The sequence below is a fragment of the Mauremys reevesii genome, linkage group 2, assembly GCF_016161935.1.
Source record: "Mauremys reevesii isolate NIE-2019 linkage group 2, ASM1616193v1, whole genome shotgun sequence".
In the NCBI taxonomy this organism is placed as follows: Eukaryota; Metazoa; Chordata; order Testudines; family Geoemydidae; genus Mauremys; species Mauremys reevesii.
Genome location: NC_052624.1, coordinates 1,726,462 through 1,797,116, shown reverse-complemented (window position 1 = coordinate 1,797,116; position 70,655 = coordinate 1,726,462). Strand labels below are relative to the sequence as shown.

General features: G+C 50.8%; 2 protein-coding genes and 1 long non-coding RNA gene across 3 annotated transcripts; 1 reads left to right on the top strand and 2 right to left on the bottom strand.

Annotated features, from left to right (window-relative positions):
* Positions 1-451: 451 nt before the first annotated feature.
* Positions 452-1,798, bottom strand: LOC120397139. Its single transcript, XR_005593680.1, has 2 exons — positions 1,382-1,798; positions 452-665 (listed from the first exon to the last, which is right to left on the bottom strand). It is a non-coding gene; the product is annotated as an uncharacterized LOC120397139 (long non-coding RNA).
* Positions 1,799-15,016: 13,218 nt separating this feature from the next.
* Positions 15,017-18,826, top strand: LOC120397109. Its single transcript, XM_039522620.1, has 2 exons — positions 15,017-15,208; positions 16,821-18,826. Exon 2 carries the CDS (start codon positions 16,843-16,845, stop codon positions 18,763-18,765), a length of 1,923 nt encoding a protein of 640 aa, XP_039378554.1. The 5' UTR covers positions 15,017-15,208; positions 16,821-16,842; the 3' UTR covers positions 18,766-18,826.
* A 23,252-nt stretch (positions 18,827-42,078) lies between these two features.
* LOC120397111 (stonustoxin subunit alpha-like) lies at positions 42,079-66,143 on the bottom strand. The gene is made up of 3 exons (XM_039522624.1): positions 66,054-66,143; positions 51,647-51,778; positions 42,079-44,791 (listed from the first exon to the last, which is right to left on the bottom strand). Exons 2-3 carry the CDS (start codon positions 51,741-51,743, stop codon positions 43,044-43,046), a joined length of 1,845 nt encoding a protein of 614 aa, XP_039378558.1. The 5' UTR covers positions 51,744-51,778; positions 66,054-66,143; the 3' UTR covers positions 42,079-43,043.
* Between the last annotated feature and the right edge of the window lie 4,512 nt (positions 66,144-70,655).

Genomic DNA, 70,655 nt, shown 5'->3' with positions numbered 1-70,655 from the left:
TAAGCACTGAAATAAGACTGAATGAATTCTCCTGACAAGGGCAAGAGGGACACCATGTTCACTTTGCAGGGGAGGGATAGCTCAGTGGTTTGAGCATTGGCCTGCTAAACCCAGGGTTGTGAGTTCCTTCCTTGAAGGGACCATGTGGGGCAAAATCAGTACTTGGTCCTGCTAGTGAAGGCAGGGGGCTGGACTCAATGACCTTTCAAGGTCCCTTCCAGTTCTAGGAGATTGGTTTATTACCTGCATTCAAGTTACTAACGCTCTGTACCTGCCAAGCCTGGTTTGACCTTCGTCTGTGGCAAAGGGAGGGGGAGGCCCTGATTTGGCTGGATTAGTGTGTTGATTACTTTTGATCGTTATTTGTGTTGTGGAAGAATCCAGAGGCCCCGCTCCAGTTCAGGGCCCCTTGTGCTGGGCCCTTCACAAACACTGAAGGAGAAACAGACCCTGCACAAAGGGGCTTATAAGTCACATTAAGACAAGACACAGCTACTGTGTGCAGCAAACCAGAATGTGGGTAGGTGGGAGATGGGGGAGGAGCAGCACTAAGAACGGGTGGTTCCATAGGCTGCTGGGTTGGTGTGAGACAGCGGAAATGCACAGCCCGGCCCTGGCTCCATAGCGATGCTGGCTGTGGTGGGACCCAACTGAGAGTGCCAATTCTGTAGAGGGCAAGCACAGGAGTTTATTACACACAGCGCTGGCGGAGTGTCACCTTGCTTATTAGGCTCAGAGACACTGCCAATCAATTGATTACAATAGAATATATGGATTTTCCATGGGCGGGGGGAAATGACAGGGTAGGCAGTTCCACACCCCGGGATAGGTTTTGCAGCAAGACAAGATAGCACATTAGCCAGTGGTTAAAAGGTTACATAATGTCTCCGCCCATGGTCTCAAGTTAGCAAGTTATCATTTAATTAATACTTTGATAAAATGTTATTAATATAAAATTACCCAGGGGTTCTCAAACTGGGGATCAGGACCCCTCAGGGGGTTACGAGGTTATTACTGGGGGTTGCGAGCTGTCAGCCTCCACCTGAAACCCCGCTTTGCCTCCAGCATTTATAATAGTGTTAAATATATAAAAAAGTGTTTTTAATTTATAAGGGAGGACCACACGCAGAGGTTTGCTGTGTGAAAGGAGTCACCAGTACAAAAGTGTGAGAACCACTGAATTAACCCCTCTGGAGCCTTGGGGAATGCAGGGGAGGGGAGTCTCCCTTGGTAGGGTTGGGGAGGAGGTAGGTGGTGTAGGATATTGCTCTTGTCATGTGATCCCTCCCCCATGGAAAAGATAACAGCTTGGCTCTTTGTGTGAAATAGCTGTCTGCAAGCCTCAAACTGCTCAATGAGCTTTAGGGTAGGGAAGGCTTACCATGCGGCTCTGAGCAGGGAGGAGCTCAGGTCTGCTCCCTGATAAAATCCTGCAGGCTCCATTGTTGTTCCACCTGCCAGGTCAGGAAGGCCTGCTTCTCGGTCTGCTGGGCCAACTGGAGATTGACCAAGGTCTGCTTCATCTCCTCCTGCTGCTTCACCAGCCATTTAGCCCTTCCATCTCCAGGGTCACCAACCACAGTCGCTGGCGTCAAATCCTGGATGAGTCCCCACATGTAACACCAGTCTAGGCACCAAAAACACCCAGAGACCAGCTGAGGCACCACACCCATGTCCTTTTATTGTTTGTGTCCGTTCCCACCACCTATTATTTACAAGTATTTATAGAGACCAACACTCTTGGAGACTACTAGCCTCCCAGCCAGCAGGGATCTCGACCCCACACCCCTCCCTTTCCTGGCTGTTAGCCAGCTTTATAGGGCAGGCTGGCTACCCAGACCAGCAGGTGGAGCCACTCTGGTAATTAGGGCGTGGCCCCTCAGCCAGCCCAACTAACCCTTTTTCCTCTTGAACAGGGCTAACGGGCCTGGCTTGCCTTTCCTAGCCAGCACCCTGTTGTAGGTGCCACAAGTTCTCCTGTTCTAAGCAACTGAAGCTCTTCGAGTTCCACTGAAGTCAAGGCACTTTGCTGAAGTGGGGACCTCAGTAAACAACCAGCTGGCTGTAACCTTGGTCCTTCTTTATCCATCTCCTACGCACCGCTGTTTGCCCCTGCCCCCTGCCATGTGCCAGGCTGGAAATTACATTGCCAGCCCATTGGCACAAGGACCAGGGTCTAAATCTTATCAGTGAGTGTTAGTTGCCTAGACACCCTTTGAAGATATGTCATTATATCTGAGCCTGGCACACTTCTCCCTGAGGCCCTGCCCCCACCCCACCCCTTCTCCCTGAGGCCCTGCCCCCACCACTTCTCCCCAAAGCCCTGCTCCCACCCTGCCCCTTCTCCCTGAACCCCTGCCCCATCCCGCTCCTCCTCCTCAATCCCCTGCCCCCACGCAGCCCCTTCTCCCTGAGGCTGTGCCTCCATCCTGCCCCTTCTCCCCGAGTCCCCCACCCCACACTGCCCCTTCTCCCCAAGGCCCTGCTGCCACCCCACCCCCATGGGGGCCTGGATGTACCTTAAAAAATAGCCTTGGTTTAATGATGCCCCAACATGCAGGTCTAGTACCCAGAAAAAGTGGATGATTGTGACCTAAACCTGACGATAAATGTTATGCTGAGTTTTATATTGCCTGCTCCGACCAGAGTACAGCGTACTGCCAAAGACAACGGCAACGCCTGGCAGGTTGTGTCAGGCAGAGTTGTGCCCATGAAGGGGTACCTGCATGCACTGTCTGCCTGTCGCTCTCTCACAGACACACACATACACGCTACACAAGGTAGGCTGTGCATCAGCAGACATGTCTCGTCAAGCGACCTGGCTCTAGGCTCTGTGTTGTCTTGGCCCAGTCAGCAAATTCAGCAAAAATATTTCTTTTGAAAATTTGGACCAGCTCTAATAATAACACAGGAATGGCTGTCGCTCTAATTCCCAGATTGATCAAAAATAAAACTCCACAACTCAGTTTACTTTTATTTATTTAAACTCTATATGAAAAATAAAAGGGTTATCAAGAGGTCACAAATGTGTTGCAAACAGAACAGTTTGTACCATATAATTTCAGTATTATGACCCTCCAGAGTGCAAAAATCTTGAGTCAGGTCCCATAAAAATCAAGACATTGGTTCCAAAACCATGATTAAAAAATAAATAAATTTGGATTCTGTTTATTCACCTTCTGGGTTTTCAATCTTTAGGCTGCACTTGGGTCACATTTTTTCTTTTCTGAACAACCATGAATGCCAGAAACTTACTTATTGTTGTCATGGAAGCTGAAAGTCTCATATAATCACGTGACTCCAGCAGTTGAGGCTTTGCATCAAATATCGCCAATCTCCTGATAAAATGCAAGCATGGGCAATGTTGTGTGAATGTGTACAGTAAATGGAGATATCCTTAGTCATACTGAGCAGAGAATTGCTTAATCAGATTTTCTTCTGAAAATTCTCCTCTCCCTGTCTCTAAATTGAACAGTACCAGGGTGGAAGATGGTGGCACATAAGAACGGCCATATTGGGTCAGACCAAAGGTCCATCTAGCTCAGTATCTCGTCTTCTGACATTGGCCGGTGGATGTTGACAGACAGACACCCGGTCTGGGACCAGTCCCATCCAGAGCCTCACAGCGCCTGCCTGATTCACTGTGGTGTTACTCCAATTTAATGCCATTCTCCAAGGGCTTATGCTGGTGAATGCCCTTCCAGAAGGATGTTATCAATGAAAGAGAAGTCAGAGAAAAGCCTCAAGACTGATTCAAAGGTTAGAAACCCTGCCGCCTAGTGAGAGACTCAGGAGCTCAATCTCTTCTGCTTAATGAAGAGAAGGTTATGGGGTGACTCCGTCACAGTCTCTAAGTACCTACATGGGGTGCTGGGGAGGGGCTGCAGGGAGCCAGGGTCTTGCCCACCTCTGATGCCTGCAGTCCCTTTGTGATGTCAGGACCCGCCTGGTCCTGGCCCTTTATGATGCGTCACTGGAACAAACAGCCCCTCAGGCGAGATCCAGCCACAGCAGCAGCAGGGAGTGTAGCGTCTCCACCCCCAGTGCGCGTCCAGACCGTCCTCCCCAGCATGTTTGACGCGGGAGTGGGGATCATGCAGAGCTGGTTCTGTGCCTGCTGGGACAGCTCCTGGGTGTTGTACACCTGCGTCCTTCTGGTCCCGGTCGTCTGGGTGGCCATGGCGACGCAGCACAGCTTCTCCTGGAGAAGCAGGATGGTAGGAGGACCCTCCCCAACCCCCCCCCCAGCCCCAAGCCGTCCTGCGCTTGCCTGGACACAGCCCCATGGAAGGGTGGGAGGGCCCGAGGGCCCCTGTTCTGACCAGGCCCTGTTGGGCTGACGGGGCACATCCACAGAGAGAGACAGGGCCACAGACAGAGCTCGTGGCTCCATTCATTGGTTGTTCCTTGCTGCTCCGAGTGCTCGAAATGCCAGGGCTCTCCCTCGTGGCCCCAGGGTTCCTGGCACCCCTGGCACTAAGCCGGCTCTGGCCAGTTATTTCCCTCCGCTGGGGGAAGCTGAACAAACCCTCCCAGCTCCCGCCCAAAGCCACAAGCTTTCCGGGTCCCTGGCCTCCCAGCCGGCCAGGGAGAGGGCAGGCAAGAGGTGGGGGGAGAAAGGGGGAATCCAGGACAGATCTTTGGGTTTGGTCAGTTGGGGATCCTGCCCAGGGCCGACTCCAACATTTCTGCCGCCCCAAGCAAAAAAAAAAGAGCGCCGCCCGACCCCTCCCCGAGCGTCGCGCCGCCCGACCCCTCCCCGAGCATCGCGTCGCGCCGCCCAAGTCCCTGCCCCCCGGAGCATCGCGTCGCGCCGCCCAAGTCCCCGCCCCTCCGAGCGTCACGTTGCGCCGCCAAGTCCCCGCCCGCGAGCGCCACGTCGCGCCGCCCAAGTCCCCGCCTCCCGAGTGTCGCGTCGCGCGCCCCAGTCCCCGCCCCAGCGCCGCCTGGCCAAACCAAAAACAACCCCCCATCGCCGCCCCCTCCTGAGGTGCCGCCCCAAGCACGTGCTTGGTAGGCTGGTGCCTGGAGCCGGCCCTGCTCAAACCCCAATGGTATTGAGCCAAGGGTGTGGCATAGCAAAAATGATTGTAAATGGACACTTGCAATGAATTTGTTGTTATTGCTAATGGTAATTTTTGTATCTAATGTGCTGCTATTACCAAGAACTGTAAAAATGAACAATGTGCCTAATCTTTTGGCAAGAGATTATAAAAGGCTGATGCCTCAACTCCATCTAAACATAGCACTGACGACCGATCCCTGCTGTGGATGTACTCCAGAGACTTGATTTGAACCTCCAGTTCCGCCAGTTCAGCCAGCCCCAGAGAGAGACGGCCATATTGGAAGGGTGCTGAAGATCTCTGCCCCGAGGGCTGATGTTCGCAGGCCTGCTTTGGCTGCCTGCAGCAAGCAGATAACTGCCAGGAGAAGGATCCCAGCCGATTCAAAGAACAGAGTGCTTGCTGCTTGGTCAGCTCAGGCGGGTGTGAGGACATAAATGCCAAATGAGCAGCGCATGCTTTCAATGCATAGGATTAGCGGCCCGTGTACCTTTCAGTACTGAAGAAATCTGTATGTTAGATACTGTTATTTTTCTTTGACTGGTATGTGCTGTATTGCTGTAATGATAAGAGCATGTTTTGATTTATGAGGCGTCTTCGTTAACCCACAGATTGTCGTCTTAGCAACAGAAGAATTTTTTTTTGTTTAGTCTGAGCAGCTTTACTACACTGTGGTGTCTTTCCTCCACATCGGAGCAACTCAGGCTACTGGCATCCCCAGCTGTCCCAATTTGCATATTTGTGGTGGTCTCCACAGGTGGGAGTTCTGCTGTCAGAACAGACTGAACCTGCTCCCTGTCCCTGCAATGCAATGGAATTATTACGGGTACGGGTGTAATCAAAGTTTGGTGGGTTACACTCAGGCCAGGCCCTTGTCTCTGGCTCTTTAACGGAGCCCTGACTCGGCTCTCCCAGGAGCCCCTCTCTGCCAGAACACCGGTTGCTCTTACAGGCCCAGCTCACTAGGTGACATCTACCCTGTCTTTCCATCCAGACTCCATGGAAGATTGGAGAACTGAGCAGGATTATGACATCACAGGTATCAAGGAGGCTGAACAGCTGTAACATAAGAATTGCCACACTGGGTCAGACCAAAGGTCCATCTAGCCCAGTATCCGGTCTTCCGACAGTGGCCAATGCCAGGTGTTTCAGAGGGAATGACCAGAACAGAGAATCACCAAGTGATCCATCCCCTGTCATCTATTTCCAATTTCTGGTAAACAGAACCTAGAGACCCTCAGAGCATGGTGGGGCATCCCTGCCCATCTTGGCTAATAGCCATTGATGGACCTATCTTTCATGAAATTATCTAGTTCTTTTTTGAATCATCTTATAGTCTTGGCCTTCCCAACATTCTTTGGCAAGGAGTTGACTGTGCATTGTGTGATGAAATACTTCCTTTTGTTTCTTTTCGACCTGCTGCCTATTCATTTCATGTGGTGACCCCTAGTTCTTCTGTTCTGAGAAGGAGTAAATAACACTTCCTTATTTACTTTTTCCACACAAATCATGATTTTGTAGACCTCTATCATATCCCCTGTAGTTGTCTTTTCTAAGATGAAAAGTCCCAGTCTTATTAATCTTTCCTATGCAAGCTGTTCTACACCCCTAATCATTTTTGTTGCCCTTTTCTGAACCTTTTCCAATTCCAAGTATCTTTTTTGAGATGGGGAGATCACATCTGCATGCAGTATTCCTAAGCTTTGTTTCCTATGGTTCTGCCAGTTACTGATCCATGAGAGGACCCGTCCTCTTATCCCATGACAGCTTACTTTGCTTAAGAGCCTTTGCTGAGGGACCTTGTCAACGGCTTTCTGAAAATCCCAGTATGTCAGTGCACTGCAAGGCCTTCAATGGCTTTTAAACTTTCCCATGGGGACATCGGAGACATGGTCCAGTTAACTTGTGTTCAGGCCTAACAAGGACTCAGATGCAACCTGCTGTGAGAAACTCATTTTAACAAGGATGCCCCTGTACCAGCACAGACCACAGGTCAAAATGTGTAACTTCAATAACAATGGTATTGGAAGAGCCCAAAATAACTGTTACAGGAATGTATTGACTATGACCCCTTACTTCAGATGCACTGTGGCCTAGTGGATAGAGCACTAGATGGAACTCAGGAGACTTAAGTGCTAGTCCTGGCTCTGCTATTGTCTTCCTGGGTGACCTTAGGCAAGTCACTGCTCTTCTCTGTGCCTCAATTTCCCATCTCGAAAAGGGGGCTAATGCTACAGACCTCCTTTGTAAAGTGCTTTGCAATCTACTGATTGAACATGTTAGATAAGAGGTAGGGCTCTTTATTATCTTATGATATAGGGTGCTTTTCTTAAAGCGCCCACTGCTGGAGTCAAGTGATTTATCTGAGAATCTCTGCTTTTTATTTTATTTTATTTTATTTGTTAGCCAATTTTAAGCCCTCGTGGTTGCAAAGAGAAGCTGGAGAACATGAATTGAGTGCACCCTAGTGGCTCAGATACCAGAAGGCAAATGAAGAGGTCCCCAGATGAATGTTTTTTGAAGATCTCATTATTTTGAAGCCAATCTCATGATTTTGGTGGGGCCCAGCTCATGGTGTTGGAATGCTTGGGCTGGCAATACCATGAACATTTTTCTGCATTGGTAGCACTAGCTAATCACTTCAGGGCTGCTTCTCACTTCAGGCTGGGAGATTCTGCCTCAGTCACAAGGGTTTTAGGAGTTCCCACAAGTAGGGAAAAAATGTCCCTTGCCTAAGGGCTTGAGAGTCATAGAGCTCGGAAAAGACCCAGGGTTTTCCTGGGAAACCTGATGCCCTCTCTCCTGCCTTATTCTGAGCTCAGCCCACTTGGGCGGTTGCCCCATCCCATCTCCTGATCTAAGTACAGCATTGACACCTCACAGACTAGAGGGAGATTGCAGGAGGGCAGCCCCATTGTGACCTAGAGATGACATCAGCGCCTGCCTGATGCCAGAGCAGCAACCTGCCCTCAGGTGTAGCCTGGGTACTTGTTGCTGCTTTGAGAGTGCCTGTGTTGAGAGTGTCTTAGTGCCTGAGCCCGGGGAAATGAGTTCACTCCTCCTCTATCTGCTCTTTGCTGTCTTTTATGCTGTGATCAGGCTCGCCAGATCTGAGGTAAGTGAGACTCCTAGAGAGATGGAAAGGCTGGATTGATGCCAGCTGAATGCAGGAACCAAACATAAGTATTTTTCAATCAGCAGGCTCGGATCAAACTGATATGGGAATCAATCAATAAAGAATTAAAGGACGGGAATATATTTAAAGCAGGTTAACAATGTTTTATGGAAAATGGGCCATGTCAAACATAGATGTGACAAACTTAGACTTGTGTAAGGTGTTGTTTTTCATAGATTCCAAGGCAAGATTGGCCCATTGGGATCTTCTAGTCTGACCCTCCTGTCTAACGCAGGCCAAAGAACTTCCACACAATAATGCCTACTGCATACCTTTTATTAAAATGTCCAATCTTGATTTTAAAAATTGCCATTGATGGAGAATCAATCCACCATGACCTTGGTCAATTGTTCCAATGGTTAATTCCTCTCACTGTTAAAAATGGACGCCTTCTTTCCAGTCTGAATTTGTCTAGTTTCAACTTCCACCAATTGGACATGTTAGACCTTTCTCTGCTAGATTGAAGAGCCCATTTGTAATTGTTTCTTCCCCGGGTAGGTATTTATAGACTTTTCCTCAAACCGCCCTTAACCTCTTTAAGCGACATTGACTGAGCTCCTAAAGTCTGTCACTACAAGGCATGTGTTCTAATCCTTTAATCATTGTTATGGCTCTTCTCTGAACCCTCTGCAATTTAGCAACATCCTTCCTGAATGTTAGACACCAGAACTGGACACAGGATTCCAGCAGTGGTTGCACCAGTGCCAAATACAGAGGTAAAATAACCTCTCTGCTCCAACTTGAGATTCCCCTGTTTATGCACACAAGTACCGCAGGACATTTGGATTAAAAATCAGCACTATACAATATCAATGGAGCACAGGTTAAAGGGATTGAGAACAGGCTAATGGCTAACTGACAGATCTTAAAAAATAATTGTCAAAGGGCTCCTCGAATGAGCGTTTTTCTAATGGGGCTCTGCAGGGATCAGTACTAGGTCTGAGGCTATTCAACATTTTTTCAATGACTTGGAAGTAAATACAAAATTGCTGCTGATAAAAATGTGCTGATGACACAAAGATTGGCAGAATGGTAAATAACGATGAGGACAGGGCAGTCATATAGAGAGTTCCGGAGAGTTGGTTTGGCAAATGGGGCCCATTCAAACAAAATGCATTTTCACACAGCCCAACACAGAGTTATACATCTGGGAACAAGGAGGGCCTATTCAGATTTGGATTTCACGATCTTTAGTTTTGTATCATCTGCAAATCTGGCCACTTCACTGTTTCCCCCCTTTTCTAGATCATTTATGCATATGTTGAACAACTCTGGTCCCAGTATAATATAAATAAATAATAAGAGGAGATATACCAATCTCCTGGAACTGGAAGACATCAAGTCCATCCCCCTGCCTTCACTAGCAGGACCAATTTTTGCCCCAGATCCCTAAGTGGCCCCCTCAAGGATTGAGCTCACAACCCTGGATTTAACAGGCCAATGCTCAAACCACTGAGCTATCCCTCCCTGCAAAGATTTTTGGGGGACCTTGCTATTTATCTCTCTTCATAAACTCACCATTTATTCCTACCTTTGGTTTCCTCTCTTTAAACCAGTTACTGGTCCATGTGAAGACCTTCCCTCTTATCCCATGACAACTTACTTTGTTTAAGAACCTTTGATGAGGGAACTTGTTAAAGGCTTTCTGAAAGTTCAGGTACACTCTCTCCACTGGATCGCCCTTGTCCACATGCTTCTTCACCCCTGTGACATTACGCCCCATATTCTTCATAGAAATATTGTTCTAGGAATATGGCATAACTAAGGTATGTTTTATGCAAGATGGGTTATGTGAGATATCATTGGAAAGGTTCTGATTTACTGAATGGGATTATCCTATCTGTATGGATGTATCATTTCTGTATCTGAAGTTAGGAATATGGGCTCTGTATCAATTACAAAAGTGCTTGCACTGGGGGAATGCCCCCAAACAGTGGGCAATCAGCCTGGATGGGCCATTAGGAAGGACAATAGGACTTGGAAGATACTAATCTTCCTCCTTCCTGAGAAGTTTCCTGGGATGCTGCTTTGACACTGCAGCGTCATGTGATCATGTCACCTCATAGAATCATAGAAGGCCAGGGTTGGAAGGGACCTCAGAAGGTATCTAGTCCAACCCCCTGCTCAAAGCAGGACCAATTCCCAACTAAATCATCCCAGCCAGGGCTTTGTCAAGCCTGACCTTAAAACCTCTAAGGAAGGAGATTCCACCCCCTCCCTAGGGAACCCATTCCAGTGCTTCACCACCCTCCTAGTGAAAAAGTTTTTTCCTAATATCCAACCTAAACCTCCCCCACTGCAACTTGAGACCATTGCTCCTTGTTCTGTCATCTGCTACCACTGAGAACAGTCTAGATCCATCCTCTTTGGAACCCCCTTTCAGGTAGTTGAAAGTGGCTATTAAATCCTGCCCCCCATTCTTCTCTTCTGCGGACTAAACAATCTCAGTTCCCTCAGATGGACATCATTTGGGACTGGTGGTATTTTTCCACTGGGAGGGAGTGAGGGGTGAAACTGGGAGACAAAGGATTCCTGTCATAGCCAAATCCTATTTAAGGCTTGGAAGCAGGGGCGGCTCTAGACCCCAGCGCGCCAAGCAGGCGCGTGGGGCGGCCCTTTCCTGGGGGGGCGGCATTTGGCTCCGGTGGACCTGCCGCAGTCATGCCTGCGGGAGCTCAACCGGAGTCGTGGGAAGAGGGGACCCGCCGCGGGACCGGGGAAGGGCGGCGCAGCGCACCGCGCTGCTTGGGGCAGCCTGATTTCTAGAGCCGCCCCTGCTTGGAAGGGAGTTAATCTAGGCTCTTCTCCACCACCTCCCTGCCCCGAAAGGCAGACTGCTGAAAACACCTAGAGAAATAAAGGAACTAAACTGTGGGGGAGGGGGACAGGGGCTGAGCCCAGGTGAGAAAGCTCTAGCCTGGGAAGGGAATACCTGGCTAGTTAAGCTGCAAGCAGTGCGGTTTACCTTCAAGAAACTTTGCAGCTCCCAGGCATGTGGGCTGAACTCATGCCAAACTGTTGTTGTTGTTTTTTGGTGTAAAAGAGCTGCCGTTTAAGGATGATATTGGGGTTATATCAGCACTTGTTTGGGTGCATTTGCATAAGCCATTCATGGCTTCACCACTCAGGAGTAACATGGCCATCCCAATGCATGCAGATAAAACCCCGATAGCATGCAGTCCCTAAATATGTATCTAGGAAACACTGTTGTCCAGAGGTCGGATTTCTCCCCCAAGGTCTGAATTCCGTGCATGGTATCTGGGGTTAGTTGCAGATCCTGCAATCCTAAAACCTGCAGAGTTTTGTCATCTCTGCAGGAGAGAGAACTTTGCAGGCTCTCTCCTTCAATGCTTATAAACTCTGCAGGCTCCGGGTACCAGCAATCCCTGTTTCTCCAACCCCTGGATTGTTCCAGTGACCCCTGTTATGGGTTGTGCTGTGTGCCCTACATTGGCTGCGTCACAGGAAAGCACAATGCCTACCCATGAGGCCTCATAGTGCAATACTCTTCCACAAGGAAAAACTCCCCCCTGGCCCCACATGGCAATCCCCTCTGGCTCATTGTTCTCCCGGGTTTATTGAGGAGTTCTCTTCTAACCCTGCTGCTTTCTCTGTGTGTGGCAGGCTTCTCCGAGGAAGAGGACACACCGAAAGAAAAAGCAGAAACCGAAAGGTAAGCAGCCCCTGACCCCACAGCTGCGGTGGCAGACTCAGGCCCCATGCAAAGCAGAGAAATAGGGTCTATTCCTCCACCTGCCTCCCCTCTTCCTGCAGAGGCACCGGCTGGGGCTCCGTTCACAGGCTGCCTCTGAACTCTGGGGCAATAGGCTGCTAGGAAGCAGAGGGGGCCCAAGCAGCTCAATGTCTCCTTTATGTCTCACTTCTGGCAGCTTTTGGGTGCTGTGAGGAAGAGCTGGAGGAGGATGGTGCATCCCTAGAGACATGGTAAGCAATGCCCCCCTCCATGAATCTACAGTGGGTCAGTCCCCTCCTTTAGCGCCATGCAATTCATCCCCACCCGAGTAATCCCTCCCCTGCCCCGACCTATGTACCACGCAAGCATAGGCGACAGGTTTGTATAATTTTTGGTGGGGCCCAAAATGGTGGTGCCCCCCCGCTCCCGCCCTGTAAGCCGATATAAAATGAAGCTACAACGCGTCAGTGCCACAAGATTACAAGGGTCAATTAAAAATGGAAAGTCAGAAGCAGCACTTGCCTACTTCAATATACAGTATTATATTTTGTTGCACCTGTTGTGATGAAGTGGGAATGTTCTTAATATTTTCTCTGAATACTGTGTGGGTGCCTCAGTTTCCCCTGCAAGATGCCAACTGAAGGTGTTGGGGACAAAGAGATCAGGTGGCCTCCTTGTCCGGAAGAGACACAGAGGCCAGAGGAGAGAGTGTCAGTTTGGAGCTGGCTGGGGAAATGGGGAGAGACCCAGAACTTGGATCTGTGCTCCCCACCCCCGTAAGATGGACCTGACAGAGGGGTTCTGTTTTCTGTACCAACAAACTCTGTTTAAACTGTGTTCCCGTCATCTAATAAACCTTCTGTTTTACAGTCTGGCTGAGAGTCACATCTGACTGCGGAGTTGGGGTGCAGGGACCTCTGGCTGTCCCAGGACCAGCCTGGGCAGACTCGCTGTGGAAAGTGCATGGTGTGGAAGGGCATGCTGAATGCTCCGAGGTCAGACCCAGGAAGGTGTAAGCTTCTTGCCCTGGAGACAGTCTGCTCAGAGAGAGGAGGCTCCCCCAGAGTCCTGACTGGCTTTGTATGGAGTTGTTCCAAAGCATCACAGCATTCCCTTCCACACCGTGCACTTCCCAGAAGTCCGCACAGGCACTGACACTCCCTCCTCCGGCCTTTGTCTCTTTTCCAGGCATTAGGAGGCCACCCGATCTCTCTGTTCTCCAACACCTTCAGTTGGCACCTTGCAGGGGAAACTGATTTGGGAGAAATGAAGTAAAAGCTTCCCAAACCGAGCTTGAGCACACCTGAATTTTGAGGTGTTCAAATCTGTAAGGCAGGTGCTGGGGGTGGGAGAGGGCTGTGGGCTCCATGGGGGAGCATGGCAGCAACTGTCTGGAGCTGCACGGAGCCAGACACGCTGGTCTGAGTGGCACAGTAAGCGGTTTGGGAGTTGGAGAAGGGGTAGGGAGTTCCGGGGGGCAGTCAAGGGACAAGGAGCAGGGTGGGTTGGATGGGGCAGAGGTTCAGAGGGGCAGTCAGGGGACAGGCAGCAATTGGATAGTCATGGGAGCCCAGGAGGTTTATCAGGGGACAGGTAGGGGTGGGGTCCTGGGGGAAGTTGGGTGGGGTCTCAGGAGGGGGCAGTTGGGGACAAGGAGAAGGGAGGCTTAGCTAGGGGCTGGGGTCCCAAGGGGCCGTTAGGGGCAGGGGTCTCGGGAGGGGGTAATCAGGGGACAAGGACCAATGGTGCTTAGATAGGGGGTGGGGGTCCTGGGGTGCAGTTGGGACAGGGGTCTGGGGAGGGGACAATCAGCGGCCAGGGGCTGGGATTCAAAGGGCTCTGGGCTCCCTGCCCCTGCGGGCAGTGCAGAGCCCTCTGACTCCCGGCTGCGGCTGAGATTTAAAGGGCTCTGGGCTCCCCGCGGTTGCAGGCAGCCCAGAGCCCTCTGCTGCAGGCAGCCCAGAGCCCTCTGACTCCCAGCTGCGGCTGAGATTTAAAGGGCTCTGGGCTCCCTGCGGTTGCAGGCAGCCCAGAGCCCTCTGCTGCAGGCAGCCCAGAGCCCTCTGATTCCCGGCCGTGGCTGGGATTTAAAAGGCTCTGGGCTCCCCGCCGCTGCCGGCAGCCCAGAGCCCTCTGACTCCCGGCCGCGGCTGGGATTTAAAGGGCTCTGGGCTCCCCGCGGCTGCTGGCAGCGCAGAGCCCTCTGACTCCCGGCCGCGGCTGAGATTTAAAGGGCTCTGGGCTGCCGGCAGCCGCGGGGATCCCAGAGCCCTCTGATTCCCGGCCGCGGCTTGGATTTAAAGGGCTCTGGGCTCCCCGCGGTTGCAGGCAGCCCAGAGCCCTCTGACTCCCCTGCGCTCCAAGCAGGGGAGAAACCTAGCTCCAAATATTGGTGGAGCAGAGCCCCTGATTGTGAATATTCCTGGGGCTTTAGCCCCACAAGCCCATATAAGTTGGCGCCCATGCACGCAAGGAACTCTTCTCCTTTAGACTCATGCAATTCATTCCCACCCAGCAGAAGTTGCCATCTCTAATCCACCCCCACGCATCATACCGTGGGTCATTCCCTTCCTCGAGCATCATACAGTTCATTTAACCTGGGGCAGTGGTGGTGGAGGGTAGATTGTGTTGACTGGACCGGACCATCCTCCCCTCCCAAGAGGGGGAGAAAATGCTTTCTGGGAGCAGCCCTGTGCACCCCAGGGAGGTGAGGTGGACAGATCTGGAGGAAGGCTGGCCTTTCTGGTACAGTGATAGGGATCCAGCAGCACTTGTGTAACAGCCCCTTCTCCAGTCCCCCAGCAGGGGTTCCTAGCAGGATTTGAACCCTGGACCTTCAGCTCTCCAGCATAAAACACCCCTTAGCGCTGAAGAGGTAGCTGTATTAGTTGGTAGCTATAGTAGGCTGTTATCCTATATGTTGATTAGCTTCTGTGGGCAGGACATGACACATACGCTGCCAGTAGGATACACTCTCACCTCCTCAGCACTAGACAGGGCTCACCTAACAATCCAGCTAACCCCAAACCAGAACATCCAAGGCCCGGGTATTGCAGGGGAGGAGGCTGTCTCAGTGGAGAAGGGGACAGGGAGCCTTTCGGTGCCTCCCCTCTGGGTAAAAGAGGGCCTGAGGGCAGGGCCTGCACTCAGCTATCTGCTCTCTCTGTTCCACAGCTGCCCTGTGCACCTGGAGAAGCTCCCCTTGGCTCAGCGCCTCAGGCTGGTTGAGAGGAGGCTACAGTACGTGGCCAGACACCTGGATGAAGTTCTGATACCGTAAGGCAACTGACCAGGGGGCACCAGACTGGGGGCTGGGTGGGAGGGGAGAGTGAATGTAGAGAGGAGGGAGCAGGGAAAACCAGACACTCCAGGATCCTAAAATAACAGGGAAAAAGTCACTAAGAGGCTTTAGCTTCCAAGGTGAGATACCAGTGAAAGTGAGGAGAGGGATGATCAGAAATTCAATGCAGAGACTACAAGTTGGGGTTGTGAGTAGGATCGAATCCTTCTGTAGGGCGATAGCTGCCGGCAGGGGACTGTCTAGAACCTGCCCGTGCTGTGTTTGAAGGAAAAAGCAATCCAATGACACCCTGCGAGGGGGTGTCCACCCCACACAGCACTGGAAGGGGCTCAGGTGGCCAGGCAGGCCCATGAATTCCACAGGCTGCACCTGCAGGAAGAGCTGGGGAGCAGGGAACTGATCCCAAGCAGGCTCAGCTGGCAGGAATAGACGGGGCCTATAAAGCCAGGAAGCTGGCACCAGACAGGGGCTGCGGCAGGGGAAGGGCAGCCCCTCCCTGGGAAGAGGGGCAGTGTTTGGAGCTGGTGCACCCAGAGCAAGGAGGGGACCAGGGGTAGTAGGAAGCAGTCCAGGCTGGGAGAGGAAAGCCCAGAACTGCTGGGTTGAGGGTCCCTGGCCTGGACCCCAGTGTGAAGTGTGGGCCCAGGTTTCCCTACCAGCCCCCGAGGGCATGGCATGGACCGGCGGGGCAGTGAACAGGAGAACTGTCTGGGTCACTGTGGGAGTGACAGTGACCACATGCGACAATTGGAAGGGGCATGGACCTCGAGAGCTAATCCCATCCCCAGAGTAGGCACCAGACAAGCAGTGAGTGGGACACCACCTGATACACCCCAAACACGAGTCATCAGCCAGGACTTTCAGGACCATAGCACAGACCTCCACCGCCGGAGAAACTCCATTAACTGGGAGCAATAGTAAGTTGTTAGCCTCTAGGGTATCAGCCATTAGAACAGGACAGTTTTCCAGTGGGTTAGAATGTAAGAACATAAGAACAGCCAGACTGGGTCAGACAAAGGTTCGTCTAGCCCAGTATCCTGTCTTCCAAAACTGGCCAATGCCAGTGCAGCAGAGGGAATGGCCAGAAAAGGGAATCATCAAATGATCCATCCTCTGTCGCCCATTCCCAGCTGCAGACAAACAGAGACTAGGACACCATCCCTGCCCACCTTCGCTAATAGCCATTGATGAATTTATCTAATTCCTTTTATAGTTTATAGTCTTGGCCTTCACAACATCCTCTGGCGAGGGTTACACCCACATGCTCACATCTTCCTCCCCCAAACCAATTGTCATTAGCTAATCTTTCTATTCAAATAGCAGTAGGTCCCCAATCATGCTGAAGGCCCCATTGTGCTAGGTGCTGCACATGTGCGTGTGACGAAGGGGTTATCGTTCTAGATAAAATGAGTGCCGGCTCCCCCTCTCGGTCCTTCGTTACCCAGCTGATGTCCTTGTGTCAGGCTGTGGTGTGCAATGCATGCCTAGGCACTGCCCCATTGCACTACTGTTGGAAGGCTGTGACCAAGCCCTGCCTTTGCTCAGCAGAGCCATGTCTCATCTGTCCCTGTCTGCTCTCTCCCACAGGCCGAGTGTGTCGACATCTGCCATGAGCCAGTTCTCCTACTCCTCTAGGGAATCCACCACCTCTGCCCTCCGGAGTCCCAGCTCCTTTTCCCTGAGAGAAGCCGCCATGATTCAGTCAGAGCCCCTCCGCCACACAGGGGAGATCATGCCAGTCGGGGGCTGGGAAGGATCCGCTCATCCCATCCAAGCCCAGCCTCTCCCCAGGCCTCCTGCCCACAGCAGACGAGACCGGGGAGAGCAGACCGTGGGTCTGGACCAGACGTCAGTCCGTGGCTTAGACTTCAACATCCGCCAGAAGCATCTGCAGAGTCAACTGGGGGCTCCTACCCCATACACAGAGTCTCTGGCCAAGATGATCCCTAACATCCCTGCTCTGCGCCCACCGGACAGAGACCCCAGGGTGAAGTTCAACATGAGCAGGGTCCCTTTCCTAAGCTGTGAAGTCCTGGAGGAACTGGACTGTCACGTGCAGACAAAGAGACTCCAGCATGAGCAGGGCTTACCCCTCACCCCCCAGAAACCCCACACAGCTCTTCTGCCTCCAGCTCCACAAACCCCCATCCCAGGGGAGCCATTGCTGAGTGAGCGGAACACCAAGCAGCAATTGATATTAGACACAGATCGGCCCAAAAGTGGATTTCCAGCAAAGGTCCCGGAGCCCCTCAGATCCAACACCAGCCCTCAGCGTGCACAGGCGATCCAGGAGCCATGTGTCTGCCCCTCTGGACCCCTGCCCCAAAAGGCCCACAGGATCATGGCATCCCCTGATGCCATCCTGGCCAGGCTTGTGCCCACGGTGGTGGTCAAGCTGCAGGATCACATTGCTCAGAAATGCTCAGAGATCCAAATGGAGGCGTTCCCAAAGATGGTGAGAGAGTCGCACAGAGATGCTCCCCTCATGAGAGAGACGGCAATAGCAGAGAAGACGCTCACAGCCACACTCCACCTCTATAGGAGCGAGTTGAGAAAGCCCCTTACCAGTGTGAGCGGCACCAAAGGGACTGAAGAGAAGCTGGAGCTGCACATGGAGAGGAAGTTTCTCTTGGGAGAAGGCTCTTGTCTGGGGCCAGGGGCACAGGCAGGTGAGGGCTGGGCAGATCATCCCAGGACCCAAAGCCACCAGGTTGCCCCAGAGGCCCCAGGCTCTGAGCAGCTAACAAGATCCACCCTTGACTCTCTCATTGCTGGGCAGGCTGCACACGACCTGCAGCTGAAGCACCTGATGGAAATGATGAGCAGCTCCCGCCCCTTGGCGGGCCAGGTCTCAGTCTGCCAGCAGTGCCGTAAGACATATCCAGGAAAGATGAAGGGTAAGAAAACTCAGGAGGAGACATCTGCTGAGCTGCATGGTCTTCGAGACATCATGGATCCACATGGGCTCGATGGAACTGTGAATTCAAAGCTCTTCAGGGATCAGCTGCCAATTAGAGTCTGCAAGAAGTGCAGTGAGCTTCGACGGAAGAGACCAGCTGGCTCTGCAGGTGCTGACTTGCCCGGAAGATCCCATGGAATCCCACAGCGATGGACTCCAGGAGACTCCTCAGCATCATCCAACCACAAAAAGATGCCAGTGGTGTGGCTCCTTCCAGCAGACAGGAGAAAGACGCAGGATGGAATGGGGAAAACGGCTCCCAGAAAGCAACCAAAGATGGTGTCCATTGCTACAAGTACAACAGGGCTTTCGCAAGTTGGGGAGAAAACAACTGGGAGTCCTGACGGTTCTCCCCCAAAGTCACCAAAGGCCTCTAGAGCTAGGACATCATCCCCTTCAAGGAGCAAAGTTCCAATTCTCAAACGGATGTTGATGTGCCTCAAGAAAACCTGCACTAAGCTTCAAAACAAAGTGAAGTCCCAAATGTCCAAGGACTCTCGTTCAAGAACACCTGATGCTAAATTTACAAAGCCACCCCTTGGGAAGGCAAGGGCCTCCAAGGGTGTCTGGTAGTAGTATAAGGGCCCTACCGTCAATAAACTAACCCCTCCCCTTGACCCCTCAAAACCTGCTCCTTGACCCCTTAAGCACCAACCACCTGTCACTAGAAGTCCCACCCATGGCGGACACATGACCGGAAGCAAAGGGTGTCATGTGACCCATCTAAGAACTTCTCCCACTGCCTTCTACCAATCCGGATGGGTTTTGTTCCCCATAGGACCGCCCTGAGAGCAGATTTGACCAATCGGGGGGGTTTCCTGGGTGGGGTGATCTGTCCAGAAGTGGGTCGTGTGACCCGTCTAAGAGCTCCTCCCACCGCCCTCTACCAATCACGATGGGTTTTGCCCCCATAGGCCCGCCCCGAGAGGAGATTTGACCAATCAGGGGGTGTTCCAGGCCGGGGTGACCCGTCCAGAAGTGGTTCGTGTGACCCCTCTAAGAACTCCTCCCACCGCCCTCTACCAATCACGATGGGTTTTGGCTGCATAGGACAGCCCTGAGAGCAGGTTTGACCAATCGGGGGTGTTCCAGGGCAGGGTGACCCCCCAGGAGCGGGTCCTGTGACCCCTCTAAGAACTCCTCCCAGTACCCTCTGCAGTCAGAGTGCAGTACCATCACCCCATAAGTCCCAGCACCGAGGCAGAAGAGGCCCTCTTTTACCCAGAACGCATGCTTTAGAGATTATGGAGACATGGACTCCTTCACCACCCCCGTGAGAATGTCAGACTTTGTTTTAGCCCCGAGGGCCTTTAGACTTGTGTGGGAAAAGCGCTACATCAGCGACAGTTGCGACGAGGGCCCTTTGACTCAGCCGTTGATGGATACGCTGGAACCCGAAACCCAAACCCTCGTGAGGCACCCTAATGAGCGTGACCACCTCTCATTGTCTGCTCCCCTAGAGGAGAAAGGCGAATGCAGCTCGGGGGAGTCACCACGGGACAAGGTGAATGGAAAAGACATCACTCAGGTAAATGAATGATTAAGAAGTGACGGTTGATGATGGAGTGTAATGGGTTAGGAACCTCGGGGTTGCATAAATCTAAAAACAAGCAGTGGGGGGCTTGCACTGCTTCTTTTCTGAAAATCTGTCAACAGCTCGACGATGCCTTTATCAAGGCCTTTGAGAACCAACCACACAAACACAACTCCAGTTCCTCGGCGGCCACCACCACAACAAGCCCTGAGAAAACTGTGTGTGCGAAAATGCCCATATTCACAAACCCGGAGCACGCGCTCTAGGGGTTGTGAATAAAAAACCAAGGACTGACAAACCATTCTCCCAACACTATAAGCGCGTCACAGCTTCCCCATAGTCTAGTGTTTGGAAAAAGTATGATGCTTCATTCAGAAAACTGATGAAGATTTGGGGAAAATATGGCTGCTATATCCTCAGGGGGTCTAAAAGAAAGGAAGGCTGGAAAGACCCTACTTATAAAGCCCAAAATGCCGTTAGCCTTCTTGGCAACAAGGGCACACTGTTGACTCATATCCAGCTTCTCGTCCACTGTAACCCCTAGGACATTTTCTGCAGAACTGCTGCCTAGTCACTTGGTCCCTAGTCTGTAACAGTGCATGGGATTCTTCCATCCTAAGTGCAGGACTCTGCACTTGTCCTTGTTGAACCTCATCAGGTTTCTTTTGGCCCAGTCCTCTAATTTGTCTAGGTCCCTCTGTGTCCTATCCCTATCCTCCAGTGTATCTACCACTCCTCCCAGTTTACTGTCATCTGCAAACTTGCTGAGGGTGCAGTCCACACCATCCTCCAGATCGTTAATGAAGGTATTGAACAAAACCGGCCCCAGGACCGATCCTTGGGGCACTCCACTTGAAACCGGCTGCCAACTAGACATGGAGCCGTTGATCACTACCCGTTGAGCCCGATGATCTAGCCAGCTTTCTATCCAGCTTATCCATTCATCCAGCTCATACTTCTTTAACTTGCTGGCAAGAATACTGTGGGAGACTGTATCAAAAGCTTTGCTAAAGTCAAGGAATAACACGTCCACAGCTTTCCCCTCATCCACAGAGCCAGTTATCTCCTCATAGAAGGCAATTAGGTTAGTTAGGCATGACTTGCCCTTGGTGAATACATGCTGACTGTTCCTGATCACTTTCCTCTCCTCTAAGTGCATCAGAATTGATTCCTTGAAGACCTGCTCCGTGATTTTTCCAGGTACTGAGGTGAGGCTGACTGACCTGTAGTTCCCCAGATCCTCCTCCTTCCCTTTTTTAAAGATGGGCACTACAGTAGCCTTTTTCCAGTCATCTGGGACCTCCCCCGATTGCCATGAGTTTTCAAAGAGAATGGCCAATGGCTCTGCAATCACATCCGCCAACTCCTTTAGCACCCTCGGATGCAGTGCATCCGGCCCCATGGACTTGTGCTCATCCAGCTTTTCTAAATAGTCCCGAACCACTTCTTTCTCCACAGAGGGCTGGTCACCTCCTCCCCATACTGTGCTGCCCAGTGCAGCTGTCTGGGAGCTGACCTTGTTCGTGAAGACAGAGGCAAAAAAATCATTGAGTACATTAGCTTTTTCCACATCCTCTGTCACTAGGTTGCCTCCCTCATTCAGTAAGGGGCCCACACTTTCCTTGACTTTCTTCTTGTTGCTAACATACCTGAAGAAACCCTTCTTGTTACTTTTAACATCTCTCGCTAGCTGCAACTCCAAGTGTGATTTGGCCTTCCTGATTTCACTCCTGCGTGCCTGAGCAATACTTTTATACTCCTCCCTGGCCATTTGTCCAATTTTCCACTTCTTGTAAGCTTCTTCTTTTGCCTTTAAGATCAGCAAGGATTTCACTGTTAAGCCAAGCTGGTCGCCTGCCATATTTACTATTCTTCCTACACATCGGGATGTTTTTTTCCTGCAGCCTCAATAAGGATTCTTTAAAATACAGCCAGCTCTCCTGGACTCCTTTCCCCCTCATGTTATTTTCCCAGGGGATCCTGCCCATCAGCTTCCTGAGGGAGTCAAAGTCTGCTTTTCTGAAGTGCAGGGTCTGTATTCTGCCGCTCTCCTTTCTTCCTTGTGTCAGGATCCTGAACTCGGCCATCTCATGGTCACTGCCTCTCTGGTTTTACTGCAGTTTCATACCGGAGCTCTGAGCAGTCATACTGCTCTCTGACATACAATGCAACTCCCCCAACTTTTCTGCCCTGCCTGTCCTTCCTGAACAGTTTATATCCATCCATGACAGTGCTCCAGTCATGTGAGTTATCCCACCAAGTCTCTGTTATTCCAATCACATCATAGCTCCTTGACTGTGCCAGGACTTCCAGTTCTCCCTGCTTGTTTCCCAGGCTTCTTGGGTTTGTGTCTAGGCGCTTAAGATAACTCGCTGATTGTCCCGCTTTCTCGGTCTGAGACAGGAGTCTTCTCCTCTTGCGCTCTCCTGCTCGGGCTTCCTCCCGGTATCCCATTTCCCCACTTACCTCGGGGCTTTGGTCTCCTTCCCCCGGTGAACCTAGTTTAAAGCCCTCCTCACTAGGGTAGCCAGCCTGCTTGCAAGATGCTTTTCCCTCTCTTCGTTAGGTGGAGCCCGTCTCTGCCTAGCACTCCTCCTTCTTGGAACACCATCCCATGGTCGAAGAATCCAAAGCCTTCTCTCCGACACCACCTGCGTAGCCATTCATTGACTTCCACAATTCGACGATCCCTACCCAGGCCTTTTCCCTGCACAGGGAGGATGGACGGGAACACCACTTGCGCCTCAAACTCCTTTATCCTTCTTCCCAGAGCCACGTAGTCTGCAGTGATCCGCTCAAGATCATTCTTGGCAGTATCATTGGTGCCCAAGTGGAGAAGCAGGAAGGGGTAGCGATCCGAGGGCTTGATGAGTCTTGGCAGTCTCTCTGTCACATCGTGAATCCTAGCTCCTGGCAAGCAGAAGACCTCTCGGTTTTCTCGGTCGGGGTGGCAGATAGATGACTCAGTCCCCCTGAGGAGGTTGTCCCCAACCACCACCACCCTCCTCCTCCTCCTCCTCTTGGGAGTGGTGGTCGTGGAACCCCCATCCCTAGGACAGTGCATCTCGTGCCTTCCAATTGGTGGAGTCTCCTTCTGCTCCCTTCTTTCAGATGTATCATTGTGACGGTGCTGCCCGTGGGAGCCAGCTGAGGTCACTCAATCAGGGTGAACTGGAAACCAAACCGGGCAGACAAAACCCAAATGCTGGTGGTTATTCCAATACTTAGATTTACGAACCAGCACAAAACAGCTTCTGTAGTACCTCACTGGTTACTCAGAAGCCCAAACCCCGCAGTTCCCTTAAAGTGCCCAGCCTCAGGCCTCTGGCCAGACACACCTGTCAGATATGATGATGATTCCTGAAAATCTTATCTCATCATATAAAAGAAAAGGTTCTTCCAATCCCAAAGGATCAGCCACACACCCAGGTCCAATTATAACTTAGATCTTACCCAAAATACACGCCACAGCCAATTCTTATTAACTAAGCTTAAATTTATTTAAAAAGAAAAAAGAGAGAGTGTGTTGGTTAAAAGATCAAGATACAGACAGACTTGAATTCAACTCTTGAGGTTCAGATACATAGCAGAGATGAGCTTGTAGTTGCCAAAATAGTCCATAGGTTATAGTCCAATGTCCATATTCAGGGTGGCTCCAGTCAGTGACTGGGGATCTCAGTCCTTGTGGCTTAAGGTTTCCCCCTCTTGAAACCCAAAGCAGATCTGAGATGAAGAAGGATCGTGTCCCAGGGTTTTTATACATTTCCAGCAGCCTTTCGACCTGAGAAAACAATTCAGATACAGGTGACCACAACCTTCAAAGAGACACATAGACAATAATACTATTTCACTCAAGTATCTTCCTAAATGTTAATATTCCTTTTTTGATCTTTGAATTCAAACTATAGCAATAGACAAGACTTGTTTGCTTACATCACAAGCCCTGAGCAAACATCTCCCCTTTTACCACTAACAATGCAGACTTGCATTTCAAAGCTCTATTAATTTACAGATCTTCCTAACCAGTCCTTAAGGTTCACCCATGGGTCAGGTCAGTCTGTGAGTTGATTAACTCTTTCTGGCCCTGTCACCTTTCAATGAAATATTATACCACACTCATAACGTCACAATCATCTAGTCCACTCTCCACATTAGTACCTGTGGAAAGAACATGAAAACGGTTGCTCATCTGCATCTCCATTGCTGGTACATGGACGCTCCTCTTTCTTCTACTGGAGGTCACATGCTGCCAAATTTCTTCACCGTCCCTCTCTCCCCTCTGCCCAACCTGCTCCGATTGTTCAGGATGTTGTGCCTGTAGAAGCATATCCTGACGTCTGTCCAGGAAATCTTCATTTTCTCTTATGAAACGCAGGGTCGATACTTGTTTCTCCAGACCTCGAACCTTCTCTTCCAATATGGAGACCAGCTTGCACTTTGTACAGACAAAGTCGCTTCTGTCCTGTGGAAGAAAGACAAGCATGGCACAACCTGTGCAGGTTACAACACCTGAACGCTCACCTTCCATAATTTCTTCCTTCTAAGAGCTTCCTCAGCTGTTGCAGCAACTCACAGAAGCCAGCAAGATGAAAGCCTCATGGGCTCTCCCCAGGCAAACTCCCTCTGTTCGCCGCTCAGCTGCTTCGCTGCTGACTGCCTTTTTATAGCTGTCAGGCCCACTGAAGGCCCCCCTGGAACAAAGCCCTCCCAATTCACACTGTTCAAACAAACAATCAAACAATGAAGCACACGGTCCAACTGACAAACTGTCCCCTGCAACAGACACTCAGATACTCACCAACACGGCCCCCCAGTGCAGCACTTAGCGGACCTCCTCTCGGACAGATCCCAGGCAAACGCCCTCTGTTAGCCTCTGCTGTTCGCCGCTCAGCTGGGTCGCTGCTGACTGCCTTTTTATAGCAGTCGGGCCCACTCAAGTCCCACCTGGAACAAAGCCTCCCAATTCACACTGTTCAAACAAACAATCAAGCACATGGTCCAACTGACAAACCCTAAACGCCAAATGGCTAAACTGTTTTGAAATTCTCTGTGGGGTAAATTTGGCCAAAGAACAAACCTACCCAACAGCTGCATGGTGAGAGACCCTGATGAATGCTTTCAGTACCTGAAAGTGGGTACGAAGTGGGTTTTCACCCACGAAAGCTCATGCTCCAATATGTCTGTTAGTCTATCAGGTGCCACAGGACTCTTTGCTGCTTTTACAGATCCAGACTAACACGGCTACCCCTCTGATACTCTTTCAGTACCTGTTTTCCCCCAGTTACGAGGTTTCATCCGCGAGTTTATCGACGATGAAACCGCGTGTGTGTCGTGGAAGCTCGCAAAAGACCAGTACTCTGTCTCTGGCAATACCAACGTCTTCATAGCCTGTTTCACCACCGCTTATGCCCGCTTAGAACTATACAACCTCCTAGACAGGTTGCAAGAGCGGTGCCTGTACCACGACACTGACTCGTGATATTTGTGAAAAGGGAGGGTGACTGAAATCCCCCTCTGGGGGATTATTTAGGGGACCTCACAAGCGATTATTTTTATTAAAAAAATAATAATCGGTGTCCTTTTTTCTGAATTGGTCATTTTTATTTTTTGAAAACAAACCCCAAACATCAATTGTCTTTAATCCCCTCACCTGGGGGGCTTTATTGGGTAATGGGGCTATGAAAATCATTGCAAAATACACCTCTGGGCTTGTTGAAGCACGTGTTGAGCAAGGCTAGGCATGCCCAAGGAATATCTCATCGGTAAACGTCTGTTCATAACCTTTTGAAAAGCTCCTTTGGTTTTAAATAGCCTCACATGGTCGCCTTTTCTAAAAGAGGCAACAACCGGTTTTATTTTAAAACCATCTCTGTAAACCATTTTCCATACCTTCAGAGAATTTGAAGGGCTAACATCAGCGGGTCTGGTACGTAGAGTTCTGTGAAAACTCTGGTTGTAACTCTTTATAAACTCAGGTAACACGTCAATGTAGCAAAAGGTGATATGGGCTGTAAAATATCTCCACATCCTCTACAACCCCTGCTTTGACTTCCTTATTAGTAACAAACTGGTGAACTCCATGCCGCTTTAACAATCTGCTTAAAGGTTTGTTTAAAAATTCTTTCTCCCAATCGGTTTGTAATTTTTGAGGCATGCGACCTTTGCTGAAAATAGCTTTAAAGGCCTTGGATACCTCACCACGCGTCTGGTCTTTTAGGCCTAAGGCCCAGGCAGATTTGGATAGAATGTTTATCACTGTTAAGATGGACTTAAAACCGATGTTGCATTTGGAGAACCGATGCATCTTCACCGAATCTGCCTGCCATTGCGCATCCACATCTGACCCAATGGTCTTGTTTCTTTTAAAACGTATTCGAGCAGGTTTATGTAAAGTGTAAGCGTTTTACGAGGCTTTTTGGCCACTTGAAAAAGAAGGGTCACCCGCCGAAGCTCCCAACTTCCCCGGGGGTGTAATATATTTTCTTTAACAGAGCTGCCGGTGTAGACATGACTGTTACTGGCACCGTCTTTTACTAACACAAATATGAAGGGGGACACATTCATATTGACATATTTAAATACGTTTTATTAATCGCCTGGTTTAACACGAACTTTTACAGCCGCCTGCCTGTAAAAACGGACATCACGACCCCTGCCATAAGGGAGTCTGAGCTGGTTCATTCTTCCATTTTGTCCTTTTCCGGATTTTCCTCTTGAGATCTGTGTCTCAGACATGAGCAAAAACAGCTGATGCATGATATATTTACTCACACGGGGCTACCAATCTGTAAGTTCTCAAAGGTCTCTAGAAAGACATCGAGCTGTTGAGAGATTTTCAGAAAAAGAAACAGTGTAAGCCCACCACTGCTTGTTTTTAGATTTATGCAACCCCATGGTTCCTAACCCATTACACCCCATCATCAACCATCACTTCTTATTCATTCATTTACCTGAGCGACATCTTTTCCGTTCACCTTGTCCTCCAGTGACTCCCCCGAGCTGCATTTGCCTTCCCCCTCTAGGGGGGCAGACAATGAGAGGTGGTCACACTCATTGGGGTGCTTCAAGAGGGTTTGGGTTTCGGGTTCCAGCGTATCCATCAATGGCTGAGTCAAAGGGCCCTTGTTGCAACTCTTGCTGATGTAGCGCTTCCTCCACACAAGTCCAAAGGCCTCGGGGCTAAAACAAAGTCTGACGTTCCCACGGGGGTGGTGATCTCCAGAGCACGCATTCTGGGTAAAAGAGGGCCTCTTCTGCCCCGGCGCTGGGACTTATGGGGTGATGGTGCTGCACTCTGATTGGCAGAGAGCGCTGGGAGGAGTTCTTAGAGGTGTCACACGACCCTCTTCTGGGTGGGTCACCCCAACCCAGAACACCCCCGATTAGTCAAACCTGCTCTCGGGGTGCTCCAATGTGGCTGAAACCCATTGCGATTGGTAGAGGGCAGTGGGAGGAGTTCTTAGAGAGGTTACACGAACCACTTCCGGATGGGTCACCCTGCCCCAGAACACCCCTGATTGGTCAAATCTCCTCTCAGGGTGGGCCTACAGGGGAAAAGCCCCTCCTGATTGGTAGAGGGCAGTTGGAGGAGTTCTTAGAGGGGTCACATGACACACTTTGCTTCCGGTCATGTGTCTGCCTCGACCCCGTAATATCCTCCATGGGTGGGACTTCCGGTGACAGATGGTCGGGGCTTAAGGGGTCAAGGGGCAGGGTTTAGGGGCCAAGGGGCAGGGTTAGGGTTTGATTGATGGAAGGGCCCTTATACTCCCTCCGGTTCCCATGCTACTGAATCCCACCCTGCCAGCAGGCCCACTAACAGACGGGCCCACAAATTCCACCATCTCCCTACCATCCAGCGGGCCTGGTAAGCATGGGCCAAAGTGGCTGAGAACAATGGCATGTTGTCCTGGGACACAGAGACTGACGTATAAGAGACTCTCCTTGGGGTGTGACGTTTAACCCCAGATTCCAAGATGAAAGCGGGGCCTGGGGCTTGGACGAGACTGATGGTGTGAACAGCTCACTGGATTTGTTACTTGACCCCCACTGGCTACATGTGTGAATAAAAGCCAACAATCCATGGAGGAGGAGAACAGCAAACCCTCTAAGTTTTCAGAAGCTGACCTGGTGTTAGACATCGAAGGGAGGCAGCAGTGGGGTGAAATGCCCCAGAGATGTTTATACTAGAGGGTGGAAAGCAGGGGACTCCATGGGGCACTTGGTTTGCACAGGGCTCAGAAGAGAAACTTCCTAGGAGATAAGGGGCAGGGCTTCCCTGGGGTGATGGAAAGATGGAGTTTGGCATTTCCAAGTTGGCAGACACAAGAACTGAGGAAGGGGCTGGGGCAGGAAGGAAATGAGGCCCTTGACCCAAAGAGCAAAAGAAGGCGAGATCTGCCACAGACCCGAGGGGAGTGCCATCCAAATGGAAGTGGGTATTCACCCACGAAAGCTCATGCTGCAAAACCTCTGTTAGTCTATAAGGTGCCACAGGATTCTTTGCTGCTTATCCAAATGGAGTATGTGTGTTGCCGGCCCAGAGGGCCCGAGGGGGCAACAGCGGGGTTCGTTGCCCGGCGTGCATCGCACTAATTAACACACCAGGGTGGAGAAGCAAACCAAGTTTATTCAAGATCTTGAAAAGGCGCTAGGAGAAGCAATATCTCAAATCAAGCACACTGATAAAAGCAAGTTCCCCTTTTTATATTCCAAGTTGTCTGTACTGGCCTTTGTTTCTCCCTGTCTCCCCCTTCCTCCCTCCCCTTGCAGCAGATGCATTAAGCAATAAATTGTAGCTTGTTAGAAACCTTCCCATTCGCATGTTTCTCTCTGGCCTTTACGACACAGACACATGCAGACTTTCCCCCCGCTTCTCCCCCGTATCACTACCGCTTTTTGCTGTTTCGAGCTGTACTGCAGCTGCGAGCTAAGAAAGCTGACAGTGACACATTTTTGCTTTTTGGCTGTTAGCAGTTTTGGCTGGTTAAAGTTCACAACATGGAAGAACTTTGGTTCACTCAGGCCTAGAGCAAGAAGACTTCATCGACACTTGTGGTCTTTCATCCTCCCGAGTTACCTAGATTTATGCCTAGTGACACCAACAACTGTGACCCCCATTTCCCCTCTCTCCAGCACGCCATCCAAGAGCTGAGATGTCATGGGGCTGGGGTGTCGGAGCAGGGGAGGAAGTTGCTAATAATTAAAGGAGGCTTTAGTATAATGAATGGCCACAGCCAAGCTGTGGAAAACAGATCGCAAGACCTGAGGCTTGGATAGTTGAGGTGCCCTGCAACTTAAACCCCAGTCCACTGCGCCTGCATTCCACATATTAGCTGAGCTTCCTGGGCTCGAGTACCTGCAGCCCAGGAACGGAGCACGGCCGAGGTCTGGAGAGCAGAACGTGGGCCATCTACCGAGTGGCTGGAGAGAAGGTTCTGCTAACCCCCTTCGAGAGGCAGGTACTGTTACAGCAGGACTCTCCGGCCTTAAAGGGACAGCAGCCTCAAGCACAAGCAGCCCATTGGCGAGCCATCCCCAGCATCACTGAGCGGGGGGAGAGGCTGGATGGGGTGGCACTAGGGCCCAGGGAAGGTGTTGTAGCTGATACCTCTACAAGGAGCTTCTCAAGCCCGGGAATTATTGAGGTATCTAGCCCAAGGGACCTGATGAGATCAACTTCTGACAACACCAAGTACTGCTTGGTTTGCCCCAAGCCAGAAAGGCCCGGGAAGGTTATGGGTCTATTACAGGAGGGGATGGGTAAGGTTCTTTGGCCTGCAAGGTGAAGGAGATTAGACTAGATGATCCCAATGGTCCCGCCTGGCCTTAAAGTCTGAGGAACTGTAACGATGCTGGTTCTGGCGGGACCCAACTGAGGTGCCAATTCAGGACAAATTGCTGAACACAGGGCAGTCACAGCCCTAGGCTGGGGTTTTTCCACCTCTAAGGCAAACCAAACCAGCCAGACAAAGAGGACTTCGGTCTCACCCCACTGGCTAATCACAAGTCACACAAGCAATTCCCTTAGACACTCCAGTTTCCCAGTATCACCACCAGTGCACTCGTCCTTATGAAAACCTACACCCCAATACAAGAAAACGGTTCTCTCGATCCCAAAGGACCAAGCCCCAGACCCAGGTCAATATACACATCAGATCTTACCCACAAATCACGCTGTTGCCAATCCTTTAGAATCTAAAATCTAAAGGTTTATTCATAAAAGGAAAAAGATAGAGATGAGAGCTAGAATTGGTTAAATGGAATCAATTACATACAATGATGGCAAAGTTCTTGGTTCAGGCTTGTAGCAGTGATGGAATAAACTGCAGGTTCAAATCAAGTCTCTGGAACATCCCCCACTGGGTTGGGTCATTCAGTCCTTTTTTCAGAGCTTCAGCTTGTATCAAAGTCCCTCCAGAGGTAAGAAGCAGGACTGAAGACCAGATGGAGATGAGGCATCAGCCTTATATAGGCTTTTCCAGGTGTAAGAACCTCTTTGTCCTTACTGTGGAAAATTACAGCAAAATGTAGTCTGGAGTCACATGGGCCAGTCCCTGCATACTTTGCTGAGTCACAAGGCGTGTCTGCCTTCTCTCCATGGGTCAATTGTGTAGCTGATGGTCCTTAATGGGCCATCAAGCAGGCTAGGCAGAGCTAACACCAACTTGTCTGGGGTGTCTCCCAGAAGCACAGCACAAGTTTGAAATACAGACAGGACAGAGCCAATACTCATAACTTCAGCTACAAAATGATACATGCACCCAGACAGCATAATCATAACCAGCAACCCAGAGCCTGGTCTTAGACACCTTACATGACCCCCTTTACATAAGATTTGGTGCCACTACAGGACCTTGGTTGCAACCATGTTCTATATGGGCCCAGATTATGTCCATAACGTCACATAGGGGCAGGGAATCTTCAGGACAGCTGAAGTTGGGGGAATGACAGGAGGAGCATGGCATTTTCAGCCTGGTCAGGGCAGTGGTTAGGCTGAGGCTGGGGGAAGCGTCTTCAGCCCAATTGTGACCCTTGATCTTGGGTTCGTCAGCCTGATGATGGCTGGAGCTGGGGGTGGGAACCTTTGAGCCATTGTGACTCATTTGTAGAGCAGGTGTGTGGCTGTGTGGTGGGGTTGGTTTCTTCAGGCTCACAGTACCCCAGGGATTGGTAGCCTTAGCAGCATTTTTGCTTTTCAGTTTAGGCCCTGGTGCCAGCTCAGCCAGCATTGTGAGCCTCGGACAAGCACACGGTGCACAAAGAACCGTGCCAGCCCCACCCTCTGCAGTGGGTGAAATGCCTGAATCTGGAACCAGCACCCGGAGCGTCCAGCAATGCCAGTGAAGAACGATTGAGTTAAAAAAAAAAAAGACAAAACAAGAAAAACTCCTCAAACGTGGAGACTCCAGTGGAGAGACGGGGATGGAGACATCCACTCTCAGAACACAGGCTTTGCGCAGGTACAAACACACCCTCACAGGTTCCTCTGCCTCACAGGGCTCAGTCCCACTGCCTCCAGCCCCTGGGCACTGTGCAGTGGGCCCAGAATAAGGAGAAATGCTCCTGTACAAAACCCAGAAACAACATCTGCTTTGGTTAAGCCCAGACAGCAGCTCTGTTAAGGCCCGGCTTGACAAAGCCCTGGCTGGGATGATTTAGTTGGGAATTGGTCCTGCTTTGAGCAGGGGCTTGGACTAGATACCTCCTGAGGTCCCTTCCAACCCTGAGATTCTAGGATTCTAAGGTGGGGTGAGTTGTTCCTCTGTGTCAGGGAGCAGCCTGCTTCATCTCTGTCATGGATCCACAGGGTCTGGTCTATGCCCAGTCTGTCACCACTGCCTTGGGAGTCACCCCTTTAGTGTGTCAGGCCCCAGGGACCCACAGTTCCATGGGGCAGCCTGTGGCCCCTCAGGGCCCTGAAATTGGGTCTCTGGGCCCAGCAATCCCTGTCTCTGTCTGCAGTGAGTCCAGCCCAGCCGGCGTCCTGTGGGCAGCTTGTCCTGCTCCCGTTCAGGGTGCAGTGCTCTCCGGGAGTATTGACAGCGACACCAGGCAGCCTGTTCGAACACGGTAACAGTGTATGGGTCACTGTCCCCACCCATTCTGGAGCCCTTAGGGTAGCACAGAGACGGGGGTTAAGGTGGATTCAGACTGGCCAGCGCCAGGCCAGAGCTCCCTTGAGCCATGTCTTGGCTCTGTCCCTGTGTCCTTAGTCCCACGTGTCCATGTGTCTCCCCGAAGATCAGCTATGAACCCCACCCCCCTTTGTTCTCCACCGGGGGCCTGGGCTCTGCTTCCCTGCAGAGGTGGGGAAAATCTCCTTCCTCTTGGCTGCTGGTCACTGGGGTGACACACACCTCATGTCCCCTGCTCTGCCTCAAGAGCAGCTATTTAACCCTTTACACTCCATGCACAGCAAAGCAAAGCTCAGAGGGAAACTGAGGCACACATAGGAATCATAAAAAATATTACCAAAATTCCCACTTGGTCACACCCCTCTCCCCTGCGATTTCACTTGGCTCCAGGAGTCTCCTTCCAGCAGGGCTGCTCAGTGTTGCTGTGTGGCTGTTGAGCAGCTTATTTGATTTTTAAGGCATCTCGTGATTGTTGACATCAACCTGGCACACGTCTCCCCTCGCTCAGAATGTCTGTCTCCCATGATCCCATGGGGCTCGAGCCACAGGCTGACTCAGTCAAGATGGTTCTGTACAGCATGTGCATGGGAGGCTGGCCCTACTAAAGATGGCCTCTCTCTCCTAATGATTCCAGTGGGACCAAAGCCAGGCTGCCCTCAGGGAAGATGGCTGCCCCTGTGTTCCAGGTCTGGAAACTGGGCAGTTTGGGGGGGAGATGGGGGCACAGCGGAGTGCAGGGGAATATGGGATAGGGATGTAAATATGGCGGTTGGGGGCAGGTGGGGCCAGGAGATGGAGGCAGATGGACAGGAACAGAAAGGCAGATCCCTAAGGTCAGGGGAGGTTAAAGCGAGCCGCTGCCTAGCAGTCATAGGAGGATGAGGGGAGCCTGTTCCACTTTGTATTTATGGCCTAAATGCTCACACATGTAACCACTTGTATGGAGCACTGTCATGTACCAGCTTCAATGCACCGTTGAGAGCATTTCCCAGCTCTTTGGCCCATCCCACCAGGCTGGGTGCTGCAGGTGTTGGAGCCCCTCCTAATGCTAAAATTAATTCTTCTCTTGTCTGCTTCTCATCCACCATCAGAGCTTGCAATTTCTGCGCTAAAGAATCCACCTCAAGTGACATGGGCACACTAGGAGGGGACTGCTCTGCCCCCAGGATTGTCCAGGGGATACCTTCTACTTGCACCTCTTTGGGCACTTTATCAAGAACTGCCTCCTTGGAGTGAGTACACGGTGCTACCAGGCCCTGCACTTTGCGGTTGTAAATATGGGTGTGGACCTTTACCCTCCCCAGGATTTCAGCTGCATCTAGGCTCTCCTCAATCTCACTGGGTTCCCTCTCTTCTGCGAACCCTGCCACCAGCACAGCTTTGGTTACTGGGATTCGTGCCCCTCGGCACAGGTCTTCTAATAATCCTCTCTCCATTTTTTTTTTATTGAGATGAAAGTCACTCAGGAGTTTCTTTGCTCTGTGAAGAAAAGCCCAGGGTGCACAACGTAGGGGTGTGTGTGTGTGTGTGTGTGTGCTGCAAATCCCCGTACGGGCCACCAAGTGTAACTTTAGCGCCCTCGTGGCCAAGATGGAGTCTGCTCTGCAGGCAGCTCTGGCCAAGAGACAGCGCGCTCAGGAACGCAGCAGTAGAAATCCCTTCCACCCCAGGGGCACCTGTTCCAACCCCCCAGAGTGAACAGACACACACCCACAGGAAAAGTACAATGGAGATAACAAAGGGAGATATTTATTTACAGAGGGATGAGAGGAGAAAAACACAAGGGAAAATATAAGGGGAGCAGTAAAACAGGGCTGCATTGAAACCAAACCCCCACGGACCCAGGGGTAGCACAGTCTGACAGGGCTGACACTGAGCAATGTGTCTGCGCACAGAGTTCAGGAGGCCTGAGCAACGTTCCAGTCTGGTGGTGAGTCTTGGGGGCTCCTGGTCGTCTTCGGCGCCAGTGAACTCTCCCCGGCAAACCCTCCAGTGCCCTCTCCTGCCGCTCTCTGCAAAGCCCCCCAGAGCGACCCCCTCCCCACTGAACTGGCTACAGCCTCCCTCCTTGTTCCCAGTGCAGAGTCACCAGCCCCAGTACTCGCAGCCCCATGCAGCTCTGGGCAGCCGTGATCCTGGGTCCAGCTCCGGCCTGTCCTCGGGCGATTCCCCCCGGCACAGGGCTCCTCCTGGCTCCTGTCCTCCTCAGGCCTCCGGCAGGTTCTCCCTGCTTCCTTCTCCAGGGCCAGCCGTGCTCCTTCTCCCTCTCTCCCTGGAGCTCCAGCCCTGCTCCGTGGAGTTTCCCTCCTTTATTCTTCTCTCTCCCCCTCCCCCCAGGAAAAAGATTTAAAGGGGCCATGCTCTCTAAACCCCAAAGGGGTTACACACACAAATGGGGGTGTTGGTGGCACCAGGCATGACCCAGTGTTGACAGAGGGGTGGAAAATGACAGTGCCAATGAAGGCTCCCTGTATTAGGCCTCTGCTTGTCCGAACCGCGTCCATGTTTAAACTTTAATTAACTCCACAGGCTAGATGGAAAGAATGGAATGTGTGGCAACTAGTTATCAGTACCAGGAGGCAATTATACAGCCTGCTTGCACCTGGCTAAAGGGAGTGAAACAGAATGACCGGTCAAGAAAAGTTACTAACGAGATAATATGTTTTTTGCCAAGTATGATCTAACCTGTTTAGAGTAATTGCTGCTTCATAATGTATTTGCTGTATGGGAACTGAAAAGGAGGGAGAAGAGGGGGGAGGAAGGGGGAGCTGGGCATTGGGGGTAATAGACATGCTTAGCTAAGATCATGTATAAAGACAGAGAGCTGCTTGTATGAGGTGTGCTTGATCTGAGGTGTGTACCTCCAAGCATCCTGCGCTTTGAGATCTCAAATAAACCTTTTTTTTGCTTCTCCACCCTGGTGTGTCTAATTGGAGCGAGGCACTCCGGGCAACGAATCACTGTTTGCTGTAGCCTCAGGCCTTGTGCCGGCAACAGTTTTGGCGTCCCTGGGTGGGCTTGAGGCTAAATTTAGCCTTGCCCGGACCCCTCCTGGAGGTCGACGGATTGCGGCGACGACCGATGCCCAGCGCGCACCGGTGACTTCATCGGGGGCCTCGGCGAGACGCGGTGTGGTCGACCCGGAGGGCACCACGGTGCAACGCGCTCAGATAGTGGAGAAGCAGCTGCGGGCGACGGTGGGGAACCGGTCTCGTGAATAAGGTAGGAACAGTCCAGTGCTGTTAACCTTTTGTTTGCCTGTTAAGACCTGGGGACGCCCAGTGTCTTCCCATAGGTATGGGGCAGGGACAGAGTACAGGCAGGGTACGGTGTACACCCTTAGAATGCATTCTGATGAATTGGAAAGTGTTTGAAAAGATCCATTGACTAAAAGTAAACTGAAAAGATTCTGTACAGTAAACTGGCCTCAGTATCAGCTAGAGGGCCAGGAAAGGTGGCCACCGGAGGATCACTTAATTACAACACGATCCTTCAATTAGCTTTGTTTTGTCAGCGAATGAATAAGTGGAATGAATTTATGTATGCACAGTTGTTTATGTTGTTGAGAGATAGGTCAGATCTGTTGCAAGAGTGTAATCTGACTCCGACAGGCTCGGCAGTCACTGTTGTTAGTTCCCCGAACCCCTCCCCGGTTGTAATGGCAGAGTCGGTGTCCCCTTTGGCTCCTACACCCCCACCGTATAAAGACCAGGTGCCTCAGGTTTCAGAGATTGCTCCTTCAGTGGGACTTTATCCGTTGATTACTGAGACTGTGGTGGCTCGCCCGGGAGCAGAGGGGCGCCGGGCCACTACTATGCTAGTTTACTCACATGTGCCTTTTAACCCAGTGGACTTAGCAGCCTTTAAGGCACAGGCAGGGGAATTCTCCACGAATCCCAGCAAGTTTATTTCAGTTTTTGAGGGATGTTTTGCCAGTCACAAGCCTGACTGGGATGACTGTAATATCCTTATGAGGACCCTGTTGTCTGAAGTGGAGAGGAATCAGGTTATAGCTAAGGCAAGGGAAGAAGCACAACTAAGGCATGATCGGGATCCAGCTAATGTTGCCACTCCTGCCAATATGGTCCCCCTAGCAGATCCTAGGTGGAATCCTAATGAGCCTAATGGTCAGACCCGCCTCACTGTGTACAAGGAGCTGCTCTTGCTAGGACTCCGACGCTCAGCTGTTCGCCATAACAATTGGGCCAAACCTTATGAGCTCATACAGGAGCCTAAGGAAAGTCCGGTCGCTTTTCTGCAGCGCATCCGGGATGCCATTCGGCAAAACACTAACGCAGACCCTGATAATGCAGCAACTGAGGCAATTATAAAAGGTATCTTTACCAGCCGTGCTGCCCCTGACATTAAAAGGAAATTGCAGAAAAAGGAGGATTTGATGGGCATGTCTGTGGCACAGATTTTGGAAACTGCAAACAAGGTTTACAGCCTTAGAGAGGGAGAGAAGGAAAAAAGGCAAGTGAAGATGATGGTTGCAGCAGTACAGGCCAGTGACAAGAGGAAGTTTCAGGAAGGTGGTGGAAGGGGCCGGGGAATGAGAGGTCGTGGACGTGGGCGCCCTGGCTCACAGGAAAGGCGTTTGGGACGCAATCAGTGTGCCATATGCCGGAAGGAGGGACACTGGAAAAATGAGTGCCCCGAGAGGGAAGATACCCCTATGATGGCAGCAAAGAATCAAGACTAGGGGTGTCAGGGGAGACGGACTATCCTGCCCCCGGAACCCCGAGTAAAAATGCGGGTGGGAAATTCTGAAATAGACTTTTTAGTAGACTCTGGAGCAGCTCGGACTGCTGTAAATCAACCCCTCCAGCTGCCCGTGGCAGATTCCCTCACTGTGGTCGGCGCTACAGGAAAAGGAATCAAATGTCCAGTGTATGCCCCAGCAGAATGTGCTTTGGGAGACAGAACTCTCTCCCACAAGCTGGTTTACCTCCCCGACTGCCCAACGCCTCTACTGGGACGGGATCTGCTTTGTCGCTTAGGTGCCACCCTGCACTTCACCCAAGATGAAATCACCCTCACCTTGCCCCCAGAGAATGCCTGGATAATGACTCTTGCAGTTGAGCCCTCAGCCATGCAAGCCCCAGAGTGGAGCCAGTGGGAGGACCAGGTTTTTCCTCTAGTATGGGCATCGGGGGTCCCAGGAAAGGCAGTACATCACACCCCCATTAAGGTTCAGCTCCTGCCAGGAAAAGGTCCGGTGCGGATCAAGCAGTATCCGATCAAGAGGGAGGCTCTCACCCAGCTTATGAATAAGTATTTTCTAACCTCTGGATTAAGACCCCTGGCTTCCCAGGTACAGGCTGAGTGTTTAGTCTGTCAAAAGAACAACCCTCGACCAGGAGTGTCAGTGCCACCAGCCACTCTGGAACCTACCCCAGGGCCAGGATTGGTGTGGCAAGTAGACTTCACTGAGTTCCCCCGGACCCAAGGGTTCAGGTACCTCCTCGTCATGGTGGATCGATTCAGCGGATGGCCTGAAGCCTTCCCATGCCGTAACAACACTGCCAGAACGGTAGCTCTCAAGTTTGTCAAGGAGATCATTCCTCGCTTTGGACTCCCCCAGTGGATGGAATCTGACAATGGAACACACTTCACATCGCAAGTCATTCAGGGGATTTCGGATGTTCTACAGATCACCTGGAAGCTCCACACTCCATGGCGACCACAGGCCAGTGGAGTAGTGGAACGTACTAATCAGACACTCAAGCGGCATCTCTCAAAGGTCTGCCAAGAGGCTTCTCTTCGGTGGCCTGATGCCTTACCCCTTGTTTTGCTCCGAGTTCGTGCTCTCCCAAAGGGCAGGTTAGGGCTTAGTCCCTTCGAGATTATGTTTGGGAGGGCATGGCCTATGAATGGTACACCGGTTCTGTTAGGGGAGTGGGAGGTAGGCTGCGGTTTTTTATCTCAGTACATGTGCTCTCTGTCTGCTGTTCTCTGTTCTCTCCACAGGTATACCAAAGATTTGCAGCCTCTCCCGCTGGATGCCCCTGTCCACTCCCTGCAGCCTGGTGACTCCGTTCTCGTTCGTACCTGGAAGGACGAGCCTCTCCAAGAGAAGTGGAAGGGACCTCACACCGTCCTGCTGATCACCCACACAGCAGCAAAGGTCGAGGGATACAAGAACTGGATCCACTACTCCCGTCTGAAAGCAGTGCCAGCTCCTGAACGGTGGACCGTCCAACCTGCGGAGAAGACTGCCAACGACGATCTGGGACTTAAGCTGTTATTCAGGCGACAGTAAGGCCTGCTGGGAATGCCCTGTGACCCCTTTGGACAGTTACAGCGCACTCCCCGTGAACACTCTGAGCGTTGGCTGTGTTTATTTTCACAGGGCCAGCCTAACCTGTGGGCTTGGTCCCTTTTGTTTTTAATCTGCTTGTTATTAGTAGTAGTAATTTTGTGGGTATTTGGGGAATTGTAATTGTTAGGCCTTAGGATCACTGGCCCAGTATGGATCCAGGCCTAGGGCTTGCCACAATGTTACTCTTTGCTATGGGAACACTCCTCTCGTTGACTCCCGTTTCTCCCCAGGCACATGCGGGATGGAGGGGAACCCCTAACAAATTAGAGTCAAATACGTATGAGAACCTGAAGATTTGCTTTGCCCAAGAGTTTAATCTCTCTAACTGCTCCTCCGTAAACTTTGTACCCCCCGTGCCCCGAAAGTCCCTATGTACCCTCTCATTGACAGCCCCAGCTCCATAGAACTCAATTACGTTTTGTCCACAGTATATGAGAACACTCAGCCAAAGGTTTGTTGAGTATTCTCAAAGGAGGGAATTGTTGGTGGCACCAGGCATGACCCAGTGTTGACAGAGGGGTGGAAAATGACAGTGCCAATGAAGGCTCCCTGTATTAGGCCTCTGCTTGTCCGAACCGCGTCCATGTTTAAACTTTAATTAACTCCACAGGCTAGATGGAAAGAATGGAATGTGTGGCAACTAGTTATCAGTACCAGGAGGCAATTATACAGCCTGCTTGCACCTGGCTAAAGGGAGTGAAACAGAATGACCGGTCAAGAAAAGTTACTAACGAGATAATATGTTTTTTGCCAAGTATGATCTAACCTGTTTAGAGTAATTGCTGCTTCATAATGTATTTGCTGTATGGGAACTGAAAAGGAGGGAGAAGAGGGGGGAGGAAGGGGGAGCTGGGCATTGGGGGTAATAGACATGCTTAGCTAAGATCATGTATAAAGACAGAGAGCTGCTTGTATGAGGTGTGCTTGATCTGAGGTGTGTACCTCCAAGCATCCTGCGCTTTGAGATCTCAAATAAACCTTTTTTTGCTTCTCCACCCTGGTGTGTCTAATTGGAGCGAGGCACTCCGGGCAACGAATCACTGTTTGCTGTAGCCTCAGGCCTTGTGCCGGCAACAGGGGCAAAGCCGCTTCCACTGAAAGGCCCTGTGATAAACCTGCCGGCTCCTTACCGGCTCCTTTCAGGCTCTAGGCCCCTGCAAGGTGGGAGGGTGCCAGACCCCGGGACCCCAAACGTCTACACTGCGGTTAAACAGCCCCTTAACCCAAGCCCCCCGAGCCTGAGTGAGTTGGCAGGGCCAGCTGCAGGTGTCTAACTGCAGTGTAGACAGACCCAGATTTCAGTGCAGACCGACCCTTATAGCCCCTTTTATCCAGTCTCGTGCCCTGTCGCAGAGCAGAGGCGCTAAGGCCTGGGCTGTGAGCAGGGTGATCTTCAGGGCTGTCTTCTCTTTCCTGCTTTTCCAGGGGTCGCTGCTCAGCTCCCTCCTTTTCCTCCTGCTGCTGCCAGGGCTGCTGCTATCTGCTGTCACATCCTGAATTCTGTCTCTACTCTTGTTTCTCAGTGTGACACTCTCACTGTGGGGACTCTCCAGTGCTGGGCTGACAGCAGCTGAGCTCCCCAGCCTGGCTAATCCACACTGTGCTTCAGAGCCAGACAGTCACCCACTGTTAGGGCAAAATTCTCCTTCTGCAAAGGCCTTGACCCAAAGCACTAACTGGAGCGGGGGCAGGGCATGGTGCCAGCCAGAAGGCAGGAGTTCTGTCCATTTCTCTGCCCCAGACCAGTGAAAATGTGCAGATTAAATAACTTTACACATAACCACCAGGGGAAAATGAGGAGTACTTTTGGCACCTTAGAGACTAACAAATTTATTTGAGCGTAAGCTTTCGTCGGCTAAATATAGATGTAAGCAGAATCAGGATGAGCTCTACCCTGACATCTGGTAGTGAATTATGGCGAGTGTGGAAAAGAATTTCAGGGGCTGATCTTGTTTGCATAGGCACACCCACCCTGCCTAGCATAGCCCACCGCAGCCTAAAATGGTCACTTTGACAGCGGTGGGATCCCCAATTTCTCTGTTATTGGGGCAGGAGGAATAAAGTGTTGTTACCGTGAGTATGTGAATGAGGGACTATGAACTGGTTTTATGACAGAGGGTCTCACCATCAACTAAGTAGCACTCACCGAGAGGTGCTTGCAGAGAGAGGAAGTATTGCCTCTGAGAGGTGCCGGGGGTGGGGGGGAATGTAATTGTCCCTGGTCATTGAGTGGGGGCTCAAGCAGGTTTTGCATTGCATTGTTGAAATGGAATCCCTGGATACTGAACCCGGCCCTTGTTGCTGCCACCTCAGAGGGGCAGAAGGGTTACATATATATACAGAGAACATGAACAGATGGGGGTTCCCATACCAACTCTAATGAGACAAATCAATTAAAGTGGCCTATTATCAGCAGGAGGGGAAAAAGCTTTTGTAGAGATAATCAGGATGGCCCATTTCAGACAGTTGACAGGAAGGTGTGAGTAACAGTATGGGGAAAAATTAGAATGGGGAAATAGTTTTTAGTTTGTGTAATGACACATCCACTCCCAGTCTGCCATGTACATTGGCCAAACTGGACAGTCTCTACACAAAAGAATAAATGGACACAAATCAGAAGTCAGGAATTATAACATTCAAAAAACAGTTGGAGAAGTCTTGGGTTCAGTGTGACATTCCTTTTTGCTGCGATTATTTATTTCTTGTCATCTTGTTTACAACTCACACAAACCACCAACACTCAGAGAGCTCGGATAGTTTTAAGAAAAAGCACCAGTGCTAGCATTTTGGAGGAAATGTCTCACTGTTGCACTTACAATGGTGTAGCTCCAATATGTACTTCTGGGGGAATTCCGCCCCACTGTGCACGCACAGAATTCATGTAGATTTTTTTTCTCTGCAGACAATACATTCTTCCGGAGAGGCGCTGCAGTCAGGCCTTTCGCCCAGCAGAGGCTGTTGTGCCAGAGCAGAGGGCAGCTGGCTCAGCCAGCCGCAGCAGTCAGCAACCAGTGGGGAGGGTCAGAGGCTGCATTCCTCCCAGTGCATGCAGCCAGGTGAGGAGGAACGGGATGGCGGGGGGGGGGGGCACAGATGAAGTGGGATGCACAGGGCTGCTGGGGGGTCACATAGACTGGGGTTCAGAAGGGCTAGTGGGGGAGAGAGACTGGGGCAGGTCTGAATGGGAGTGGGAGTGCAGGGCCACATGGGGTTGGCGGGGTGGCTGATGGGGATGCAAGGACATATGCGGAGGGAGGTGCATGGAGATGGGGGATGGGGACACAGGTGGGAGAGGGGTGCAGGGACACATGGGGTTGGCAGGGTGGCTGATGGGGATGCAAGGACATATGGGGAGGGAGGTGCATGGAGATGGGGGATGGGGACACAGGTGGGAGAGGGGTGCAGGGACACATGGGGATGGGGGCAGACTTGCCTGATGGATGGGAGACACTAGGGGTCAGTCAAGGGTCTTCATCGGGGAGGATCCCCAACTCCCTAACAAGCCCCTCCCCCAAAAGAAACTGTTCCCTACTTCTCACATCCACACCCAACAACCGCCTCCAGGTTCACTCCCAGGCTCCTTTCCTCTCCCTCAGCTCCTCCGGTACCCCTGACTCCCCCCAGCCTTTGCTCTGCTTCTGTGGGGTGCAGGAAATACAGTTCTGTATTATAGTTTAAAGGAATTTTTATTCAAAGTTCTGTATTAATATGCCTAGTAAGGAATCTGTCAAAAAACATTTCCTGAAACTTTTTTGTTGTCTTTATTGTTACAGACATAGTTGCTGACAGGTATTTTGAAATAAATTGCCAAAATAATTGAAACTGACGTGATTATATTTACATTATTTAGAGAAATAAAATATGCAGAATTTTGCAAAATTTTAAAATACTGTGCACAGGTTTTTTAATTTTATGGTGCAGAATTTTTAATTTTTTGGCACAGAATTCCCCCAGGTATAAATATAAGCAGTGACAGAGAGAGCACTTGTATAAACAGAACATAGGTTTCTAACCCTGATCTGAGAAGTGTCCATGTGAACATTAGATAGTGAAGCAATTTCCTCTTAAGGAGTTAAACTATTTTTTTTTATTTTTATAAAATGTTTTTCCCTCCAATTCAAGGGGCCAGATTCCTCAGTTAGTTACACTGGTGTAAGCTGAATAGCGCAATAAAGCTGGTGTAAGTTAGAGGAGAATCAGGCTGATTGAATCTTAAAAGAAAATGTTATAAAAAAGACAAGAGACACCAGCCCTGAATCATGGCTAAGCTACATGCTTTGGTTAAACTGGCGATTTCATTTTCATGGGTAAACTGCCGTCAGTTTTCATTTAAACAAGCCTTTACAAATATCCAGTTTTCCTTTCACAAAAGTTTTGAAGGCAGACTTTTTTTCTTTACGCTTCTCATACATATCCTTCTCTCCTGGCAGCAGGGGCTCCTTATTGGCAATCTTTCTTATTATCTCAGCTATTTCCCTCACTTCCCTCAGAGATTTTATCCTTTCTTGGTACCCAGGCTTTAGTTCCTGTTGTTCCGACATGATCAGCAGGTCAATGTATTCCGGCGTGGACAGCGGGTTGGGTTTCAAAGCAATTGCTTGCAGACGCTGGAGGCTGCGAGATGATTTATCAATAAGCTCCATTAATATCTCTTGCACCACACAGTATTCCTGAGACAGCTTCTCAACCACATTCTATGTCGATAACACCTCAGCAGATGCCTTCTCATACTTCTCTTTCAGTTGTGCATAGGTCCGTTTCTCTTTTACTACTTCATAATCCCAATTGTACTTTTGATTGAAATGAACGTTGCAGTCACATTTACTAGGGCAAACTCTGCAACATCCTGTATTCCCATCTATAGCTGCTGCAGCCCTTCCACAGCCGTCTTCACAGTATCACTCACGTCGCTGCTCTCGCTGAGCCCTGGTTTGCTCACTGCAGCGTATCGGAACTGGTACTCGGTGTTTGCACGGAGCCCTGTTACTGTGAATGTCTCTTGTGTGTTATTTACATCCACAGCCGTCCAGTTCTCCTGCCCTACAATTCTGTACTCTGCCCGATAGCCGGATATCGCAGCCCTGCCATAGGCTGCTGGGTTAAATGTGAGCTGCACACGGTCATGTCTGATTCCATCAATCAGGGGAGGAAGAGGCTTTGATGGAGGCTCAAAGTTGGTGCTGATCAGCTCCCCATTTTCATACAGGTAAATGGAAGTGCCTGGATTGTCCTCGTCTGGGACAGAGGCCACAATGAACCGAGTCTTCCTGTTAGGTTTGTTGACACTGACAAAATGTGAAAGGGACTTTGCAGATTTTTGAGCTTTTTGATATATTTCTTTTTCCTCAAACCACACTTTGGATTTTGGTTTCTCAGCAACAGAACTGGCTAATGCAGGATCATGAGTTTCCTTGATCTGAAGCCATTGTTTTAAATCTGATAAATATGGCTCCTCTTCATGCAGTGAGGTGAAGGTAAAGGAGACGATGAAGTTAGTCTCAGGGTCGATTACTATTTCATTTAGTTCACTCTGGGAGGACACCACCTCTACATTGCTTAGGATCCTAAGGTAGGAATTCACATAATCCATCTCTTTCTCCTTTGTATCCAGAAATTCACTGAGACACTGGGTATTGAACGGTGACTGGTTTTGACATGATAAAATATCCACCAGAGCCCCTTCCTCTTTTCCACCTCCACGGATTAATGGTAAGAGTCCCGCTAACTGTTTCTGGAAAGTCTCTCTGTGTTGCTTACACAGATCTCTGAATTGCTGGATTTTCTGCTTGATTTCGGGGAAGCTTGTGGTGATCGGATTCTTCACCATGTCATTGCATCGCATGTTTAGTTCTGCCAGTTCCTCCATAGCAGTCTGAACATCAGAAATCAGTGTTAAACTGATCTCACGCACCAGCCGAGCCGCTCTGGAATCCAGCTTGGTCAGCGGGTACAACCAGACTCTCACTGGTACGGCCTTCTCCCCGCTGTCACCCAGCAGCTTTGGGAGGGTGGAATATGTTTTCATGGCATCTTCGAAATTAGTTGGTTTGTTCTCAAGAGCAAAATCACCATGGAACTTGCAGTTAAATTTTTCAGCATTTAATTTTTCCCTGTCATCCATTTTGACAGCTCCTTCCCCTACTATGGAAACCGGGGGTATAATTTTAATTGCAAGCTTGAGCTTTCCCTCTATCTCACGCACATTCTCAGAAGAAGAAACTTCCCGATCAAACACGAAGAAAGCCTGAGCCCCGTACAGCACAGCCATGACCACATGGGTGGCCGTGCCTTGGTCAAATACAGCAGGGTAAGAGACATTCTCTGTTCCTAAATGGCTCATAGTTAGTTGCTCAAACTTTGTTGTGGCAGAGTACTGGAGAGTAACTCTGGCCTGTTGTTTGGATGTTTTGGTGTCATTTAAGTATTTGGCAGATCCACTTACTTCAACCAGCCCCCCCAGGAAACTGGCCTTCAGCGAGGCTGTGACATTGAGGGCATTGGCCTTGTCTTCAATGGTGTCGGATGCGATGATCTCAAATTCAGTCCTAGGTTGTGGTTTTCTGTTTACATCCTTGAGAAGCTGTTCCGGGCGCCATAGCGCGATCCCTGGAATAGTAGAGACAAACACATGGTAACGTAACTGGTAGATGCACAGGACACAGAGTCTGTCCATGCTTTAATTGTGTCTCATTTCTGAGATTGAAAAATAACGAGTGAAGGACATCAAGTAAATAGACCTGGTAACGTACAAATGTGCCAAGTCAAGGCTGGACTACACCCAGAACAACCTTCCCTGGCCCCCGGCTTCTTACGGGACTTTGGAAGATGTGAACTTTTCTGATTTTTTTTAATAAATCCCTCTCCAGAGTGACTGAGTTCACTCCCCTTCAGGAGTACACTGCTCCAGGCAGCAAGTGCTCTGGTTATGACTGAAATCTCACTTCCGTTAGAAACATCTGGTTTATTCGATTTAAGAAGCTAGGAATTGCCACACTTGATCTGATCAGTGATCCACCTAGCCCAGTGTTCTGTCTCTGAGAGTAGCCAGCACCAGATCCTTCACAGGAAGGCGCCAGAAACCCCACTATATTGTTGGAAAAACCACCCTCATGAAGGTCTCATTGATCTCTAATAGTTGGAGATTTGACTTAAATCTTGAGCATGAGATTTTACATCCCTTCCTAAACTTTATTTTCATTGTTATAATCCCCATATTCTTGTTACCCATATAAATTTCCAGTCCCTCTAAATGTCTAAGCCTGGCCTCAGGACACATGGCTGGTGAAACCAAGGCACCTGGGAGACTAAGGGAGTTAGCCAGCTGAGTTTGCCAGGGAAGGGAGCCAGGGAGGTAGGGTTTTTCTTTAACTTGAAGGCACTGCACAAGGAAGAACCTGCAATGGTGCATTGCCAACACCTCTGCTAGCTCTTAATCTGCCTGCGCCTGTGGGGGCCCTGGCCAGACAGCCATCCTGACTGGAGGCTTCTGCCCAGATCCTCATCTTCACTTGCTGGGAATGCAGCCTGCATGTCCCTGCTGAAAACAGCCAGGCAGGGGAAACCAGCTGGTGTGAGAGGCGTCTGTCTGGGGAGTCCCTCAGGTAGCAGGTAAGAGAGCTGAGGGAGGAGGTGGCTCAGCTATGTAGCATCCAGGAGCGTGAGGACTTCATCACCAGGATGCACATGGAGACATCCGAGATGGAGGATGCCAGCTGACTAGGGATGACTACAGAGGCACCAGAAGAGGAAGGAGACCCGGCTGCTCTGCAGAAAGGAGACTGGCTGCTGGCCACCTTAGACAGTAGGCTGTGCTCCACTCCCCACCCCGCTCCTCCATGCATTGAGGTGAAGAACTGGCACGCTGTACTGGCCACAGGAGGAGAGGAGCAGACCCCAATGGCTGAGGAAGAGGAGCCACCTGCTCCCAAGGCTGGGAGGCTCACGGCCACCACACCCACCAGGAGGGGACGTAGGGTGCTGGTGGTCTGGGCTCCCTGCTGAGAGGGATGGGAGCCTCGATCTGCTGACCTGACCTGACATCCCAGGAGGTGTGCTGCCTTCCTGGAGCCACGTCCCTGGTGTTATGGAAAGGTTGCCACGGCTCGTCCATTCATCTGGCCACTGCCGCACACTGCGCATCTACGTGGGCACTAATGCTACCGCCAGTCTGACCCTGGCCAGTGACTCCTGCGCTCTGGGAGTGAGGGTGAAGGAGTCACGGTCCCATGTTGTGTTCTTGTCCATCCTCCTGGCTGAGGTTAAGGGCCCAGGGAGGGACGCGCACACCCTGGGGATGATGCACGGCTGTGCGGGTGGTGTCCAATGGCGGAGTTTGGCTTCCTAAGTCATGGGAGGCGGTTTCAGGAAGGAAATCTGCTGGGAGGAGATGGGGTACACCTGACCAAGAAGGGGGGGAGCATCTTTGAGCACTGACTTGCCAACCTCGTGAGGAGGGCTCTAAATTAAGATCAAAGGGGCAGGTGACAAAATACCACAGGTAAGTATCAAAAAAGTGACCTTCACAGAGGGTGAGATGTTGCTGGGGTGAGGGGGAGGGGGAGTGGAAAATGTACAGTCGGGTCATAGGAGCAACAAGCAGGATAACAGAGGGGGAATCTGCTCAATATATTACTTGTCTATAGACAAATGCCAGGTGTATGGGGAACAGACGGGAAGAACTGGAAGTCTTAGTACATAAGCTAATTTATGCTTAATTGGCATCAATGCAATTTGGTTCGATAAATCTTGTGACTAGAACTTTGATGCATGGCATGTTCGGGACGGAAAGGCAGCAAAAAATAGAGGAGGGTTTGCACTATCCATGAAGAGAATATACACGTATGCTGTGGTTCAGGAGGTGAGAGGCCTACCCAGTTGAAGTTCTGTGGGTAAAGATAAAAGTGGGCAGGGGAAAACAGGGGTGATGTTATCGTAGGGGTCTTCTACAGACCATCAAACCAGGAGGAAGAGACGCATGAGGCATTTCTAGAGCAAAGAACAGAAATATCCATATCACAAGAGCTGGTAGTAATAGGGGACTTCAACTACCCAGACATCTGTTGCAAAAGTAATACCACAAAACACAAAGTGTCCAGTAAGTTTTTGGAATGTGTAGGGACAACTTCTTGTTTCAGAAGGTGGAGGAAGTAACTAGGGGGCAGCCATTTTAGACTTGATTCTGAGGAAAGGGGAGGAATTGGTTGCAAATCTGAAGGTAAAAGGCAATTTGGGTGAAAGTGTTCATAAAATGATAGATTTTATTATTTTAAGGAGAGGAAAGAGTGAGAGGAGGAGAATAAGACAATGGACTTCAAAAGAGAAAACAGACTTCATCAGACTCAGAGAACTGGTAAGTAAGGTCCCTGGGAAGAAAATCTAAGGAAACAGAGGCAATCAGGAGAGCTGGCAGGTTCTCAAAGAGACAATATTAAAGGCACAATTGTAAACTATCCTGATGTGAAGGAGATAGGAAAAATAGCAGAACAATATGGCTTCATCAGGAGCTCTTCAGTGACCTGAAAATCAGAAAGAAACCCTACAAAAAGTGGGGACGTGGCTGAATTGCTAAGGAGGGTACAAAAGAACAGCACAAGCAGACAGGGACTAAATCAGAAAGGCTAAGGCACAAAATGAGTTACACCTAGCGAGGGACATAAAAGGCCGTAAGAAGAGGGTTTTTAAAAATATATTAGGAGCAAGAGAAAGACGATGAAAAGTGTAGGTCCACTATTTGGTGGGGAAGGAAAGTTAATGACATCAAGAACACAGAGGTGTTTAATGCCTATTTTGCTTCAATCTTCTCTAAAAAGGTAAATTGTGACCAGGTGCTTAATACAATTAGTATTAATAATAAGGGGGAAGACACACAAGACAGAATAGCAAATAAACAGCTTAAAGAATATTTAGAGAATTAGATGTATTCAAGTCAGCAGGGCTTAACTAAATTCACTTTAAGGAACTAGCTGAAGCAGATCTTGGATCTGTCAGTGATTATCTTTGAGAACTCACGGATGATGGGTGCGGTCCCAGAGGACAGGAGAAGAGCAAATATGGTACCTATCTTTAAAAGGGGGAATACAGAGGATCCGGGGAATTATAGAATAATCAGCCTACCTTCAACACCTGGAAAGATACTGGAACAAGCTATTAAACAATCAGTTTGTAAGCACCTAAAAGATAACAGGGTAATAAGTAATAGCCAACATGGATTTGTCAGGAACCAATCATGGCAAACCACCTAATTGCCTTCTTTGACCGGGTTACTGGCCTAGTGTTTAGGGGGAGAAGCAGGAGACATGATAGATCTTGATTTTAGTAAGGCTTTTGACACAGTCCCATAGGAAACTAGGGAAATGTGGTATAGATGAAATTGCTCTAAGGTAGGTGCATAACTCGATGAAAGGCTGCACTCAGAGTAGTTATCAATGGTTTGCTGTCAAACTGGGAGGATGGATGTAGTGGGGTCCTGCCAGAGTCTGACCTGAGTCTGGTGCTAATCAGTATTTCATCCATGACCTGGATGATGGGCTGGAGAGCACACTCATACAATTACCAGATGACACCAAGCTAGGAGGGGCTGCGAGCTCTTTGGAGGACAAGATTAAAACTCAAAATGGCCTTGTTGATTTCAGATCAATTCTCCAGTTTATAAAGATGAAATTCAACAAAGACAAATGCAAAGTACTACACTTAGGAAGGAAAAATCAAATGCACAAATACAAGACAGGGAATAACTGGTAGGCAGTAGTTCTGTAAAAAATAAACTGGGGTTATAGTGGGTCACACAGTGAATAGGAGCCCACAATGGGATGCAGTTGTGCAAAAGGCTAATGTCATTCTGGGGGGTGTTAACAGCAGTGTCATATGTAAGACACAGGATGTAGTCGTCCCACTCGTCTCGGCACTGGTGAGGCTTCTGCTGGAGTATTGTGTCCAGTTTGGGGTGTCACACTGCAGTAAAGATGTGGACAAATTGGAGAGTCCAGAGTAGAGCAACAAAAATGATAAATGGTTTAGAAAACATAACCTCTGAGGACAGGTTAAAGAACCAGGTATGTTTAGTCTCAAGAAAAGGAGACAGAGAGGGGACCTGCTAACAGGTAAGGGCTGCTATAGAGACGACAGTGATCAATTGTTCTCCGTGTGCACTGAAGGGGGGACAAAAAGTAATCGGCTTGATCTGCAGCCAGGGAGATTGAAGTTAGATAATAGGGAAACTTTCTAACCATGGGAGCAGTGAAGCTCTGGAACAGGCTCCAAGGGAGGTTGTGGAATCCCCATCACTGGAGGGTTTGAAGAACAAGTGAGACAAACACCTGTCAGGGATGGTCAGGGTGCACTTATTCCTGCCTCAGCACCGGTAGCTGGACCAGAACCTCTCCACGTCCCGTCCAGCCCGACATTTCTGTGATTCAGTGATATCGAGGGGCAGAGAGTTCGTCATGCTGATCACATTGCTTTAAAATGTATGTCCTTTTGGAGTTTAAATGAGTTGTATTTTAATTTCATAGTGTCCCCTTGTTCTTGTACTATGAGAGAGGAAATAGGTCCTGCGTATTCACCTTCTCCAGCCCATTCATTCTTCTGTATCCCTGGAGCATTTCCCCCTTATTCTTCTCTCCGTATGAAATCTTTTGCTTTGTCAGTCTCTCTTCCTGTGAAATTCTCCCCAGGCCTCTAGTCACTCTCCTCGTCGCTGCCCAACCCCCCTCAGTTTTTGTGATATCCTCTTTGTGATGGGACGGCCAGCACTGAACACACGTTCCAGGGGAGAGTGGCCCATTGATTTATATGGAAGCCCAGGGTTTGAATGAGCTCTGCCCTGACAGCTAGCTGGGGAGGGGGAAGGCTTCAGGACCAGACTGTATTTACATGAACACACCCACTCGGCCCAGGTACCCAGCAGACAGAGCTGTGCTGCCACAGGGATCAGCTCTGGCTGGTGTTGGGTTACAATCACTTTGTATTGAACGCAGGGGAATGAAATGTTGTTATCCTGATTGTAGGAGTAGAGGGCAGCAGATCTGTGCTTAGCCTGGCCTGTCTGAGGGGGTCACCCTCAACTGAGCTGAACTCGCCAAGCAGGGGTCTCGGATGCCAGATGTGGGGTCAGGTGTCTCTGCTGGGAGGGGTGGGCTCTGCCTGAGAGTCCTAGGCATGGTTTAACCTGCCCCTTGCCACTGTTCAAAGCTAGAGCTAATTAAGGCTCTGTTAGGAGTCTTTTGGTTTGTTAGGTGATCACTAGATCTGAAATCACCTGTTGTGGGACAGCATTTCTGCCCAGCCTGCTTCAGCAATGAAGTTCCCCCACTAAGAGCTGAAAGTCACTGAGTGCTGGGTGGAAACTCAAGAGACTGACCTACAGAGGTCACAGTAGAGAAGCAGGTGGCAGCAGAAGGGGATGGTGGGCACTGGTGGCAGGGCAGCCAGCGGAGTGGTGAAGGGGCGGCTGGCGGGGCAGCAGGCGGCGGAGCAGCTGGCAGAGCAGCCACTCCATAGGAAGCACTAGGATGGCAGAGTGAGCAACGTGCCTTTTCTTCCCCCCAACCCCAGGGTGGGGAGATGAACTCACCCAGATGCACCTCTGAAGTCTGGGTCCTCACTAACCAAGGACAACCCCTGTGAGTGGGGTGTGGTGGAGGGAGAAGGGACAGGCACGTTGAAGGAACTTTTGGTTGTAGAACTCAAGAACCTGAGGCCAAAGACCCTGCCCAACGCACTCTGGGGTGGGGGGTTTGCTCATGGTTTAAGGTTTATGAATCCTGCTTGCAGCATTTTCCCAAATTAGTGTCCAGCGACTTCCCTCCTTTCATTCAGTGTTGCACTGTTGAAAGGGAACCCCTGGATATTGAAGCCGTCCCTGGTTGCTGACGATGTCCCCTGGCAGAAGGGTTACCTGTATAACGCCATTGGAATAGCTCGGGTGGCATTTTCCATCCCATTCCTCAGGCAGCCTGGCACCATTTACTGTTTGGGCGGCGACTGAATACAGAGCAGGTGTTTTCACTGAGCCGTGCACAGCGATGCCCAGGCCTTTTCCGGGGTGGGGACAGTTAATATAGGACACAGGGATGGGTGTGAATAGCTGAAGTTTGTCTTTCTAATGGGTCCCATCCTGCCCCAAAGATTTGTGTGTAGAGAGGTCCCTTCTCACCTGGACCTTACCCCTCCCGTGTGGAAATGGGGGGATGAGCCAGCTCGGGGGCACTGTCCCCCTTTCGTAGGCCGACTGCGGTGTGGGTGGGGCTGCAGAGATACTGCAGTGGCAGGAAGCGGATGGGAAGTTTCTCATTTCTCCTAGTGCAGCCTGTCCTGTAAGGAGGGTCAGCAGTACCCGGGCAGGTTTCGATGCCCTTTATTTTCCCCCCAACTCAAATCCCAAACCCAAATGTTCCTCAAATAAACAGGTGCCAAAATAACACACGAAGTTGGGCCCTGTGCTCCTCCCTGCGTGACAGTTACCTGGGATGAGGGAGTCGCTGCGGCAGTCGTACAGCATCCCCAGCTGGAACGGGCGGCCCAGAGCCGGCATCACAATGATGTCAGCTAACCCGGCCATTGTTCCACACCCAGACGCTCTCTCCTCTGTCTGACCTGCAAGAAATAATTCGTGTTATGCTAAAGTTCTCCAGGGGACAGATTCAAATGCTTCTCCTTGGCTGAGGACTTCACATCGCTCTGAGGAGGTGAGTTTGTGAGCATGATTCTGTGTCACTTCCTGACACACACACAGGTGCTGTGATGTTCCCCTGATGTTATCTGGACCGGTGATCTGCTAGGTCACCCCAATACTTGACACTGGGAGCCAGCCTGACCCTGCTCTGCTGTGAGAACCCCACTCCTGGGCTGTTCACACACAGCCTCTGGCATGTGAGCTGCTCCTTGGGTTGTGCAACTGAGTGACACTAGCCAGTCCCAGACGCAACCCTAGGAATCTCCATCTTGCAGTGTCCAGTTATGCCCCCTGGATGCTGCAAGCTTATACGAGTTTTTCAATTTAACAAAGAAATTGCTATGTACCAGGCTTGTTATCCCAAGGGGCGTCTCTGACATGCTTCAAACCAAACACACTGCTCCAGGGAGAATAAACAAACTAATTTATTAACTACACAGATAGATTTTAAGTGATGATAAGTCAAAGCACAAGAAGTCAGATTTGGTCAAATGAAATAAAAGCAAAACGCATTCTAAGCTGATATTAACACTTTCACTGCCCTTACAAACTGAGATGCTTCTCACCACAGGCTGGCTGGTCGCCCTTCAGCCAGGCTCTCCCCTTTGATCAGCGCTTCAGTCGCTTGGTGGGGGTGTCTGTAGATGGAGGTGGAAGAGAGGAGGAGCCTGGCAAATGTCTCTCCCTTTTATCATGAAGAAGCAGCAAAGAATCCTGTGGCACCTTATAGACTAACAGACGTTTTGCAGCATGAGCTTTCGTGGGTGAATACCCACTTCGTCGGATGCAACCTTTTATCATGTTCTTACTTCCCCCTCGGCTTTACCCCCCCCTTCAGGGTCAGGTGAGCATCACCTCATCACAGTCCATGACTGACCAAAGGAAGGGGGGCGACTCACTGGAGAGTCCAACAGATCCTTTGTTGCTGCCTAGGCCAGTGTCCTTTGTTCCTGTGAGGCTGGGCTGGGTTTGTCCCATCCATGCCCTGATGAGGTGTGAACCTTTGCTCCTGGAGAGTTTTGCCTGGGCTTGTTTTAAGCCATGAGGACACATTTTCAGCCTCATAACAATATACATGAAATTACAACCTATAACATGACTATAACAACCATGTTCACTGCATCATGAGCCTTCCAAAGGCACCCAGCATGACAAACTTTGCATTGGATACCACACAATCACATTATAGGGATGAACATGGGGGTGCAGGGTGTTCCCCCGAGGTACAGAATGTCACAGGTGCATCGTACTCGGGGCTCAGAAACCGATTCCCAACAGTAACCAGTCCTTGCAGGAGCCTGGCAGAAGGGCTAGTTTCGCTCTTCTGTGCATCATTTTGATGCTACTGACATGACTGGGGGAGTTCAGTGATCTCACTGTCTAGTGTAAACACAGAGCTCTGGGCACCAGCGAAGGGAAGTTGTTGGTGAGCTCAGCCAGGGCAGGGTTGCTGGAAGAAGTGGGTTTAAAGGAGAAAGCTGAAGGGGGAGAGAAGGAGATGGTTGGACAGGGTAACACAAACTGGGGTAGGAGACCATGGCCTGACTCTCCACTGCTTTAACTCCTGGTGTCATCACTGACACCCCTAGAAAGTGAGTCTGAAACACTTCTGCTCTGGTCTGGTAGCATTTTAAACCCACAGGTGTCAAAAATGACACAAGCACCAGGCTGGGGAGAATCAGGCTCTAAGCAGTTAGGAACCGAAGGAAGCAGTGAGAAGAGGGGACTGGGAGACAGTGTGAGGAGAGACGTAGGCAGGAAGAGAACAAGCAGGGCCTGGAAGGTGAGGACAAGGGACCTGATTCACTGCAGCTCTGCATGCTGTGGAGACACCAGGGCAAAGTGAGCTGAGAGTGGGTGTGAAATGCTGCCAGTCAGAATGGTCGTGTTTCACAGCCACCTTGCACGGGTGTAAGTGACTACACAGGGTGCAGGGCAAGAGTGAAATGGACCTTGATGTTTTTAAATCACTAATGATGACTTGACATATACTTATTACATTTCATTCTGGGTCTGTGCATTTCACACAATGAATCCTGTAGTCCTGCCGACACTACAGGCAATGGTCACCGTATCCAGTAGGTGAGGAGCACAGGTGACACTGTGATGGTGCTGTTATTTGGCCAGTGGGCATAACTGGACACTGCAAGATGGAGGTTCCTAGGGTTGTGTCTGGGACCCGAGAAATTGGCTCCTGTCATTCGGTTGCACAATCCAAGGAGCAGCTTCCATGCCAGAGGCCAGCGCCGTAACAAGGGTGAGGCGAGTGAGGCACTTGCCTCAGACGCACAAAGCCGAGAGGGCACAGAAAGTGGTGGAGGGAAAAAAAAAAGCCGCTGACAGGCACAGAGATGTTTATAACCTGGGTGATCTCCCCCACCCTCAGCCCCACCTGCCACCCCCCTGCGCCTCCCCCGAGTGTCCCCCGGCTCCAACCTGCTCCCCGCCCATTCCCGGACCGGAGCAGAGCAGCTCCATGTTGCCTCCCTGCAGCAACTGAGCCTGCCCTTCCCCCTCACAGCCTTTCATTTTTCAATGGGACTCTCCACCAGCACAGCCCCCCGCCCCCGCCCCCACCCACAATCGCCGCTCCTGCCCCATGCTGGGCAAGGAGGCAGCCCCATCCCCACCCCCAGTGAGGCTACAGTCAGGGCAACAGCAGGGGAGGAGGCACACGCAGCACCCGCTGGCACCCACCAGTGGTGGGGATGACTGTGCTGCTGGGGGGGTGGGAAAGGGGGCCTCCTCCCCCAGGGTTCACTGCTGCTGGCAGGGAACGGGCCGGGGGGAGTCCTCCTCTCTGGCCCCTGTCCCGGAGCAGCCTGCCTGCACCCCAAACTCATCCCCAGCCCTGCCCCACCCCAGAGCCCACACCCCCAGTCAGAGCTTTCACCTCCCACCGCACCCTCAACCCTCTGCCCGAGCCCAGAGCCCCTCCAGTACCCCAAACCCCCCATTCTCAGCCCCAGCCAGAGCCATCACCCCTACTCTCACCCTGAGCCTCTCCCACACTCCAAACCCCTCATCTGCAGCCACACCCCACAGCCCTCACCCCTGCACCCCCTCCCTCTGAACTCCTCCTATCCCCAAACTCCCTTCCAGAACCTGCACCCCAATCCTCTGCCTCAGCCTGGGGCCTGCACCCCAGACCTCCTCCCTCACCCAAACTCCCTCCCAGAGCCTTGGGCGGGTGGGGGGCAGAGTTTGGGTGGGGGCAGGTTCTGGGCACCACCAAAATTTCTACAAACCTGCCACCGCTGATCCTGCCCTGCAGACCTGAACTCCCAGCATTCTCAGGACACTTGCTGATCCCTAGTGGCCACTGCTGATATCCAGCACCTCCCTCCTCTCTTAACCTGTGAGTCTCTCTCTGGATCGGAACTGGACTGGAACCAGCTACTTATTGTGGGGGGTCTATATCTGAGGAATCCCTTGCCCAAGCAACCCCACTGAGTCTGCCCCCAGGCCTGATGAGCCACTGTAGTTTTCAAAACTATCTGAGTGTGCACGTGGATTTTAGAGCATTTTGAACTATCCGTTCTTAATTTAAAAGATCTGCTCCCGGGGCAAAAGTTTGAAAAGAAGCTGCCCTGCAGCCATTACCCAAAGCAGACAGAGAACAGCAACAACCGACATGCCCTGAAACGTGCTGAGAGCCAGACTGCAGAGAATAATTGATGGAGAGGGGCTGGCTAAACGGTTGGAGCACATTCCCCTGAACTACTCTAGAATGCTGATGGGACAGGTGCTTTTCTCAGCCAGGTGCCTGGCACAGCACAGCATCCTGCCTGCAGCACTTCTCAAATCACTGTAGCTCATCAGCCAGGCTCGAGCCACCCTGGAGATCGAACTCTGAGAACGCTGGTTCCCCAAGGGGAAGTGGGGGCCGGGCACTAGCGGAGGTGAAATCTGATGGCAGGCTATCCGCTGGGTGTATTAGTGCAGTCAGGAGCGGCAGGTTTGTATAATTTTTGGTGGTAGCCGCACTGGCAGCAGTGAGTTGCGGGGAGAGGGTTCCTCCCCACCCCAACACTCACCCAAGTCCCCCCCAGGGTGCTGCTCAGGAGATCCAGCCAGGATAAGCCCCTCCCCACCTTGGAGTTGACTCGGAGTTACCTGCAGGGGCGGGGGGGGGGGCAGCTGTCATGCACCTCCTCCCCTCCCCCTCCACAGACACAAGAGCAGCTGCCTCAGCCTGCCCCCAGAGCCGCTCTCTTGTAGCCGGCAGCGGCCGGCGAGGGAGCTCAGTGCAGAGTTTCAGGGGGCAGCCACTCGCTGCCCAGGGCAGGCAGGGACTCTCGGGGGTGGCAGGTGGGGCCGGGGGAGGCTCAGGGGAAGCGTGGGGGCAGGGCGGCAGGAGCGGGATGCTAAGGAGAGGCATGTGGGGGTGCCAGGCAGGGGGTGGGGGATGCTCGGGGGCAACGTGCAGGGGCGGCAGGCAGGGTTGGGGGAGAGACCTGGCCTCGAACATTGGTGGAGCCAGGCCCACCGGGCCCTGAATTTGCTGGAGCCCAGGCACCACGGGCCCATATAACTCGCCGCCCCTGAGCACAGTGGTTCTCAAACTTTCCAGACTACTGTGCCCGGTTCAGGAGTCTGACGCCAAAGTCCTGCCACCTTAGCTCAAGCATGTAACTTAGCTTTGTGGGGCTCCTGTGGGGCGGGACCCAGGGACAATTGCCCAGCTTGCAACCCCCAATGCCATCCCTGCACATGTGACCTCCCCTCCCCCCAAATGCATCCTGTGACACACACACCAGGTCACGACCCCCAGGTTGAGAAACACTGATCTAGATGAATTGATGTACCCCCTGGGAGATCTCTGCGTACCCCCAGCTGTCCGTGTACCCCTGGTTGAGAACCACTGCATTAGTGCAATACTTGGAAACCCAGTTCTGTGCAAAAAGGAGTTATAAGAACTATCAAATGTTTTGATGTCACAGCTATTTAACATAATGGAGTGTTCATGGGGATTTTAGAGCACTTAGAAAAATCATCCGGCAAAGAGTCAGGGAATCTCAATCTTAATTACAGTGCAGCTACTTCCCACTAAAATCTAGGTTCATATGCTGTCCCCACTCAGGATCTAGACACCCCAAAGGCAGAACAAGGAGTCCGAACCCCAAAGAATAAGCAATGGAATCAAATGATTGTGCACAATGCTATTGTCAGAGGCGGCTCTAGGAATCCGGCCGCCCCAAGCACGGCGGCATGCCGCAGGGGGCGCGCTGCCGGTCGCCGGTCCCGCGACTCCGGTGGAGCTTCCGCAGGCATGACTGCAGAAGGTCCGCCAGAGCTGCCTGCCGCCCTGCCGGCAAAATGCCGCCCCAAGCGCGCGCTTGGCGCGCTGGGGTCTGGAGCTGGCCCTGGCTATTGTGTATAGTAAAGTGGTTAGTGATTTGTGTATCGTGTTTGCAGAGAGCTGGTTCCTAAAGCTTCACCTCCCCCTCCCAGCAGGGCGGTGGCCGGCCAGGCAGGGAGGAGCTGCCTCCCCAGCCAGACAAGACTGACCCAGCCCCTCGCATTGTACAACCCCGGGGGAGACAAAGGATGGGTCTCTAGTGTGCGAACGGTGTGGGGTGCGTCCCAAAGTGACTGAGAACTGGGGGCTGGTTTCAGGCCTTTGGGGTGAGGAACCAGAGGGGAAAAGGCCCCAGGTCTGGTGGTGAAGAACTCAGGGTAGGCAGGTTTGGGGACGCTTGGGACTGGAAGGGCTGGTGGGGTCACCCTGCAGGGGTAACGAGGCTGCTGGAAGCCAGGGTCAGACCTTTATGCCTGTGGGTGGCTACTGGTGCCAGGGCTCTGAGCCAGAGCCGCACAGTCACAGGGCAGGTGGTGACAGACCCCCTGACTGCTCTGGGGATCCCCAGAAGGTGTCACCGCGGTGTCAGAGTGTTTCACATCCAGGTTCCTGCTGTGTCACTTTTCCCTGTATAACATCAATACAAAATAATCTGCTCTCTGCCACCCTGTCAGCTCCAGGCCGTGGCCAGACTCATCCCACCCCTGGCACTGCGGCTGGTGCAGGGAGGTGGCTCGTCCCCTCAGGGCTGCCGTAACTTGTGCCCTGCTTCAGTGGTTCCTCTGGGCCATTGCAGAGATGTAAGAACGCCCCTGTCATGTCTCCTCCAACCCCTGGCGCACCCCAGAACACCCCTGACACCCTCTGTGCTGGGCTCTTGGAGAGGGGCTCAGAGGCTCTCTGGGGTGGGGGTTTTATCCGAGTGACTGTACATTATAGGGCAACTTTGCACCTGGTCCTTTGTCCATCTCCTCACTACTGTATGGAAACCTGCAGCTTCCCCGAGTCACCTCCTTCCCCTCCAGTCTGTCACAAACGCTGCTGCTAAAGTCACCTCCCTCTGCTTCCTCTCCAAGCGCATCCTCTCCTCCTCCGTTCCCCTCCCTGACTGCTGGCCTCTTCCCACGTCCAATCCAGGCTCTGTGGGCTGGGCCCCACTGCCCTGCACCTTGTCACTCACCCCACTGCAAAGGGGCTGGAAAGCACTGGCCAGTGGAATGAAAGTGCTTCACACCCCAGTGTGCACTGGTGTCATTCACTTCACAGAGTGCCGGGCGACAGGACATCAGAGCCACTGAGCAGAGTCCAGCCTGTTACACGCGTCATCTCCCTGTAACCTGCTGCCTTGGGTTCATCTCGCGCTCTCTCCCTGTGGCTCTGGCTCTCTGCGTTCTCTCACTGCCCAGTTCTACGTTTCACCTCTCCTCAGACAGCTCCTCTGGGTCTCACCCCCAGACCAGGTGCAAATCCTGCTGCTCCTGCCTCCGCAATGTCTGTGAGATCCAACCTTTCCTCTGCAGCCTGTCCGCTAAACCTCTTGTTCTCCCGGATCATCGGAGACTGCAGCCTCCCCCTCTCTGGCCTCCTTGATACACACATCACTGCTCCCCAGTACAAAATGCTGCTGCTAAAATAACCTTCCCAGCCTGTCACTCTGACCAGACGACTCCCTCTTTCGCTCTCTCCACTGGCTCTTCCCTGCTTCACTGCATTGGTTCAAAGTTCTTGTCCTCACCGTCACAGCCCTGCATAACGCCAGCCCTGCCTGCATCCCTGACTTGGGGCTTATCACGTCACCCGCCAGCCCCTCTGCAGCACCAGCACTGCCAGTCCCAGTGCCCACTCCTCTGCTGCTGCCAAACCAGCTCCGTGCCTGCTCCCGGGATTCCCTCCGCTCTGGGAATGCCCTGTCCAGCTGGCTCACCGCGTCCTCGCCCGCCCCTCACGCTTCCTTCCATGAGTTCCCCCAGAAGTCAATGAACAACACTGATTATTATTTTATTTCTTAAAAAAAATAAGACTAAGCTTTTTGTGGCAGGGACTTTGAGGTCTGTCAACCTGGGCACCCAACCCTACTAGTCACTTTTTAAAATCTTGGCCATAGTGTAAAATCATAGACTCATAGGCCTGGAAGGGACCTCGAGAGGTCGTCTAGACCAGTCCCCTGCACTGAGGCAGGATTAAGTATTAACTAGACCATCCCTGAGGGCTTGGCTACACTTACAAGTTGCAGCGCTGGTGGAGGCTTTCCAGCGCTGCAATTAACACCCCGTCCACACTTGCAGGGCACAACCAGCGCTGCAACTCCCTGGTTGCAGCGCTGGCTGAAAACCCATCCGGGTTGGGGTATAAGAGTGCAGCGCTGGTGACACCAGCGCTGCTCAGCAGGTGTGGACACTCACCAGCGCTTTACCTGTCCTCCAGGGAATAAGGAGCTATCCCAGAATTCCTGTTCAGCCACTCTGCACATCAGTTTGCACTCTACTGCTCTTGCCTCAGGTGACCCGCCCTTTAAATGCCCCGGGAAATTTAAAAATCTCCTTCCTGTTTGCTGCAGCCAGGTGTGGAGTGCAATCAGTTAATCAGTTACAGGTTACAGGTAACCATGCCTCCACGCGGCAAACGAGCCCCAGCATGGAGCACAGGTGAATTGCAGGACCTCATCAGTGTTTGGGGTGAGGCGTCTGTTCAGGCACAGCTGCGCTCCGGCCGTAGGAATTACGATATCTTTGAGCAGATATCAAGGGACATGCTGGATAGGGGCCATCAACGGGACGCACTACAATGCAGGGTGAAAGTTAAAGAGCTGCGGAGTGCCTATTACAAAGCCCGAGAGGGGAATCGCAGATCCGGATCCGCCCCCACGACCTGCCGTTTTTACGTGGAGATGGACAACATACTTGGGGGTGACCCCACTGCCAATCCCAGGGTAACGATGGACACTTCTGAGCAGGCTGGGGGACAGGAGGAGGAGGAGGCTGCGGGGGGGGGAGAGGAAACCGCGAGTGAAGCTCCTGGGATGGGGGAAGAAACCGCAGATTCCCTGGAGGCATGCAGCCAGGAGCTCTTCTCAAGCCAGGAGGAAAGTACCCAATCGCAGCAGCAGCCAGCAGTTGCAGAAGGACAAGCAGAGGAGCGGTGTACCGGTAAGCGGCTTTTATTTTCTGGGTGGAAATGTTTCTGGAGAGGAAGGGGGGTTATGGATGCATGCATGGCAGCGTCTAGATGTGGAATAGCCCGTTGATGTGGTCTATCACGTCGCGGTAATCTGCTTCAGTTATCTCAGCAAAAGCTTCATCCAGAGCGTGGGCAATATGCCTGCGCAGGTTTATAGGCAGAGCCACTGTGTCCCTTGTCCCAGTGACGGTGACGCGTCCGCGCCACTCTTCGGCCCGGGGACCATTTCTGCACCCAGGCACGCCGCATCGGGGCCCGGGCGGAATCCACATTGCTCTAAAGAGCCCCCCGCTGTTCCCTAGTGACTCGCAGTAGGGAAACATCTTCCAGGATTAAGTCCTGTGAAAAATGTTGGGAGACTCTTTAGTGAAGAGATAGGAGATAAGATCACCCTGCATCTGCATCTTCACTCAACCCCTCTAGCACTCCAGATTACCCGAAGCAACCAGCTCCCTCTCACTCAAGCCCCACTCCTCACTCACCATTTCGTGGCTTCTGTTGTGTTTTCCTTTTGGGATAAAGAATGCAAGTGAGAACTTGCAAGTGAGAACTCCTCAGTGTAACAATTCATGTCTGGAGATAGTGGATACAATGCTGCCCGTGTTAAATGTTGTCATTTCTGTGTGTACAGTGACCTTGACTGGACTGCCCAGATGTTCAACATCACAGAGGCTTCAAAATTTGAGAAAAATCCTGAAAGAGCAAAGAGGACATGCTGAAAACTGTTCTTCAGCACTCTGCTACAGAGAGAAAAGAATTGAAGGAGTGGCGAGAGAAAGAAAGCAGGACCCGCAAGAGAAATGCAGTGGCCAAGAGGAAAAGCACGGAGCGGCTGCTAAGCATCCTGGAGCCAAGCGGAGTCTATAGAGTCACTCGTTGCCATGCAAGCAGAGCACTACCGTGCTACTCCCCACCCGCCCGTCCTTTGTGCCTTGTGCCCCAATGTCAGCTCCAACCACCTTTCCCCAGCATCCAGGCTCTTACCACCACCAGCTGCCTCCAACACCTGTACGTTCCCCAACCAGCCCTGATACCTACCACCACCCTTACCCTCTGCATTCAACCCCATCACCATGCAGTATATGCACCCTGAAGTGCAGGATTCATTAAACAGCAATCCAGACATGGCATATGCAAACTTGTGACTGTACAGTTCACCAACCCACACCCTTGCCCTCTTGTGTTAATGAAATGTTGTGTGTCTGTCTGTCTGTCAAGGAAGTTTTTTTCTTTTCAATAAAACAATTCTTGGCTTTGAAAACAGTCTTTATTATAGCAGATAGTGAAAGACACCTTAGCCCAGTAAAGAAAGAGGCACTGCAAATCATATTATTATTATGGATAATAGAATAACAGTGTAAGCAGTGCAATTCACTCCCATGCAAGGCAGCAAACATTACTGTTGGCTTTCAGCCTCAAATTCTTCCCTCAAGGCATCCCTAATCCTTGAAGCCCTGTGCTGGGCCTCTCTATTAGCCCTGCTCTCTGGCTGTGCATATTCAGCCTCCAGGACTTGAACCTCGGTGGTCCATGCCTCACTGAATGTTTCACCCTTCCCTTCACAAATATTATGGAGGGTACAGCAAGCGCTTATAACCGCGGGATGCTGCTTTCCCCAAGTCTAGCGTCCCATACAAACATCACCAGCGAGCCTTTAAACGCCCAAAAGCACACTCCACAGTCATTCTGCACCGGCTCAGCCTGTAGTTGAACCGGACCTTGCTCCTGTCAAGCTTCCCTGTATAGGGTTTCATGAGCCAAGGCAGTAACGGGTATGCGGGGTCTCCAAGGATCACAGTGGGCATTTCGACATCCCCTACTGTGATCTTCCTGTCTGGGAAAAAAGTCCCTGCCTGCATCTTCCTGAACAGGCCACTGTTCCGAAAGATGCGTGCATCATGCACCTTTCCAGGCCAGCCTGTGTAAATGTCAATGAAACGCCCACGGTGATCCACAAGCGCCTGGAGAACCATAGAGAAATACCCCTTACGATTAACGTACTCTGATGCCAGGTGGGGGGGGGCCAGAATAGGAATATGCGTCCCATCTATCGCCCCTCCACAGTTAGGGAAACCCATTTGTGCAAAGCCATCCACAATGTCCTGCACGCTCCCCAGAGTCACGGTCTTTCTTAGCAGGATGCGATTAATTGCCTTGCAAACTTGCATCAAAACGATTCCCACGGTCGACTTTCCCACACCAAACTGGTTCCCGACCGACCGGTAGCTGTCTGGATTTGCCATCTTCCAGATTGCAATAGCCACCCGCTTTTCCACCGTCAGGGCAGCTCTCAATCTTGTGTCCTTGCGCCGCAGAGTGGGGGCGAGCTCAGCACACAGTCCCATGAAAGTGGCTTTTCTCATACGAAAGTTCTGCAGCCACTGCTCGTCATCCCAGACTTCCATGACGATGTGATCCCACCACTCAGTGCTTGTTTCCCGAGCCCAAAAGCGGCGTTCAACGGTGCTGAGCATTTCCGTGAATGCCGCAAGCACTCTAGTGTCACACGCGGCAGACAAATCCATATTGATATCATCGTCGGACTCCTCACTGTCACTTTGGAGCTGAAGGAATAGCTCGACTGCCAAACGTGTTGTGCTGGTGACACTCATCAGCAGAGTCCTCAGCAGATCGGGCTCCATTTGCCACAGAAATCGCGATTCACAGAGAGTAACAGAAAGACACTCACAATGGCGCCAAACGCTGCCGGAATGAATGCTGGGATGTGAAGCGATGCACCACGGGGCGCTGGCAAACAGGAAGCGGAATGACCCGCACACTTCCTTCCCCTTCCCACAATACTCAGCGCCAAAACGGCGCCAAAACGGGACGAGGTGTTCTGTGGGATAGCTGCCCACAATGCACCTCTCAATACAGCGCTGGAAAGTGCTGCAAGTGTGGCCACACTGCAGCGCTGGTAGCTGTCAGTGTGGCCACACTCCAGCGCTGGCCCTTACACAGCTGCATGAGCAGCGCTGTAACTCCCAGCGCTGCAACTTGTAAGTGTAGCCAAGCCCTGACAGGGGTTTGTCCAATCTACTCTTAAAAATCCCCAATGATGGAGATTCCACAACCTCCCTGGGCAATTTATTCCAGTGCTTAACCACCCTGACAGGAAGTTTTTCCTAATGTCCAACCCAAACCGCCCTTGCTGCAATTTAAGCCCATTGCTTCTTGTCCTGTCCTCAGAGGTTAACGAGAATAATTTTTCTCCCTCCTCCTTGTAACAACCTTTTATGTACTTGAAAACTGTTCTCCTGTCCCCTCTCAGGCTTCTCTTCTCCAGACTAAACAGACCCAATTTTTTCAATCTTCCCTCATAGCTCATGTGTTCTAGACCTTTCATCATTTTTGTTGCTCTTCTCCAGACTCTCTCCAATTTGTCCACATCTTTCCTGAAATGTGGTGCCCAGAACTGGACACAAGACTCCAGTATCAGACGGGTAGCCATGTTAGTCTGGATCTGTAAAAGCAGCAAAGAGTCATGTGGCACCTTACAAACTAAGAAACATATTGGAGCATGAGCTTTCGTGGGTGAATAGCCACTTCCTCAGATGCATGTAGTGGAAATTTCCAGATACTCTAGTTGAAGCCTAATCAGCATGGAGTAGAGCAGAATAATCACTTCTCATGTCTTGCTTACAACACTCCTACTAATTCAGCCCAGAAGGATGTTTGCTTTTTTTGCAACAGTGTTACACTGTTGACTCATATTTAGCTTGTGATCCACTCTGACCCCCAGATCCCTTTCCGCAGGGCTCCTTCCTAGGCAGTCATTGCCCATTGTGCGTGTGCAACCGATTGTTCCTTCCTAAGGGGAGCACTTTGCATTTGTCCTTATTGAATTTCATCCTGTTTACTTCAGACCATTTCTCCAGTTTGTCCAGATCATTTTCAATTTTAATGCTATCCTCCAAAGCACTTGCAGCCCCTCCCAGCTTGGTACCATCCGCAAACTTTATAGGTGTACTCTCTATGCCATTATCTAAATCACTGATGAAGATATTGAACAGAACCAGACCCAAAACCGATCCCTGCGGGACCCCACTCATTCTGCCCTTCCAGCCTGACTGTGAACCACTGATAACGACTCTCTGGGAACAATTTTCCAAACAATTCTGCACCCACCTTCTAATAGCTCCATCTAGGTTGTATTTCCCTAGTTTGTTTTTGAGACGGTCATGTGAGACAGTATCAAAAGCCTTACTAAAGTCAAGATAAACCATGTCTACCCCTTCCCCCCCATTCACAAGGTTTGTTACACTGTCAAAGAAAGCTATCAGGTTGGTTTGACATGATTCGTTCTTGACAAATCCATGCTGATTGTTACTTATCACCTTATTATCTTCTAGGTGTTTGCAAATGGATTGCTTAATTATTTGCTCCATTATCTTTCCAGGTACAGAAGTTAAGCTGACTGGTCTGTAATTCCCCGGGTTGTCCTTATTTCCCTTTTTATAGATGGGCACTAGATTTGCCCATTTCCAGTCTTCTGGACTCTCTCCTGTCTCCCATGACTTTTCAAAGATAATCGCTAGTGGCTCTGATATCTCCTCAGTCACTCCCTGAGTATTCTACAATGCATTTCATCAGGCCCTGGTGATCTGAAGACATCTAACTTGTCTAAGTAATTTTTGACTTGTTCTTTCCCTATTTTAGATGCTGATCCTACCTCATTTTCACTGGCATTCACTATGTTAGACATGCAATCACCACCAACCTTCTTGGTGAAAACTGAAACAAATAAATCATTAAGCACCTCTGCAATTTCCACATTTTCTGTTATTGTCTTCCCTGCCCTCATTGAGTAACGGGCCTATTCTATCCTTTGTCTTCCTCTTGCTTCTAATGTATTTGTAGAATGTTTCCTTTTAGGTCCCTAGCTAGTTTGATCTCATTTTGTGCCTTGGCTTTTCTCATTTTGTCCCTACATACTTATGTTATTTGTTTATATTCATCCTTTGTCATTTGACCAAGTTCCCACTTTTTGTAGGACTCCTGTTTGAGGTTCAGATCATTGAAGATCTCCTGGGTAAGCCAGGTGGTCTCTTGCCAGACTTCCTGTCCGTCCTACGCAGGGGGATAGTTTGCTCTTGTGCCCTTAACAAGGTCTCTTTGAAAAACTGCCAACTGTCTTCAGTTGTTTCCCCCCCTAGACTTACTTCCCATGGGATCTGACCTACCAACTCCCTGAGTTTGCTAAAGTCGCCTCCTTGAAATCCATTGTCTTTATTGTTCTGTTCTCCCTCCTACCATTCCTTAGAATCATGAACTCCACCATCTCATGATCACTTTCATCCAAGCTGCCTTCCACCTTCAAATTCTCAACCAATTCCTCCTTGTTTGTTAAAATCAAATCTAGAACAGCCTCCCCTTAGTAGCTTTCTCCACCTTGTGAAATAAAGAATTGTCTCCCAATACATTCCAAGAACTTCTTGGATAATCTGTGCCCTGCTGTGTTGTTTTCCCAACAGATGTCTGGGTAGTTGAAGTCCCCCAGCACCACCAAGTCCTAGGCTTTAGGTGATTGCGTTAGTTGTTTAAAAAAAGCCTCATCCACTTCTTCTTCCTGGTTTGGTGGTCCAGAACTTTGGGGCTGTAAAAATACCAATTGCTACTATTGACAACTGATGAGATTTTTTAATGCATTCACAACTGTTACAAACCCTTCTGTCAAATGTTGTAACCAAGTTTCAAACACACACACAACACTGTACCTTGGGGCTGCTAATTCAGCTCGGAGACCCAACGTGTATCTTCCTTCAGAGCCTGCTGGTCCCTGCAGCCTGGACGCCGTCCACCGGAGCTGTGGGGCTTTCACAGAAAAGTTGAACTTTTAAATGGTTTCATCTATTTATAATCCAGTTTCAGATTCGATCTGACACAGTTAAACTGTTTTCCATTGCATTTTCTATATGGGGTCAAGCCCAGGGCCTTTAGGAGTTGCTTGGTCAGTGAACTCCATTGACAGGAAAACAGCTGGTTTACCAGAGTTGGTTTCTTAGATCAGCAGTTCTCAGAAAAAGAGAAGCCATGAAACAATCTGGCAAGCGCAGCCTGTTCATGGTTACTCCCTGCCTGGGTGTGTGGGGTGACCTGCAGTACTAGGGGCTCTCTGGTACCCAGCTTCATCTGTCCCTCAAGGTGACCCTCTGGGAGGAATGTTGAGCTCAGGGCATTGCCTTGTCATAGCCTGACGTACGTCTGCTGTACGTGGTGGAGAGGTGTGCTCGGTACACAGTGACGTGAGAGTATCTGAGGTTATAAAGAGCCACAGAGATGTTGCATTTGAAGCTTATTCTCTTCTTCATGGGCCACATTTCCTCCTTTGTTCTCTTTTCCTGTGTGTGAGGCAAGTACAGTGAGTGGGCACTTGAGATACAGGGGTAGGGCCAGGAAATTGGTGTCATGACACTAGGAACAACCAACATGGCCTCCCTCCAGGAGAGAGGCTGCCACAGATTCAAGGCCTATAGCAGGGGTGGCCACACTAACTGGCCCTCTGAGCCATATATGACAATCTTCAGAAGTTCAGGATCTGGGGCACACCTGCCAGGGGTTGGGGTTCGGAGCCCCACTCCTGCTGAAGCCCTGAGCCCCTGCAGGTGTGCCCTGCTGGGAAGAAGTCCCAAGACTCCCCTCCCTGCTGAGCAGAAGCCCCTACTCCACCACCCCGCTGTAAGGCAGCGGTCCCGAGCTCTCCCCCCGACCCCAGGGTCTGGTAGGTAGAGAACATATGTGTGTGTGTGTGTGTGTGTGTGTGTGTGTGAGCTGCACTGAAATGGTAAAAGAGCCGCATGTGGCTCACAAGCCACAGTTTGGCCACCCCTTGTAACACTGGGAAAGGCTGGACTTTTTTCACCAGAATGATGCTAAGGAAACCCCAATGCATTCTGGGAACTTTATCTGAACTTTGTTTTGAGAAATTAACTCTTGTTATGTTCTGCGACTTTTCAAAGTAGAATGTGTTGCTCAAGATTGCTTTGTTTATAAATTAGGATTCTTTGGTTACAAGACTAACAGACGTTTTGGAGCATGAGCTTTCGTGGGTGAATACCCACTTCATCAGATGCAAGTCTATAAGGTGCCACAGGATTCTTTGCTGCTTTTACAGAACCAGACTAACACGGCTACCCCTCTGATATTTGGTTACAAGGTAACTGGTAACTCTGGAAGGCTCCCTATGGAGAGTCTGGATAAGTTCTATGAACTGTACATATATAAAAGCGAGGGAGGGAGGTGGGATTTTTGTCGCCTGTGTTTTGTTGTCTGTCCTCTTTGCTTTGCTTTTCTTAATTACCCTATATAACGGGTTATAGATGTTAAGTCTGAAGAACCTCAAGCCATGGTGTTCCTTAGAATTTAACAAAGTATCATAGTCCATTATAGGGACACTGTCTCTGCTGGAGAGAAGAGGAAACTTCATCTGACAACTGGACTGTCTCTGATCCACCTTTTGCTCCTGGGGGAATTCTGTGCCAAAAAATTAAAAATTCTGAACACAATATTTGAAAATTCTGTAAAATTTGGCATATTTCATTTGTCAAAATAACATAATATAATCATGACAGTTTCAATTAGTTTGGTAATTTATTTCAAAATATCTGCCAGCAAGTATGTCAGTTACAATACAGACCTATATATATATTTTTTTCTGGTGGGTTTTTTTTGACAAATAGATTCCTTACTAGACATATTAATACAGAATGTTGTGTAATTCATTTAAATTAAACTACAGAACTGTATTTCCTGCACCCCCCAGAAGCAGAGCAAAGGCTGGGGGGAGTCAGGGGTAATGGAGGAGCTGAGGGAGAGGGAAGGAGCCTGGGAGTGAAGCTGGAGGGTGTTGGCTGTGGGTGAGAGAAGGGGGTTTTTTTTGGTGGGGGAGGGAGTCTTAGAGAGTTGGGGAGCCTCCCCGATGAAGACCCTGGCTGACCCCAAGTCTCTCTCATTCAGTCAGGCACATCTGCTCCTGTCCCCACAGCCCCCATCCCCATGGGTCTCTGCAGCCCCCGCTCCCTGTCCCCAGGTTTAACGCTGTCACCCCACTAGCTCCTGAGCCCATGCCCCAGTCTGTCCCACCCACTAGCCATTCTGAGCTGCAGTCTGTGACCCCCCAGCAGCCCCGTGTGCCCCACTCTGCCCTAACCTGGCTCTGTGGGCAGGGGGTTGTGATGAATTTCTACTCCTGAGGGAATTCTGCGGCACTGGGCAGAGAATTTATTTTTCGAACACAGAAAACACATTCTGCCCCAGAAGTGCTGCAGTTCCGCCTTTTGCCCAGCAGAGTCTGCTATGGTGCCAGAACAGCGGCTGTGGTTTGTTGGCACCAGGGGGCGACTGGCTCGTTAATGGCTCCCGGCGGAGCAGGTCACCGTCACACCAGTGAAAACCGCCCACGGTCACTAACTTGCACACCCGGCAGTGCACTGAGAAGGAATCACAGCAGCGGTGAAGGGCTCCGTTAAGCACATAACTCCTGTGTCAGACATTAAGAGCTCCAGTCAGAGCGATACCTTCCTCGGAGCGAGCGTCTCTGTCACACACACGCCCTGCGCTCGCCTCACGCAGCCCCTGCCTGGCAAACAGAGACGGTGGTTACCAATTCCATGAACCACGACTTCTCGCCGGGCCTGGTCTCCTCAGCCCTCTGCTCTGTCTGATTCCCTCGAGGCCAGGCCTCGGCTGCCGGGAAACCCCTCCGGTCACAGTCCCACTTGAGCCCACTCAGCAGAGTTTTGGCTACTCTCTCTAGCAGCTTCTTCAAGCGTCAGTTTAGGAATCCCCCCAACAGTAATTTACTTTGCTTGATTTTTATACTTTTTCCTCAAAGGACTCACATGCTTTGCAAGCGCCCATTGGGCGTGTGGTTACTAATTTTTACCTAATTAGTGTTTTAGAAGGGGCAGCGGGGGGTGATACCGAACGAAGATCACCCCACGTTTACTCAGTCATCAATCATTCAGTCTGGCTCGCTGCGAGGTGCCCTTGCTCTGGTGTCACTATAACCAGATCGGCCTGTGCTCCAGGCTGGAACTTTACACATGGGATATTTACTTTTGCATGGGCCCATATTTGCCAACCAATAGGTTCAATATCGATCACACACGCAGGCTTTGCCAGTCCTTTATCAAATCTGCTTCTGAGTAAAGGGGCCCTGCTCCCAGGATCCCCGGCAGCCCTTCAGCCATGTTTAAGTCATGTCAAGCTATGCTCACATCGTTCATTCAGTATGATCACACCAATTTGGCACCATCCCAACACGGTTCATGCACCTGGCTGTTCTGGCAGCACAGCAACTTCTGGTGGGCGCAGGGCAGAACTGCAGCTCTTCTTGAGCAATATGTATTTTTTGCCAGAAAATACAAAATTATGCAGGACAGAAGAACTTAACGCATCCACATATGCACAGCATTCCCCCAGGAGTAGATTTTTCTAGCTGCCACTGGGAAGCACAGTATGGGGAGGAGGTGAGCAGCCCTCAGTGGTGAAAGAGCAGGTTAAGGACTATTTAGAAAAGCTGGACATGCACATGGGGCCAGATCTAATGCATCTGAGGGTGCTGAGGGAGTTGGCTGAGGTGATTGCAGAGCCATTGGCCATTATCTTTGAAAACTTGTGGCGATTGGGGGAGGTCCCAGATGATTGGAAAAAGGTTAATGTAGTGTAGCGAAGGAGAATCCAGAGAACTACAGACTGGTCACCCTCTCTTCAGTCCCTGGAAAAATCACAGAACAGGTCCTCAAGGAATCCATTTTGAAGCACTTGGAGGAGAGGAAGGTGATCAGGAATGGTCAACATGGATTCACCAAGGGCAACCTGATTGCTTTCAATGATGAGATAACTGGCTCTGTGGATCAGGGGAAAGCGGTGGATGTGATATATCTTGACTTTAGCAAAACTTTTGATCTGAGGGGGGGAGGGATAGCTCAGTGGTTTGAGCATTGGCCTGCTAAACCCAGGGTTGTGAGTTCAATCCTTGAGGAGGCCACTTAGGGATCTGGGGCAAAAATTGGTCCTGCTAGTGAAGGCAGGGGGCTGGACTAGATGACCTTTCAAGGTCCCCTCCAGTTCTAGGAGACTGGTATATCTCCAATTATTATTATCTCCCACAGTATTCTTGCCAGCAGGTTTAAAAAGTATGGGCTGGATGAATGGACTATAAGATGGTGTGACAAAGTGGGGATTTTCCCTTGTTATGTTGTATGTGAGTCTTGTTCTTGAGCCTATGTGAGTTTTACTGTTTTGCATAAATCATGTGTGCGTCATTTTCCCTGTGTGCTGCACCAATACCTCGGTGGTGGGAATAGGGGTGTGTG

Bases quoted from the DNA above. Each gene is read 5' to 3' on its own strand.
- LOC120397109 (XM_039522620.1), top strand. From the start codon at position 16,843: ATGAGCCAGTTCTCCTACTCCTCTAGGGAATCCACCACCTCTGCCCTC.
- LOC120397111 (XM_039522624.1), bottom strand. From the start codon at position 51,743: ATGGCCGGGTTAGCTGACATCATTGTGATGCCGGCTCTGGGCCGCCCG. The intron at 44,792-51,646 runs GTAACTGTCACG...CTACTATTCCAG, and splicing joins CAGCGACTCCCTCATCCCAG to GGATCGCGCTATGGCGCCCG.